General features: G+C 48.0%; 4 long non-coding RNA genes across 4 annotated transcripts; all 4 read right to left on the minus strand.

Moving 5' to 3' along the window:
* Nucleotides 1-9,313: 9,313 nt before the first annotated feature.
* On the minus strand, nt 9,314-10,727 carry LOC144902108 (uncharacterized). The gene is made up of 2 exons (XR_013630367.1): nt 10,473-10,727; nt 9,314-10,403 (listed from the first exon to the last, which is right to left on the minus strand). It is a non-coding gene; the product is annotated as an uncharacterized LOC144902108 (long non-coding RNA).
* An 11,118-nt stretch (nt 10,728-21,845) lies between these two features.
* Nucleotides 21,846-24,817, minus strand: LOC144902103 (uncharacterized). Its single transcript, XR_013630362.1, has 3 exons — nt 24,749-24,817; nt 22,399-24,288; nt 21,846-22,316 (listed from the first exon to the last, which is right to left on the minus strand). It is a non-coding gene; the product is annotated as an uncharacterized LOC144902103 (long non-coding RNA).
* Nucleotides 24,818-24,981: 164 nt separating this feature from the next.
* Nucleotides 24,982-25,543, minus strand: LOC144902104 (uncharacterized). The gene is made up of 3 exons (XR_013630363.1): nt 25,431-25,543; nt 25,126-25,332; nt 24,982-25,049 (listed from the first exon to the last, which is right to left on the minus strand). It is a non-coding gene; the product is annotated as an uncharacterized LOC144902104 (long non-coding RNA).
* A 6,560-nt stretch (nt 25,544-32,103) lies between these two features.
* LOC144902090 (uncharacterized) lies at nt 32,104-33,173 on the minus strand. Its single transcript, XR_013630345.1, has 3 exons — nt 33,035-33,173; nt 32,563-32,809; nt 32,104-32,133 (listed from the first exon to the last, which is right to left on the minus strand). It is a non-coding gene; the product is annotated as an uncharacterized LOC144902090 (long non-coding RNA).
* Nucleotides 33,174-69,194: the final 36,021 nt, after the last annotated feature.

Here is a 69,194-nt window from a genome sequence, read left to right on the forward strand (position 1 = left end):
GCCCTCTAAGGCTGGCCCTTTAAGCTGGCCCTCTAAGGCTGGCCCTTTAAGGCTGGCCCTTTAAGCTGGCCCCTTAAGGCTGGCCCTCTAAGGCTGGCCCTTTAAGCTGGCCCTTTAAGGCTGGCCCTTTAAGCTGGCCCTTTAAGGCTGGCCCTTTAAGGCCGGCCCTTTAAGCTGGCCCTTTAAGGCTGGCCCTTTAAGCTGGCCCTTTAAGGCTGGCCCTCTAAGGCTGGCCCTTTAAGACTGGCCCTTTAAAGCTGGCCATCTAAGGCTGGCCCTTTAAGGCTGGCCCTTTAAGCTGGCCCCTTAAGGCTGGCCCTCTAAGGCTGGCCCTTTAAGCTGGCCCTCTAAGGCTGGCCCTTTAAGGCTGGCCCTTTAAGCTGGCCCCTTAAGGCTGGCCCTCTAAGGCTGGCCCTTTAAGCTGGCCCTTTAAGGCTGGCCCTTTAAGCTGGCCCTTTAAGGCTGGCCCTTTAAGGCCGGCCCTTTAAGCTGGCCCTTTAAGGCTGGCCCTTTAAGCTGGCCCTTTAAGGCTGGCCCTCTAAGGCTGGCCCTTTAAGACTGGCCCTTTAAAGCTGGCCCTTTAAGGCTGGCCCTCTAAGGCTGGCCCTTTAAGGCTGGCCCTTTAAGGCTGGCCCTTTAAGGCTGGCCCTCTAAGGCTGGCCCTTTAAGACTGGCCCTTTAAGGCTGGCCCTTTAAGGCTGGCCCTTTAAGCTGCCCCCTTAAGGCTGGCCCTTTAAGCTGGCCCTCTAAGGCTGGCCCTTTAAGCTGGCCCTCTAAGGCTGGCCCTTTAAGGCTGGCCCTTTAAGGCTTGCCCTTTAAGGCTGGCCCTTTAAGCTGGCCCTTTAAAGCTGGCCCTTTAAGCTGGCCCTTTAAGGCTGGCCCTTCAAGGCTGGCCCTTTAAGCTGGCCCTTTAAGGCTGGCCCTTTAAGCTGGCCCTTTAAGGCTGGCCCTTTGAGGCTGGCCCTTTAAGCTGGCCCCTTAAGGCTGGCCCTTTAAGCTGGCCCTCTAAGGCTGGCCCTTTAAGCTGGCCCTCTAAGGCTGGCCCTTTAAGGCTTGCCCTTTAAGGCTGGCCCTTTAAGCTGGCCCCTTAAGGCTGGCCCTTTAAGCTGGCCCTCTAAGGCTGGCCCTTTAAGCTGGCCCTTTAAGCTGGCCCCTTAAGGCTGGCCCTTTAAGGCCGGCCCTTTAAGCTGGCCCTTTAAGGCTGGCCCTTTAAGCTGGCCCTTTAAGGCTGGCCCTTTAAGCTGGCCCTTTAAGGCTGGCCCTTTAAGGCTGGCCCTTTAAGCTGGCCCCTTAAGGCTGGCCCTTTAAGCAGGCCCTCTAAGGCTGGCCCTTTAAGCTGGCCCTCTAAGGCTGGCCCTTTAAGGCTTGCCCTTTAAGGCTGGCCCTTTAAGCTGGCCCCTTAAGGCTGGCCCTTTAAGCTGGCCCTTTAAGGCTGGCCCTTTAAGGCTGGCCCTTTAAGCTGGCCCTTTAAAGCTGGCCCTTTAAGGCAGGCCCTTTAAGGCTGGCCCTTTAAGCCCTCCCCCTTAAGGCTGGCCCTTTAAGCTGGCCCTTTAAGCTGGCCCTTTAAGGCTGGTCCTCTAAGGCTGGCCCTTTAAGACTGGCCCTTTAAGGCTGGCCCTTTAAGGCTGGCCCTTTAAGCTGGCCCCTTAAGGCTGGCTGTTTAAGCTGGCCCTCTAAGGCTGGCCCTTTAAGCTGGCCCTCTAAGGCTGGCCCTTTAAGGCTGGCCCTTTAAGGCCTGCCATTTAAGGCTGGCCCTTTAAGCTGGCCCTTTAAGGCTGGCCCTTTAAGCTGGCCCTTTAAGGCTGGCCCTTTAAGGCTGGCCCTTTAAGCTGGCCCTTTAAGGCTGGCCCTTTAAGCTGGCCCCTTAAGGCTGGCCCTTTAAGCTGGCCCTCTAAGGCTGGCCCTTTAAGCTGGCCCTTTAAGGCTGGCCCTCCAAGGCTGGCCCTTTAAGACTGGCCCTTTAAGGCTGGCCTTTTAAGGCTGGCCCTTTAAGCTGGCCCCTTAAGGCTGGCCCTTTAAGCTGGCCCTCTAAGGCTGGCCCTTTAAGCTGGCCCTTTAAGGCTGGCCCTTTAAGCTGGCCCTTTAAGGCTGGCCCTTTAAGGCTGGCCCTTTAAGCTGGCCCTTTAAGGCTGGCCCTTTAAGGCTGGCCCTTTAAGGCTTGCCCTTTAAGGCTGGCCCTTTAAGATGGCCCTTTAAGGCTGGCCCTTTAAGGCTGGCCCTTTAAGCTGGCCCTTTAAGGCTGGCCCTTTAAGCTGGCCCTTTAAGGCTGGCCCTTTGAGGCTGGCCCTTTAAGCTGGCCCTTTAAGGCTGGCCCTTTAAGCTGGCCCTTTAAGGCTGGCCCTTTAAGCTGGCCCTTTAAGGCTGGCCCTTTAAGGCTGGCCCTTTAAGCTGGCCCTTTAAGCTGGCCCTTTAAGGCTGGCCCTTTAAGGCTGGCCCTTTGAGGCTGGCCCTTTAAGCTGGCCCCTTAAGGCTGGCCCTTTAAGCTGGCCCTCTAAGGCTGGCCCTTTAAGCTGGCCCTCTAAGGCTGGCATTCTAAGGCTGGCCCTTTAAGGCTTGCCCTTTAAGGCTGGACCTTTAAGCTGGCCCCTTAAGGCTGGCCCTTTAAGCTGGCCCTTTAAGGCTGGCCCTTTAAGCTGGCCCTTTAAGGCTGGCCCTCTAAGGCTGGCCCTTTAAGACTGGCCCTTTAAGGCTGGCCCTTTAAGCTGGTCCCTTAAGGCTGGCCCTTTAAGCTGGCCCTCTAAGGCTGGCCCTTTAAGCTGGCCCTCTAAGGCTGGCCCTTTAAGGCTGGCCCTTTAAGCTGGCCCTTTAAGGCTGGCCCTTTTAGCTGGCCCTTTAAGGCTGGCCCTATAAGGCTGGCCCTTTAAGCTGGCCCCTTAAGGCTTGCCCTCTAAGGCTGGCCCTTTAACCTGGCCCTTTAAGGCTGGCCCTTTAAGGCTGGCCCTTTAAGCTGGCCCTTTAAAGCTGGCCCTCTAAGGCTGGCCCTTTAAGACTGGCCCTTTAAGGCTGGCCCTTTAAGGCTGGCCCTTTAAGCTGGCCCCTTAAGGCTTGCCCTTTAAGCTGGCCCTCTAAGGCTGGCCCTTTCAGCTGGCCATCTAAGGCTGGCCCTTTAAGGCTGGCCCTTTAAGCTGGCCCCTTAAGGCTGGCCCTTTAAGCTGGCCCTCTAAGGCTGGCCCTTTAAGGCTGGCCCTTTAAGCTGGCCCCTTAAGGCTGGCCCTCTAAGGCTGGCCCTTTAAGCTGGCCCTTTAAGGCTGGCCCTTTAAGCTGGCCCTTTAAGGCTGGCCCTTTAAGGCCGGCCCTTTAAGCTGGCCCTTTAAGGCTGGCCCTTTAAGCTGGCCCTTTAAGGCTGGCCCTCTAAGGCTGGCCCTTTAAGACTGGCCCTTTAAAGCTGGCCCTTTAAGGCTGGCCCTCTAAGGCTGGCCCTTTAAGGCTGGCCCTTTAAGGCTGGCCCTTTAAGGCTGGCCCTCTAAGGCTGGCCCTTTAAGACTGGCCCTTTAAGGCTGGCCCTTTAAGGCTGGCCCTTTAAGCTGGCCCCTTAAGGCTGGCCCTTTAAGCTGGCCCTCTAAGGCTGGCCCTTTAAGCTGGCCCTCTAAGGCTGGCCCTTTAAGGCTGGCCCTTTAAGGCTTGCCCTTTAAGGCTGGCCCTTTAAGCTGGCCCTTTAAAGCTGGCCCTTTAAGCTGGCCCTTTAAGGCTGGCCCTTTAAGGCTGGCCCTTTAAGCTGGCCCTTTAAGGCTGGCCCTTTAAGCTGGCCCTTTAAGGCTGGCCCTTTGAGGCTGGCCCTTTAAGCTGGCCCCTTAAGGCTGGCCCTTTAAGCTGGCCCTCTAAGGCTGGCCCTTTAAGCTGGCCCTCTAAGGCTGGCCCTTTAAGGCTTGCCCTTTAAGGCTGGCCCTTTAAGCTGGCCCCTTAAGGCTGGCCCTTTAAGCTGGCCCTCTAAGGCTGGCCCTTTAAGCTGGCCCTTTAAGCTGGCCCCTTAAGGCTGGCCCTTTAAGGCCGGCCCTTTAAGCTGGCCCTTTAAGGCTGGCCCTTTAAGCTGGCCCTTTAAGGCTGGCCCTTTAAGCTGGCCCTTTAAGGCTGGCCCTTTAAGGCTGGCCCTTTAAGCTGGCCCCTTAAGGCTGGCCCTTTAAGCAGGCCCTCTAAGGCTGGCCCTTTAAGCTGGCCCTTTAAGCTGGCCCTCTAAGGCTGGCCCTTTAAGGCTTGCCCTTTAAGGCTGGCCCTTTAAGCTGGCCCCTTAAGGCTGGCCCTTTAAGATGGCCCTTTAAGGCTGGCCCTTTAAGGCTGGCCCTTTAAGCTGGCCCTTTAAAGCTGGCCCTTTAAGGCAGGCCCTTTAAGGCTGGCCCTTTAAGCCCTCCCCCTTAAGGCTGGCCCTTTAAGCTGGCCCTTTAAGCTGGCCCTTTAAGGCTGGTCCTCTAAGGCTGGCCCTTTAAGACTGGCCCTTTAAGGCTGGCCCTTTAAGCTGGCCCCTTAAGGCTGGCTGTTTAAGCTGGCCCTCTAAGGCTGGCCCTTTAAGCTGGCCCTCTAAGGCTGGCCCTTTAAGGCTGGCCCTTTAAGGCTTGCCCTTTAAGGCTGGCCCTTTAAGCTGGCCCTTTAAGGCTGGCCCTTTAAGCTGGCCCTTTAAGGCTGGCCCTTTAAGGCTGGCCCTTTAAGCTGGCCCTTTAAGGCTGGCCCTTTAAGCTGGCCCCTTAAGGCTGGCCCTTTAAGCTGGCCCTCTAAGGCTGGCCCTTTAAGCTGGCCCTTTAAGGCTGGCCCTCTAAGGCTGGCCCTTTAAGACTGGCCCTTTAAGGCTGGCCCTTTAAGGCTGGCCCTTCAAGCTGGCCCCTTAAGGCTGGCCCTTTAAGCTGGCCCTCTAAGGCTGGCCCTTTAAGCTGGCCCTTTAAGGCTGGCCCTTTAAGCTGGCCCTTTAAGGCTGGCCCTTTAAGGCTGGCCCTTTAAGCTGGCCCTTTAAGGCTGGCCCTTTAAGGCTGGCCCTTTAAGGCTTGCCCTTTAAGGCTGGCCCTTTAAGCTGGCCCTTTAAGGCTGGCCCTTTAAGGCTGGCCCTTTAAGCTGGCCCTTTAAGACTGGCCCTTTAAGCTGGCCCTTTAAGGCTGGCCCTTTGAGGCTGGCCCTTTAAGCTGGCCCCTTAAGGCTGGCCCTTTAAGCTGGCCCTCTAAGGCTGGCCCTTTAAGCTGGCCCTCTAAGGCTGGCCCTCTAAGGCTGGCCCTTTAAGGCTTGCCCTTTAAGGCTGGCCCTTTAAGCTGGCCCCTTAAGGCTGGCCCTTTAAGCTGGCCCTCTAAGGCTGGCCCTTTAAGCTGGCCCTTTAAGCTGGCCCTTTACGGCTGGCCCTTTAAGGCTGGCCCTTTAAGGCTGGCCCTTTAAGGCTGGCCCTTTAAGGCTGGCCCTTTAAGTTGGCCCCTTAAGGCTGGCCATCTAAGGCTGGCCCTTTAAGCTGGCCCTTTAAGGCTGGCCTTTTAAGCTGGCCCTTTAAGGCTGGCCCTTTAAGCTGGCCCTTTAAGGCTGGCCCTCTAAGGCTGGCCCTTTAAGACTGGCCCTTTAAGGCTGGCCCTTTAAGCTGGTCCCTTAAGGCTGGCCCTTTAAGGCTGGCCCTTTAAGGCTGGCCCCTTAAGGCTGGCCCTTTAAGCTGGCCCTCTAAGGCTGGCCCTTTAAGGCTTGCCCTTTAAGGCTGGCCCTTTAAGCTGGCCCCTTTAGGCTGGCCCTTTAAGCTGGCCCTCTAAGGCTGGCCTTTTAAGCTGGCCCTTTAAGCTGGCCCCTTAAGGCTGGCCCTTTAAGCTGGCCCTCTAAGGCTGGCCCTTTAAGGCTGGCCCTTTAAGGCTGGCCCTTTAAGGCTGGCCCTTTAAGCTGGCCCTTTAAAGCTGGCCCTTTAAGCTGGCCCTTTAAGGCTGGCCCTTTAAGGCTGGCCCTTTAAGCTGGCCCTTTAAGGCTGGCCCTTTAAGCTGGCCCTTTAAGGCTGGCCCTTTGAGGCTGGCCCTTTAAGCTGGCCCTTTAAGGCTGGCCCTTTGAGGCTGGCCCTTTAAGCTGGCCCCTTAAGGCTGGCCCTTTAAGCTGGCCCTCTAAGGCTGGCCCTTTAAGCTGGCCCTCTAAGGCTGGCCCTTTAAGGCTTGCCCTTTAAGGCTGGCCCTTTAAGCTGGCCCCTTAAGGCTGGCCCTTTAAGCTGGCCCTCTAAGGCTGGCCCTTTAAGCTGGCCCTTTAAGCTGGCCCCTTAAGGCTGGCCCTTTAAGGCCGGCCCTTTAAGCTGGCCCTTTAAGGCTGGCCCTTTAAGCTGGCCCTTTAAGGCTGGCCCTTTAAGCTGGCCCTTTAAGGCTGGCCCTTTAAGGCTGGCCCTTTAAGCCTGCCCCTTAAGGCTGGCCCTTTAAGCAGGCCCTCTAAGGCTGGCCCTTTAAGCTGGCCCTCTAAGGCTGGCCCTTTAAGGCTTGCCCTTTAAGGCTGGCCCTTTAAGCTGGCCCCTTAAGGCTGGCCCTTTAAGCTGGCCCTTTAAGGCTGGCCCTTTAAGGCTGGCCCTTTAAGCTGGCCCTTTAAAGCTGGCCCTTTAAGGCAGGCCCTTTAAGGCTGGCCCTTTAAGCCCTCCCCCTTAAGGCTGGCCCTTTAAGCTGGCCCTTTAAGCTGGCCCTTTAAGGCTGGTCCTCTAAGGCTGGCCCTTTAAGACTGGCCCTTTAAGGCTGGCCCTTTAAGGCTGGCCCTTTAAGCTGGCCCCTTAAGGCTGGCTGTTTAAGCTGGCCCTCTAAGGCTGGCCCTTTAAGCTGGCCCTCTAAGGCTGGCCCTTTAAGGCTGGCCCTTTAAGGCTTGCCCTTTAAGGCTGGCCCTTTAAGCTGGCCCTTTAAGGCTGGCCCTTTAAGCTGGCCCTTTAAGGCTGGCCCTTTAAGGCTGGCCCTTTAAGCTGGCCCTTTTAGGCTGGCCCTTTAAGCTGGCCCCTTAAGGCTGGCCCTTTAAGCTGGCCCTCTAAGGCTGGCCCTTTAAGCTGGCCCTTTAAGGCTGGCCCTCTAAGGCTGGCCCTTTAAGACTGGCCCTTTAAGGCTGGCCCTTTAAGGCTGGCCCTTTAAGCTGGCCCCTTAAGGCTGGCCCTTTAAGCTGGCCCTCTAAGGCTGGCCCTTTAGGCTGGCCCTTTAAGCTGGCCCTTTAAGGCTGGCCCTTTAAGGCTGGCCCTTTAAGCTGGCCCTTTAAGGCTGGCCCTTTAAGGCTGGCCCTTTAAGCTGGCCCTTTAAGGCTGGCCCTTTAAGCTGGCCCTTTAAGCTGGCCCTTTAAGGCTGGCCCTTTAAGCTGGCCCCTTAAGGCTGGCCCTTTAAGCTGGCCCTGTAAAGCTGGCCCTCTAAGGCTGGCCCTTTAAGCTGGCCCCTTAAGGCTGGCCCTTTAAGCTGGCCCTCTAAGGCTGGCCCTTTAAGCTGGCCCTCTAAGGCTGGCCCTTTAAGGCTGGCCCTTTAAGGCTGGCCCTTTAAGGCTGGCCCTTTAAGCTGGCCCTTTATGGCTGGCCCTTTAAAGCTGGCCCTTTAAGGCTGGCCCTTTAAGGCTGGCCCTTTAAGCTGGCCCTCTAAGGCTGGCCCTCTAAGGCTGGCCCTTTAAGGCTGGCCCTTTAAGCTGGCGCTCTAAGGCTGGCCCTTTAAGGCTGGCCCTCTAAGGCTGGCCCTTTAAGGCTGGCCCTTTAAGGCTGGCCCTTTAAGGCTGGCCCTTTAAGCTGGCCCTCTAAGGCTGGCCCTTTAAGCTGGCCATCTAAGGCTGGCCCTTTAAGCTGGCCCCTTAAGGCTGGCCCTCTAAGGCTGGCCCTTTAAGCTGGCCCTTTAAGGCTGGCCCTTTAAGGCTGGCCCTTTAAGCTGGCCCCTTAAGGCTGGCCCTTTAAGCTGGCCCTCTAAGGCTGGCCCTTTAAGCTGGCCATCTAAGGCTGGCCCTTTAAGCTGGCCCTTTAAGCTGGCCCCTTAAGGCTGGCCCTCTAAGGCTGGCCCTTTAAGCTGGCCCTTTAAGGCTGGCCCTTTAAGCTGGCCCTCTAAGGCTGGCCCTTTAAGCTGGCCCTTTAAGGCTGGCCCTTTAAGCTGGCCCTCTAAGGCTGGCCCTTTAAGCTGGCCCTTTAAGGCTGGCCCTTTAAGCTGGCCCTCTAAGGCTGGCCCTTTAAGGCTGGCCCTTTAAGCTGGCCCTTTAAGGCTGGCCCTTTAAGCTGGCCCTTTAAGGCTGGCCCTTTAAGGCTGGCCCTTTAAGGCTGGCCCTTTAAGCTGGCCCTTTAAGGCTGGCCCTCTAAGGCTGGCCCTTTAGGACTGGCCCTTTAAGGCTGGCCCTTTAAGGCTGGCCCTTTAAGCTGGCCCCTTAAGGCTGGCCCTTTAAGCTGGCCCTCTAAGGCTGGCCCTTTAAGCTGGCCCTCTAAGGCTGGCCCTTTAAGGCTGGCCCTTTAAGGCTTGCCCTTTAAGGCTGGCCCTTTAAGCTGGCCCTTTAAGGCTGGCCCTTTAAGCTGGCCCTTTAAGGCTGGCCCTTTAAGGCTTGCCCTTTAAGGCTGGCCCTTTAAGCTGGCCCTTTAAGGCTGGCCCTTTAAGCTGGCCCTTTAAGGCTGGCCCTTTAAGGCTGGCCCTTTAAGCTGGCCCTTTAAGGCTGGCCCTTTAAGCTGGCCCTTTAAGGCTGGCCCTTTAAGGCTGGCCCTTTAAGCTGGCCCCTTAAGGCTGGCCCTTTAAGCTGGCCCTCTAAGGCTGGCCCTCTAAGGCTGGCCCTCTAAGGCTGGCCCTTTAAGGCTTGCCCTTTAAGGCTGGCCCTCTAAGGCTGGCCCTTTAAGCTGGCCCTATAAGGCTGGCCCTTTAAGCTGGCCCTTTAAAGCTGACCCTCTAAGGCTGGCCCTTTAAGCTGGCCCTTTAAGGCTGGCCCTTTAAGCTGGGCCTTTAAGGCTGGCCCTCTAAGGCTGGCCCTTTAAGGCTGGCCCTTTAAGCTGGGCCTTTAAGGCTGGCCCTCTAAGGCTGGCCCTTTAAGGCTGGCCCTCTAAGGCTGGCCCTTTCAGGCCAGAAACATGTAGCAACATGTCAGTCCACTTTACAAAATTTACCGGTAAATAATCCAACACTTATACATCCAATTCAAGATGGCCATCCTTCATAGTTGCAGTAAAAGTTCACTATTGGCATTCATCCCACTCTACTGTCTAGCAATGTGTTTAGCAGTTGAAATATGCATGTGCTGGAAATGGTGTGTTCCTAACGTCCGAGTGTACTCGGAAGATGAAAACTTGAGCTTCGTTGTCCTTCACATTGTCCCGGAACACATTGGGAGCGTTGTCTCCGTCAAAGGCAATATTAGCGACATCTGGTGGAAGAAGGAAGGCAAAGCAATCTCGCTACAACGAGTGAAAGACAGATCGCCATTACAAACAAAAATGCTTTAATTAGTTCATGTCATTAACAGTTCAATTGCTTGGTGGTCATTATATGCACAAGTTAGCGCCAAAATAACCAGTCCGTTTCAATGCGCGCTGTGACATAAGATGCTCATGACGTCAGCGGTCACGTGATGAAATGGTCACCATTTGGAAGCAGTGTGACTCAGGAAGACTTGACACACTTCGAGGCTTCGGGCTCATTTCACCATCTCTACTAAAAACAAATAGTTGATGGAAAAGCAGAAATCATGAAAATAATGCGTGTAACATCTATTCGCCTTCTTACAGTGTGCATGTTCATCGTTTCGTCGCATGCTTGAGCTTCATGGCCAATTTTTACACGGATTTACGCACCACATTTCCCAAAACGGTGGAAACTTTGGGTCTTGGGAGTTAACTCGGAGTTATGAGGGTGTTAGCGGAGCAATGCTGTCACCTAGTGGCGTTATGGCAGTACTGCAGTGATTTCAAATTGTCACTTTGTTCCAACGATTGAGGGAAGGTTGTCATGTAGCTATGATACCTATTAAGTATCCTCCCTGCTGCGTTAGGAACCTTGGGGGCTGGTCTACAATTGGGTGTGGAGGGGGTGAGGGGTTTCCTTGGGGCTACTCCTTTGCCCTCGGCATGGTTCTGGCTCGGTCACCCTTCTATTTTAACCGCACTAGATACAGGCACGGGACCCACCATAGCCCAGCTGTCCTCCACCTTGAACTACTTGACCAACCCATATATTCATACCGTATATAAACCACATAGAGGCCAGCCCTTTGGAGTGGGTCTCTTTAGTTGACTTATTTTTTATTGCATAATATACACAATGCCATTTCATCACACACATGGGTGAGGCGGGCTTGGCTGGGGTTCCAAGCAGCAATTGAAGACAAGGACAATCCTCCATGTCCAAAGCAGGGATGTCAGAGAGCGGGCGGCAGCAAAGATACGTCCAACAGTTGAGAGTCAGTGAAAGGGCTGCTGGAGTACACGACATCCTCGTCTGAGTTTGCAGCAGAGTCGTACAGCATGGGGTCCACGTCGAGATCCAAATGAGTCTCTAGGATGTCATCGCTCAGTCCTGAACCAACCACAAGAAAGACAGAGGAAGCAAAGTGCACAGTACGGGTCAAAGGTCACAACAACTAACCTTACATGAGACGTCAACACACGTTTGTCTCCATGAAGGTACAGTGCATCCGGAAAGTATTCACAGCGCTTCACTTTTTCTACATTTTGTCATGTTACATTCATGTTTTGAATATATTAAAAATAGAAAACCAAAAAAATCACATTTACATAAGTATTCACAGATCTTTCTACAGCTCAATTGGAGTCCACCTGCAGTAAATTCAGTTGATTGGACATGATTTGGAAATACAATAACTGTCTATATAAGGTCCCACAGTTGACTGTGCATGTCAGAGCACAAACGCCAAGCATGAAGTCAAAAGAACTGTCTGTAGACCTGCGAGACAGGATTGTCTTGAGGCACAAATCTGGGGAAAGATACAGAAACATTTCTGCTGCTTTGAAGGTCCCAATGAGCACAGTGGCCCCCATTATTCGACTAGTCAGGATAGAAGGAAAAATGAATGCAGCAATATATAGAGATATCCTGGATGAAAATATTGTGGGACCTTATATAGACAGTTATTATATTTTCCAAATCATGTCCAATCAACTGAATTTACTGCAGGTGGACTCCAATTACGCTGTAGAAAGATCTCAAGGATGATCAGTGGAAAAAAGATGCACCTGAGCTCAATTTTGAGCTTCATGGCAAAGGCTGTGACTACTTATGTAAATGTGATTTTTTGTTTTCTATTTTTAATAAATTCAAAAAAGTAAAAAAAAAACTTTTTCACATTGTCATAATGGAGTATTTTGAGGTAAGAGATTAAATTAATACAATTGGGAATGAGGCTGTAACTTGACAAAATGTGGAAAAAGTGAAGCGCTGTGAATACTTTCCGGATGTACTGTATGTGCCCTGGGATTGGCTGGCCACCGGTCCAGGGTGTACCCCGCCTCTCGCCCCAAATCAGGCTCCAGCATACCCCCACCCTAGTGAGGATAAGAGACATAGAAAATGAATGAATAACTAAACCATGTTGGTGTCATTCAACAGCTGTACTGTAATCTTACCTTGTCTAAGCTGTTGGGACCAAATTCTTGAGCGTCAACATCCTTCAGTATTCTGTTAAATGGATGGAGAATGCTGCACATGTAATTCATGTGGCAGCCAGAATATCTGTATTCATTAGTGCAGTCCAAAAAAGGAAAAGCAAGGCGATGGGGGCAGAAGGCATACCATGGAGCAGTCCAGAGACAAAAGAACTCCCAAAAACAGCTGGAGGAGGTCGCGGTCCACTGGGCAGTACACTGAAAAAAAATTTGGAGTGCCATTTACTTGAGAAAAGCTAGGTAACAATTTGCACGCACAATTCCCAAGCAACTTTTCCTTGGGAAATACTCTGGTCAAATTTACTTTTTTTGAATGAAAAAGGTACTCTTTGCTAGTAAATTTGACCCCAAACTACCTTTGAATCTACTTCAAAATCCATATAAATGTACTCGCTTTTCAGGATTGTTTAACTAGTTTTCCCTGACTTTATTTGAATATGATTGTGTAGTATTTTTTAAGATGGCCTTCTTTGAATGAAATGATCTTAACACATCTTCTACAAAACATTATTTCAAACCAGAACAGCTTCACTGCATTTGTACTAAAGCTGTATTTACTTCCAGATGACGGTGCACAAAAACGCAACACAGCCACAGGTTGAGGTACCTGTGAAATTAATTCAACATTTCATAACTAAACCAAAGACCTGGGATTTATTCCCTTAATTGGGAATCGTATTATTAGAATGATTATTTTTTGACTTCCACTTTCCTCATGCAGGTATGGACTTCCCACACTAGTGTGCCAGTCGCCTCCTTCTGGACTTTTGGTGTCTACTATACACTCAATTGGAGTCCACCTGCAGTAAATTCAGTTGATTGGACATGATTTGGAAATATAATAACCTTTTTCACATTGTCATAATGGAGTATTTTGAGCTAAGAGATTAAATTAATACAATTGGGAATGAGGCTGTAACTTGACAAAATGTGGAAAAAGTGAAGCGCTGTGAATACTTTCCGGATGCGCTGTATGTGCCCTGGGATTGGCTGGCCACCGGTCCAGGGTGTACCCCGCCTCTCGCCCCAAATCAGGCTCCAGCATACCCCCACCCTAGTGAGGATAAGAGACATAGAAAATGAATGAATAACTAAACCATGTTGGTGTCATTCAACAGCTGTACTGTAATCTTACCTTGTCTAAGCTGTTGGGACCAAATTCTTGAGCGTCAACATCCTTCAGTATTCTGTTAAATGGATGGTCAAATTTATATCTGGCCCTAACGAGCCCTAGCCAGCCCTAAAGAGCCCTGGCCCCAACTCGCCCTAGCCAGCCCTGGCCCCAACTCGCCCTAGCCCCAACTCGCCCTAGCCAGCCCTGGCCCCAACTCGCCCTAACTCGCCCTAGCCAGCCCTAAAGAGCCCTGGCCCCAACTCGCCCTAGCCAGCCCTAACTCGGCCCTAAAACCCTCCTCCAACCATAGCCCTAAAACCCTAACCCAAACATTCAAACGAGATCTATGTTGACTACTTACCCAACGGCGCAGCGCAGACTACTCATGTTTCCTTCGGTTAGCTGGTCCGTTGATACCACCATTCTCTGCCAGTCTGTCTTCTTCCTCTTTTGTTTCAACGCTCCAAGGCGTATTACTGCCCTCCACAGGTTGGGCACAAGTGTAAGAAGGCTGGGGGGGCTGGGGCGAGGGAGTGGGGGGCTGGGGTGTGGGACGGGGGAGGCTGGGCCTAAATGTAGAAGGCTGGGGGGCTCGGGGACTGGGGTGTGGAAGGCTGGGCCCAAATGAGGAAGGCAGGGGGTGAGGGAGGGGGGAGGCTGCTATTTCTACTTGCTATGTACTGCCAACTAGGGGTCACTTTAAAGTAATGCTATTCTACTCGGTAAATACCACCATCTCGTGGTCACTTTAATGGACTGCTGCTTCCAACAATGCAATCTCAATGGGCGACGTTTTTCGCCAGTAACTCCCCAACGAAAGGTCGTATAAACATAGAACCGACTTCTGCCTACACAAATTCAGCTGCAAGCTTTCCGTTGAGACCCCCAAGCCAAACAAACTTGGGTGCCCTCATTCCATCCCAAGACCTGCAAAACATCCTTACCGCCAAAGGACAAAACCCCTGAGACTCCAGCGCTACCCCCTGGGTCAGCACCCAGCGCAAACGCACGAGGAAAGAGAAAAACCTTGACCAAGGTCAGCCACCGGGAGAGGAATCCGGCGATTACGGTGACCAGCTGTCCCTGCTCTTGGATCTGATGGCGCGAGGGGAATCGGTTCCCCCCACTCCCCCACCAACCCGGGCCACAGAGGCCCTTCGGCGTTGGGAGTCAGAATTCGCTTTCTGTTGAGAACCCTAAGAAATTGAAAAATAGAATCCAGGAATCTGAACCTGTAAAACCTGTAAAACCTCATCCCAAGACCTGCAAAACATGCTTACCGCCGAAGGACAAAACCCCTGAGACTCCAGCGCTACCGCACGAGTAAAGAGAAAAACCTCGACCAAGGTCAGCCACCGGGAGAGGAATCCGACCATTACGGTGACCAGCTGTCCCTGCTCTTGGATCTGATGGCGCGAGGGGAATTGGTTCCCCCCACTCCCCCACCAACCCGGGCCACAGAGGCCCTTCGGCGTTGGGAGTCAGAATTCGCTTTCCGTTGAGAACCCTAAGAAATTGAAACCTGTGAAACCTGTGAAACCTGTGAAACCTGTGAAACCTGTGAAACCTGTGAAACCTGTGAAACCTGTGAAACCTGTGAAACCTGTGAAACCTGTGAAACCTGTGAAACCTGTGAAACCTGTGAAACCTGTGAAACCTGTGAAACCTGTGAAACCTGTGAAACCTGTAAAACCTGTAAAACCTGTGAAACCTGTAAAACCTGTAAAACCTGTAAAACCTGTAAAACCTGTAAAACCTGTAAAACCTTATCCCAAGACCTGCAAAACATCCTTACCGCCGAAGGACAAAACCCCTGAGACTCCAGCGCTACCGCACGAGTAAAGAGAAAAACCTCGACCAAGGTCAGCCACCGGGAGAGGAATCCGACGATTACGGTGACCAGCTGTCCCTGCTCTTGGATCTGATGGCGCGAGGGGAATCGGTTCCCCCCACTCCCCCACCAACCCAGGCCACAGAGGCCCTTCGGCGTTGGGAGTCAGAATTCGCTTTCCGTTGAGAACCCTAAGAAATTGAAAAATAGAATCCAGGAATATGAACCCTGTGAACCCTGTAAAACCTGTAAAACCTGTAAATCCTCATCCCAAGACCTGCAAAACATCCTTACCGCCGAAGGACAAAACCCCTGAGACTCCAGCGCTACCGCACGAGGAAAGAGAAAAACCTCGACCAAGGTCAGCCACCGGGAGAGGAATCCGACGATTACGGTGACCAGCTGTCCCTGCTCTTGGATCTGATGGCGCGAGGGGAATCGGTTCCCCCCACTCCCCCACCAACCCAGGCCACAGAGGCCCTTCGGCATTGGGAGTCAGAATTCGCTTTCCGTTGAGAACCCTAGAGAAATTGAAAAATAGAATCCAGGAATATGAACCTGAATATGAACCGACATTGCTTCAAACAATATTATGTGTGTTAGCCTGTTAAACTATTCAATCTGCAACATTTTACACACACACTGAATGTTGAACCTGAATTTGCCAACAAATAGTTTAACGTCTGTCACCCCCTTGTGACAGCTCTTAGTTTTCCTCAGTTCCTCGTTCATGCCCTTGTTTTGTATTTCCTTCCTGTGTTGCTCTGCTGTGTTTTCAGTTGATGTCCATTATCTCCCGCACCTGTTTCTCATTATTTGTGATGCCTATTTGGTTCAGGTGCGCGCTCCTTTCTTTGTTGGGTCATTGATGTTGTTTTCTCTGTTGAACATGCTAGTGCGTTGGTCTGCTGCATAGTATCAACAATAAATGCCTTTTTACCTGCTATTGGGTCCTCATCTCTGCATCCTGGGGTCGTGCCGTAAAGCTCCCAAGCCGGAACGTGACAACCTCTCTGTGCTAACCACAAAAAAGAAAATTAATTATCTAACCAGATCATTTAACTTTGAGACAGACAACATGTGGTGCTAAAGTTAGCTTTCTGCTTGTTTAAAGCATCGGCAGCTTACCGGAGCAAAGGTAGCTTAACACACAGCCAGTGCAATCCTAGCCTCAAGAGGCTGACACTGCACTTCCTGCAAGCCCTCCAAAATGCACGCCAGGTCCTCAACAACCAACCCCGCTGCAAATTAAAACAACCATGGCTGCGGTCACATGATGCACCGTCACCGGTACACGCCCAGTAATTTTATGCCTACCTTTCACATACGCTGCTGATGGCACGACAGACCAGAGCCCGCCACCGGAGCGCGCCAACACAGCCTCGACAGGTGAACAGCAAGGAACAATGAGCGCCCCGGTGACGCCAAGACCCATCAATAACCCTGGCACCGCCTCGCAATCGAGCCCCAACAGCTGATGCCAATTCAGGTGGAAGCGCAACAACGCTCAACCTACCAAAAATGCTGCACATGTAATTCATGTGGCAGCAAGAATATCTGTATTCATTAGTGCAGTTCATTAGTGGAGTGGAGTATTTTGAGGTAAGAGATTAAATTAATACAATTTGGAATGAGGCTGTAACTTGACAAAATGTGGAAAAAGTGAAGCGCTGTGAATACTTTCCGGATGCACTGTATGTGCCCTGGGATTGGCTGGCCACCGGTCCAGGGTGTACCCCGCCTCTCGCCCCAAATCAGGCTCCAGCATACCCCAACCCTAGTGAGGATAAGACATAGAAAAGAGTTTCTACCGGAGTGTCCACCAAACTTGACCTAAGAACCCAATGTAGCATGAAAACCAAATAAGACCTGAGACTAGTGTGCTTGGATATACGCAGCGCTCACTTTTGCATCACATCTGCCTCCCGTTTCTGCTGCTCAGTCGAGCGGTCGGAGTCTTTGGAAGTGAATTTAGCCTCATGATCACCACGAGGACATTTGCTCGGAATCAGCATCTGCAACAATTGCATGTGAAGTCTGGTGCGAGTTAAGACTAGAATGAGAGATCGCCTACCTTGAGTTCAGCTCGAAGAAGAATCTGACTCTCTGGGGAGGCGCCATCCAGATGGAACCACTGATCCAGGACCAGTTCTGGTTCCGAGAGCAGCTCTCTGATTGGGACGACTAAGGAACCCATGGGCAACGTCCAGCTGTGAGAGAGCTGGAGAAACAAAGTGTAAAGGTAGTAATACAAGTCAAGTTTGTTGATATCACATGGTGGAAATACTAAAAATAATATTGTTAACTTACCTTGACAACAACATTCTCTTCTCTAGGGTCATGAACCAGGAAGCAGAACGCCTCATTCCACTGAGGTGATGTCGTGCGATCACACACCTACAGCAAAGATGGACGTGTTAGTCCCGGATGCCAATACCCTGGTTATTATTTGGCTAGTTGCCACGCTTAGTAGTCTCACAGTAGTTTTGTGGGATGTTTTTCCAAGAAGCATATCCGCTCCCACTTTTGGCTCTTTTCCACTCTTTTCCACCTGTTGACACGCCACATGGGTCATAATAAAACACAGATCATGCCTCCTCAGTACCTCCTCGACTCACTTACTGGTAAACCATCTGCTTGTTCGATGAAGACAAACAAAAGTCCCACAGATGGAACGGCTTTGTTCTGGTAGGACTGCCTGGAGTAGAACTTGAGAATCTGAAGAGAATGGTTCGATATTAGTATTTTTTATAGTTGAATGAAGCATTAGTACGCTTTTTCTTCTTCTGGAAGCACCCCCCTTATCCAGTTGGTCTGCCTCCGAGGCTGTTGGAAGCCATTCCAGGATCAGGTGAACGCGACCTGACTTGACATCACTGAGCGTGTACTGATACACTGATACATAAAACACACACAATCCTTTGAATGCTTGAACAATTCAATGACAATAATATAAGCCGTTTCCATACCTGATCCGTGTACTGAGAATCAATTATGTCCTTCAGTTTGACCTTCAGCCTGCATGTTGAGAAACATGACAATTATTTCAACCACTTGATAATGGAATGGATTTCTTTTCTCTAATTCATGTTTATTTTTATTTATTTACACTGCAATATTTGATATTTATACATATATATTTAATATCATTTGCGTTCTACATGAATGTTCTAAATGATTCCAACCATATCAAATTCTACAACCTGTCTTTAATATACTGTAAGTGTGTGACATAATTTTTCTTGTGAATCGGACAATAAAGTGTAGATAAAGGAGGATGGCGGTGCTCTTCTCAATACTGGCATCGCTGCGCTGGAGGTAGTAAGCAGTATTATCAAGCAGTTGCAGTATGTGACAGTATCGATAATAACAACACTACTAATGTGTACTGGAAGCAGTACCTTCCCATAAAGTCATCCTTCATGTCCATGTCTTTATCAAACACCTCCAGATGTAACCTGATGGAGCAACAAAACTCATCATTTATCATCTGGTACATGTATTCATAATGTGACGAGTTGCTACTTTACTGTGGCCAGCAAGCTTTCTACAAATGGATTAAGGATTAAATATTCTAAAACAAAAGATGCAGATTGGGCATTGATACTTTTATGTTGAAAGAACTCAATTGTACATCAATAACTCCTGTAACCACAAATCTCACTCTCTCAATTTCTGCGGCAGTTTTTCCTTGTGTATGGAAGGCATCAGCTGTCATTCAATATATAAGAACGTAGATCCTTGTCCGTTTCCAATTTCAAACCAATCTTCGACTTGAAAAAAGGTTTTGACACTGTAAAGCATAGAATAACCTAAACCATGTTGGTGTCATTCAACAGCTGTACTGTAATCTTACCTTGTCTAAGCTGTTGGGACCAAATTCTTGAGCGTCAACATCCTTCAGTATTCTGTTAAATGGATGGAGAATGCTGCACATGTAATTCATGTGGCAGCCAGAATATCTGTATTCATTAGTGCAGTCCAAAAAAGGAAAAGCAAGGCGATGGGGGCAGAAGGCATACCATGGAGCAGTCCAGAGACAAAAGAACTCCCAAAAACAGCTGGAGGAGGTCGCGGTCCACTGGGCAGTACACTGAAAAAAAATTTGGAGTGCCATTTACTTGAGCAAAGCTAGGTAACAATTTGCACGCACAATTCCCAAGCAACTTTTCCTTGGGAAATACTCTGGTCAAATTTACTTTTTTTGAATGAAAGAGGTACTCTTTGCTAGTAAATTTGACCCCAAACTACCTTTGAATCTACTTCAAAATCCATATAAATGTACTCGCTTTTCAGGATTGTTTAACTAGTTTTCCCTGACTTTATTTGGAGCAATTTATAAGTAATATTTACATGATTTAAGCTACCACCTACACCACTTTTCTAATATGATTGTGTAGTATTTTTTTAAGATGGCCTTCTTTGAATGAAATGATCTTAACACATCTTCTACAAAACATTATTTCAAACCAGAACAGCTTCACTGCATTTGTACTAAAGCTGTATTTACTTCCAGATGACGGTGCACAAAAACGCAACACAGCCACAGGTTGAGGTACCTGTGAAATTAATTCAACATTTCATAACTAAACCAAAGACCTGGGATTTATTCCCTTAATTGGGAATCGTATTATTAGAATGATTATTTTTTGACTTCCACTTTCCTCATGCAGGTATGGACTTCCCACACTAGTGTGCCAGTCGCCTCCTTCTGGACGTTTGGTGTCTACTATACACTCAATTGGAGTCCACCTGCAGTAAATTCAGTTGATTGGACATGATTTGGAAATATAATAACCTTTTTCACATTGTCATAATGGAGTATTTTGAGGTAAGAGATTAAATTAATACAATTTGGAATGAGGCTGTAACTTGACAAAATGTGGAAAAAAGTGAAGCGCTGTGAATACTTTCCGGATGCGCTGTATGTGCCCTGGGATTGGCTGGCCACCGGTCCAGGGTGTACCCCGCCTCTCGCCCCAAATCAGGCTCCAGCATACCCCCACCCTAGTGAGGATAAGAGACATAGAAAATGAATGAATAACTAAACCATGTTGGTGTCATTCAACAGCTGTACTGTAATCTTACCTTGTCTAAGCTGTTGGGACCAAATTCTTGAGCGTCAACATCCTTCAGTATTCTGTTAAATGGATGGTCAAATTTATATCTGGCCCTAACGAGCCCTAGCCAGCCCTAAAGAGCCCTGGCCCCAACTCGCCCTAGCCAGCCCTGGCCCCAACTCGCCCTAGCCCCAACTCGCCCTAGCCAGCCCTGGCCCCAACTCGCCCTAACTCGCCCTAGCCAGCCCTAAAGAGCCCTGGCCCCAACTCGCCCTAGCCAGCCCTAACTCGGCCCTAAAACCCTCCTCCAACCATAGCCCTAAAACCCTAACCCAAACATTCAAACGAGATCTATGTTGACTACTTACCCAACGGCGCAGCGCAGACTACTCATGTTTCCTTCGGTTAGCTGGTCCGTTGATACCACCATTCTCTGCCAGTCTGTCTTCTTCCTCTTTTGTTTCAACGCTCCAAGGCGTATTACTGCCCTCCACAGGTTGGGCACAAGTGTAAGAAGGCTGGGGGGGCTGGGGCGAGGGAGTGGGGGGCTGGGGTGTGGGACGGGTGAGGCTGGGCCTAAATGTAGAAGGCTGGGGGGCTCGGGGACTGGGGTGTGGAAGGCTGGGCCCAAATGAGGAAGGCAGGGGGTGAGGGAGGGGGGAGGCTGCTATTTCTACTTGCTATGTACTGCCAACTAGGGGTCACTTTAAAGTAATGCTATTCTACTCGGTAAATACCACCATCTCGTGGTCACTTTAATGGACTGCTGCTTCCAACAATGCAATCTCAATGGGCGACGTTTTTCGCCAGTAACTCCCCAACGAAAGGTCGTATAAACATAGAACCGACTTCTGCCTACACAAATTCAGCTGCAAGCTTTCCGTTGAGACCCCCAAGCCAAACAAACTTGGGTGCCCTCATTCCATCCCAAGACCTGCAAAACATCCTTACCGCCAAAGGACAAAACCCCTGAGACTCCAGCGCTACCCCCTGGGTCAGCACCCAGCGCAAACGCACGAGGAAAGAGAAAAACCTTGACCAAGGTCAGCCACCGGGAGAGGAATCCGGCGATTACGGTGACCAGCTGTCCCTGCTCTTGGATCTGATGGCGCGAGGGGAATCGGTTCCCCCCACTCCCCCACCAACCCGGGCCACAGAGGCCCTTCGGCGTTGGGAGTCAGAATTCGCTTTCTGTTGAGAACCCTAAGAAATTGAAAAATAGAATCCAGGAATATGAACCTGTAAAACCTGTAAAACCTCATCCCAAGACCTGCAAAACATGCTTACCGCCGAAGGACAAAACCCCTGAGACTCCAGCGCTACCGCACGAGTAAAGAGAAAAACCTCGACCAAGGTCAGCCACCGGGAGAGGAATCCGACCATTACGGTGACCAGCTGTCCCTGCTCTTGGATCTGATGGCGCGAGGGGAATTGGTTCCCCCCACTCCCCCACCAACCCGGGCCACAGAGGCCCTTCGGCGTTGGGAGTCAGAATTCGCTTTCCGTTGAGAACCCTAAGAAAGTGAAACCTGTGAAACCTGTGAAACCTGTGAAACCTGTGAAAACCTGTGAAAACCTGTGAAAACCTGTGAAAACCTGTGAAAACCTGTGAAAACCTGTGAAAACCTGTGAAACCTGTAAAACCTGTAAATCCTTATCCCAAGACCTGCAAAACATCCTTACCGCCGAAGGACAAAACCCCTGAGACTCCAGCGCTACCGCACGAGTAAAGAGAAAAACCTCGACCAAGGTCAGCCACCGGGAGAGGAATCCGACGATTACGGTGACCAGCTGTCCCTGCTCTTGGATCTGATGGCGCGAGGGGAATCGGTTCCCCCCACTCCCCCACCAACCCAGGCCACAGAGGCCCTTCGGCGTTGGGAGTCAGAATTCGCTTTCCGTTGAGAACCCTAGAGAAATTGAAAAATAGAATCCAGGAATATGAACCTGTAAAACCACCCGCACAAAACGAAGATCCGCCACCGACAAACCCTGACATCCAAGGATTGGAACAAGATTTGGAGGAACCTTCCACCTCTGGGAACCCTCCACCTCTGGGACGCCGGAAGGCCATCCATCCCAACCACTTCTCTTCGTTCTCGGCTCGATCCAACAGTTGCCGGGGCCTGCCTGGATGCCGGTATCCAAACAGAACCAGAGGTATCCTCATCCCAAGACCTGCAAGACCTGCAAAACATCCTTACCGCCGAAGGACAAAACCCCTGAGACTCCAGCGCTACCCCCTGGGTCAGCACCCAGCGCAAACGCACGAGGAAAGAGAAAAACCTCGACCAAGGTCAGCCACCGGGAGAGGAATCCGACAATTACGGTGACCAGCTGTCCCTGCTCTTGGATCAGATGGCGCGAGGGGAATCGGTTACCCCCCGGTCCCCTACCAACTCGGACCACATAGGCCCTTTGCTGTTGGGAGTCAGAATTTGCTTGACGACGCCCCACTACTTACGCCACCAAGGGAGTCACCTGCGGAAAAAGGCCAATGGGAAGATATACTGGCGGACATCAGCTTCGACAGCTCTATGTCCGGCTCAATCGGCGGGAGCCAAAAGCAACTGGTCCAGCGTCATCGGCACACCACCAGGAAAATGGTTGATTGGCAACTTGCCGTGCGGAAGAGATTCGTCATCCTGGGAGATTCCAGTTTCCACCAAATGACTTCCCAGACCTGCAGGTGGACAGCTTTCCGGGGGACACCTTCAGGAATGCCAAGGATCTTCTTGCCAACGCAATCGTTCCCACAAAGGTGGAAAAACTGGTGTTGTCCTTCGGGATCAACAGAAGAACCTGGAAGCACAAACACCCCACCTTTGCTAACTTGTGACTATTGTCAGGAGAAGACAGCATGAACATTTCAGTGCATCCTAACCCTTCCATTGGTTAAGACGGGGAGAAGAACCCAGAGTTGAAGCTGCAGATACTGTTTTTGCCCCACAGGCCTGGTGTGAGTGGAGAGCGCTAGCAAGGCTGGCCTTCATCCAGCCTGTAGAAGACAGCACAAACACTTCAGTTCATCCTAACCCCTGACTCCAACCCCGGACCCTAACCCTGGTTGTCAACGGGGGATCATCACTTGTGGTTAATACAAAAATATATATAATTATATTATATATTTATAGATATATAAATACAAAAATAGGGGTCACTGTAATCTACTGCTGTTTCTACTTGGTATGTACCGCCAACTAGTGGTCATCATGCACGTCACATGGCCTACTACAATTTGAGCTTGCAAGTGCAGTAATATCAGAACTGAAAATGACAGATGAGCACAAACTGACAACATGTACATTGTGCAAATGTGGCAAACTAATACATTTCAATGACTCGCGTGGCAAAGAACACTTTCTGGCAGTGTGATCTGGACAATTCTAAATGGGACAGGAAGACAATGGTTGAGAGAAGTTAACAAGGGACACTTCCTATAATTATTGTTTTTGCACAGGTAAATGCTTTGTGGTCAACATTCACCCACCAACTGTAAAATACAATTTCAGGTCAAATTCACAATTTTAGCACAAACTATATACTAGCTATGACTGTACAGCCAGCATAGATGTTCAACAATGGGTGACTTTTTCTCTCCTAAGACTCCTAACTCTCTTCTAAGTTATGACATATGCACTCACACACATCAACTGATGAGATGATAATTAAACTCATTGAATCCCTGAAAGCAACACATCAAGCTGTTGAGTAACACTATCATAAACAAGACCAAAAAAAATGTCCCTACTTAAATGACTGGGGTCAATATCTGGCACCATAGTACTACTGCACCTTTGTTTATTTAACTAACTAAACCAGGTTTAACTAACTATAAACGTTAGCTAAACCATTTGTTAGCTAGAAGGTTAGCCAAAACACTTGTTAGCTAGAACATTAGCACAGTTCAAACAGGCACTTTTGCAAATTTACCATTGGCTTAGCTCACAATACGTCTGTGGTAATGTTGGTTTAATACGAGAATATTACATGATAGAGATAAAGACATGCTACTCACCAGTGACGAAAGCGCACTGCTGCCGTCGGCGGGGTTTGAAAGAAATTCAAAATAAAAGCGCGCGCGCTAAAAATGTACAATAACGTCATACCATTTGTCAACAACATTCCAGCACATGAGGAGCAAATTGCCAGCACATGTCAACAACAACAAAATATAATCATTCACAAAAACAGGACTGGGGCTGCTCTTGGATCAGCTCACCTTGTACAGTATCTACAGTTAATGTCTATAGATACCGTGTTATTAGGAAAATATAGCCAGCCGAAAGCATGTTGATTGTGAGTATGCTCAAAGACAATGTCACTAGAAAAGTCTGATGCAAGACTCCCTTGGTGCACTCTACTTTTATGGCGTTCAATGAAGAGTAGACATTTGTGCTAACTCTAGCACCATGTGTTGTGTCTATTTAAAAGTTAAATGATCTGGTTAGATAATTATTTTATATACTATACCTCTGTCTCGTTCTTTTTTAAGTGTGATCTTATGTGACTGAGGAGTACAGACTGAAAATGGTTGCTCAGATGTGCATAAAGGACACTAAAAAGTCACAATTAAGTATGATATCTTGACAGGTGACTACTCAGTGCACCAAGTGTCTGAAATGTGCACATGCAATCATCATGGAGGCATGGGAGGGGGCTCATTTTTGAAAAGTGGTTGTGCTGCAATCTACAGTGTTTAAATAGATGTTCTAGTGGTAAAAAAAAAAGCTGAACAGAACTTACAGTGCCGAGTCACGTTCGTTGCAGCAACCTGAAAACACATACACAAAATATTAGACAGGGCACCACTTTTGAAGTTTAAACCTCTGTCAGAGCTAGCAAAGTACAACAGAACACACCGACATTGCTTCAAACAATATTATGTGTGTTAGCCTGTTAAACTATTCAATCTGCAACATTTTACACACACACACTGAATGTTGAACCTGAATTTGCCAACAAATAGTTTAACGTCTGTCACCCCCTTGTGACAGCTCTTAGTTTTCCTCAGTTCCTCGTTCATGCCCTTGTTTTGTATTTCCTTCCTGTGTTGCTCTGCTGTGTTTTCAGTTGATGTCCATTATCTCCCGCACCTGTTTCTCATTATTTGTGATGCCTATTTGGTTCAGGTGCGCGCTCCTTTCTTTGTTGGGTCATTGATGTTGTTTTCTCTGTTGAACATGCTAGTGCGTTGGTCTGCTGCATAGTATCAACAATAAATGCCTTTTTACCTGCTATTGGGTCCTCATCTCTGCATCCTGGGGTCGTGCCGTAAAGCTCCCAAGCCGGAACGTGACAACCTCTCTGTGCTAACCACAAAAAAGAAAATTAATTATCTAACCAGATCATTTAACTTTGAGACAGACAACATGTGGTGCTAAAGTTAGCTTTCTGCTTGTTTAAAGCATCGGCAGCTTACCGGAGCAAAGGTAGCTTAACACACAGCCAGTGCAATCCTAGCCTCAAGAGGCTGACACTGCACTTCCTGCAAGCCCTCCAAAATGCACGCCAGGTCCTCAACAACCAACCCCGCTGCAAATTAAAACAACCATGGCTGCGGTCACATGATGCACCGTCACCGGTACACGCCCAGTAATTTTATGCCTACCTTTCACATACGCTGCTGATGGCACGACAGACCAGAGCCCGCCACCGGAGCGCGCCAACACAGCCTCGACAGGTGAACAGCAAGGAACAATGAGCGCCCCGGTGACGCCAAGACCCATCAATAACCCTGGCACCGCCTCGCAATCGAGCCCCAACAGCTGATGCCAATTCAGGTGGAAGCGCAACAACGCTCAACCTACCAAAAATGCTGCACATGTAATTCATGTGGCAGCAAGAATATCTGTATTCATTAGTGCAGTTCATTAGTGGAGTGGAGTATTTTGAGGTAAGAGATTAAATTAATACAATTTGGAATGAGGCTGTAACTTGACAAAATGTGGAAAAAGTGAAGCGCTGTGAATACTTTCCGGATGCACTGTATGTGCCCTGGGATTGGCTGGCCACCGGTCCAGGGTGTACCCCGCCTCTCGCCCCAAATCAGGCTCCAGCATACCCCAACCCTAGTGAGGATAAGACATAGAAAAGAGTTTCTACCGGAGTGTCCACCAAACTTGACCTAAGAACCCAATGTAGCATGAAAACCAAATAAGACCTGAGACTAGTGTGCTTGGATATACGCAGCGCTCACTTTTGCATCACATCTGCCTCCCGTTTCTGCTGCTCAGTCGAGCGGTCGGAGTCTTTGGAAGTGAATTTAGCCTCATGATCACCACGAGGACATTTGCTCGGAATCAGCATCTGCAACAATTGCATGTGAAGTCTGGTGCGAGTTAAGACTAGAATGAGAGATCGCCTACCTTGAGTTCAGCTCGAAGAAGAATCTGACTCTCTGGGGAGGCGCCATCCAGATGGAACCACTGATCCAGGACCAGTTCTGGTTCCGAGAGCAGCTCTCTGATTGGGACGACTAAGGAACCCATGGGCAACGTCCAGCTGTGAGAGAGCTGGAGAAACAAAGTGTAAAGGTAGTAATACAAGTCAAGTTTGTTGATATCACATGGTGGAAATACTAAAAATAATATTGTTAACTTACCTTGACAACAACATTCTCTTCTCTAGGGTCATGAACCAGGAAGCAGAACGCCTCATTCCACTGAGGTGATGTCGTGCGATCACACACCTACAGCAAAGATGGACGTGTTAGTCCCGGATGCCAATACCCTGGTTATTATTTGGCTAGTTGCCACGCTTAGTCTCACAGTAGTTTTGTGGGATGTTTTTCCAAGAAGCATATCCGCTCCCACTTTTGGCTCTTTTCCACTCTTTTTCACCTGTTGACACGCCACATGGGTCATAATAAAACACAGATCATGCCTCCTCAGTACCTCCTCGACTCACTTACTGGTAAACCATCTGCTTGTTCGATGAAGACAAACAAAAGTCCCACAGATGGAACGGCTTTGTTCTGGTAGGACTGCCTGGAGTAGAACTTGAGAATCTGAAGAGAATGGTTCGATATTAGTATTTTTTATAGTTGAATGAAGCATTAGTACGCTTTTTCTTCTTCTGGAAGCACCCCCCTTATCCAGTTGGTCTGCCTCCGAGGCTGTTGGAAGCCATTCCAGGATCAGGTGAACGCGACCTGACTTGACATCACTGAGCGTGTACTGATACACTGATACATAAAACACACACAATCCTTTGAATGCTTGAACAATTCAATGACAATAATATAAGCCGTTTCCATACCTGATCCGTGTACTGAGAATCAATTATGTCCTTCAGTTTGACCTTCAGCCTGCATGTTGAGAAACATGACAATTATTTCAACCACTTGATAATGGAATGGATTTCTTTTCTCTAATTCATGTTTATTTTTATTTATTTACACTGCAATATTTGATATTTATACATATATATTTAATATCATTTGCGTTCTACATGAATGTTCTAAATGATTCCAACCATATCAAATTCTACAACCTGTCTTTAATATACTGTAAGTGTGTGACATAATTTTTCTTGTGAATCGGACAATAAAGTGTAGATAAAGGAGGATGGCGGTGCTCTTCTCAATACTGGCATCGCTGCGCTGGAGGTAGTAAGCAGTATTATCAAGCAGTTGCAGTATGTGACAGTATCGATAATAACAACACTACTAATGTGTACTGGAAGCAGTACCTTCCCATAAAGTCATCCTTCATGTCCATGTCTTTATCAAACACCTCCAGATGTAACCTGATGGAGCAACAAAACTCATCATTTATCATCTGGTACATGTATTCATAATGTGACGAGTTGCTACTTTACTGTGGCCAGCAAGCTTTCTACAAATGGATTAAGGATTAAATATTCTAAAACAAAAGATGCAGATTGGGCATTGATACTTTTATGTTGAAAGAACTCAATTGTACATCAATAACTCCTGTAACCACAAATCTCACTCTCTCAATTTCTGCGGCAGTTTTTCCTTGTGTATGGAAGGCATCAGCTGTCATTCAATATATAAGAACGTAGATCCTTGTCCGTTTCCAATTTCAAACCAATCTTCGACTTGAAAAAAGGTTTTGACACTGTAAAGCATAGAATAACCTAAACCATGTTGGTGTCATTCAACAGCTGTACTGTAATCTTACCTTGTCTAAGCTGTTGGGACCAAATTCTTGAGCGTCAACATCCTTCAGTATTCTGTTAAATGGATGGAGAATGCTGCACATGTAATTCATGTGGCAGCCAGAATATCTGTATTCATTAGTGCAGTCCAAAAAAGGAAAAGCAAGGCGATGGGGGCAGAAGGCATACCATGGAGCAGTCCAGAGACAAAAGAACTCCCAAAATCAGCTGGAGGAGGTCGCGGTCCACTGGGCAGTACACTGAAAAAAAATTTGGAGTGCCATTTACTTGAGCAAAGCTAGGTAACAATTTGCACGCACAATTCCCAAGCAACTTTTCCTTGGGAAATACTCTGGTCAAATTTACTTTTTTTGAATGAAAGAGGTACTCTTTGCTAGTAAATTTGACCCCAAACTACCTTTGAATCTACTTCAAAATCCATATAAATGTACTCGCTTTTCAGGATTGTTTAACTAGTTTTCCCTGACTTTATTTGGAGCAAATTATAAGTAATATTTACATGATTTAAGCTACCACCTACACCACTTTTCTAATATGATTGTGTAGTATTTTTTTTAAGATGGCCTTCTTTGAATGAAATGATCTTAACACATCTTCTACAAAACATTATTTCAAACCAGAACAGCTTCACTGCATTTGTACTAAAGCTGTATTTACTTCCAGATGGCGGTGCACAAAAACGCAACACAGCCACAGGTTGAGGCACCTGTGAAATTAATTCAACATTTCATAACTAAACCAAAGACCTGGGATTTATTCCCTTAATTGGGAATCGTATTATTAGAATGATTATTTTTTGACTTCCACTTTCCTCATGCAGGTATGGACTTCCCACACTAGTGTGCCAGTCGCCTCCTTCTGGACGTTTGGTGTCTACTATACACTCAGTTGGAGTCCACCTGCAGTAAATTCAGTTGATTGGACATGATTTGGAAATATAATAACTGTCTATATAAGGTCCCACAGTTGACTGTGCATGTCAGAGCACAAACGCCAAGCATGAAGTCAAAAGAACTGTCTGTAGACCAGCGAGACAGGATTGTCTTGAGGCACAAATCTGGGGAAGGATACAGAAACACTTCAGCTGCTTTGAAGGTCCCAATGAGCACAGTGGCCTCCATCCCCACAGTGAAGCATGGTGGTGGCAGCATCATGCAGCAGCAGCAGGAACTGGCAGACTAGTCAGGATAGAAGGAAAAATGAATGCAACAATATATAGAGATATCCTGGATGAAAATATTGCTGCATTCATTTTTCCTTCTATCCTGGCTAGTCGAATAATGGGGGCCACTGTGCTCATTGGGACCTTCAAAGCAGCAGAAATGTTTCTGTATCCTTCCCCAGATTTGTGCCTCAAGACAATCCTGTCTCGCAGGTCTACAGACAGTTCTTTTGACTTCATGCTTGGCGTTTGTGCTCTGACATGCACAGTCAACTGTGGGACCTTATATAGACAGTTATTATCTCAAGGATGATCAGTGGAAAAAAGATGCACCTGAGCTCAATTTTGAGCTTCATGGCAAAGGCTGTGAATACTTATGTAAATGTGATTTTTTTGTTTTCTATTTTTAATAAATTCAAAAAAGTAAAAAAAAAAACTTTCACATTGTCATAATGGAGTATTTTGTGTAGAATTTTGAGGTAAGAGATTAAATTAATACAATTGGGAATGAGGCTGTAACTTGACAAAATGTGGAAAAAGTGAAGCGCTGTGAATACTTTCCGGATGTACTGTATGTGCCCTGGGATTGGCTGGCCACCGGTCCAGGGTGTACCCCGCCTCTCGCCCCAAATCAGGCTCCAGCATACCCCCACCCTAGTGAGGATAAGAGACATAGAAAATGAATGAATAACTAAACCATGTTGGTGTCATTCAACAGCTGTACTGTAATCTTACCTTGTCTAAGCTGTTGGGACCAAATTCTTGAGCGTCAACATCCTTCAGTATTCTGTTAAATGGATGGAGAATGCTGCACATGTAATTCATGTGGCAGCCAGAATATCTGTATTCATTAGTGCAGTCCAAAAAAGGAAAAGCAAGGCGATAGGGGCAGAAGGCATACCATGGAGCAGTCCAGAGACAAAAGAACTCCCAAAAACAGCTGGAGGAGGTCGCGGTCCACTGGGCAGTACACTGAAAAAAAATTTGGAGTGCCATTTACTTGAGAAAAGCTAGGTAACAATTTGCACGCACAATTCCCAAGCAACTTTTCCTTGGGAAATACTCTGGTCAAATTTACTTTTTTTGAATGAAAGAGGTACTCTTTGCTAGTAAATTTGACCCCAAACTACCTTTGAATCTACTTCAAAATCCATATAAATGTACTCGCTTTTCAGGATTGTTTAACTAGTTTTCCCTGACTTTATTTGGAGCAAATTATAAGTAATATTTACATGATTTAAGCTACCACCTACACCACTTTTCCAATATGATTGTGTAGTATTTTTTTAAGATGGCCTTCTTTGAATGAAATGATCTTAACACATCTTCTACAAAACATTATTTCAAACCAGAACAGCTTCACTGCATTTGTAGTAAAGCTGTATTTACTTCCAGATGACTGTGCACAAAAACACAACACAGCCACAGGTTGAGGCACCTGTGAAATGAATTCAACATTTCATAACTAAACCAAAGACCTGGGATTTATTCCCTTAATTGGGAATCGTATTATTAGAATGATTATTTTTTGACTTCCACTTTCCTCATGCAGGTATGGACTTCCCACACTAGTGTGCCAGTCGCCTCCTTCTGGACGTTTGGTGTCTACTATACACTCAATTGGAGTCCACCTGCAGTAAATTCAGTTGACTGGACATGATTTGGAAATACAATAACTGTCTATATAAGGTCCCACAGTTGACTGTGCATGTCAGAGCACAAACGCCAAGCATGAAGTCAAAAGAACTGTCTGTAGACCTGCGAGACAGGATTGTCTTGAGGCACAAATCTGGGGAAGGATACAGAAACATTTCTGCTGCTTTGAAGGTCCCAATGAGCACAGTGGCCCCCATTATTCGACCAGCCAGGATAGAAGGAAAAATGAATGCAGCAATATTTTCATCCAGGATATCTCTATATATTGTTGCATTCATTTTTCCTTCTATCCTGACTAGTCTGCCAGTTCCTGCTGCTGAAAAACATCCCCACAGCATGATGCTGCCACCACCATGCTTCACTGTAGGGATGGAGGCCACTGTGCTCATTGGGACCTTCAAAGCAGCAGAAATGTTTCTGTATCCTTCCCCAGATTTGTGCCTCAAGACAATCCTGTCTCGCAGGTCTACAGACAGTTCTTTTGACTTCATGCTTGGCGTTTGTGCTCTGACATGCACAGTCAACTGTGGGACCTTATATAGACAGTTATTATCTCAAGGATGATCAGTGGAAAAAAGATGCACCTGAGCTCAATTTTGAGCTTCATGGCAAAGGCTGTGAATACTTATGTAAATGTGATTTTTTTGTTTTCTATTTTTAATAAATTCAAAAAAGTAAAAAAAAAAACTTTTTCACATTGTCATAATGGAGTATTTTGAGGTAAGAGATTAAATTAATACAATTGGGAATGAGGCTGTAACTTGACAAAATGTGGAAAAAGTGAAGCGCTGTGAATACTTTCCGGATGTACTGTATGTGCCCTGGGATTGGCTGGCCACCGGTCCAGGGTGTACCCCGCCTCTCGCCCCAAATCAGGCTCCAGCATACCCCCACCCTAGTGAGGATAAGAGACATAGAAAATGAATGAATAACTAAACCATGTTGGTGTCATTCAACAGCTGTACTGTAATCTTACCTTGTCTAAGCTGTTGGGACCAAATTCTTGAGCGTCAACATCCTTCAGCATTCTGTTAAATGGATGGAGAAATCATTTCAATTATGGCAACTACAAAATCTAAAATCATCACAATGGTTAGTAGTCCAAACGACAAAGCTGCTTGACAATATTTGTTGGGTTTTTTTTTTGTTTTTTTTTTTTTAAACAAAACACTCAAAATCAACTTAGTTCTTAACCCTAAGATGCATGAGTGACTGGACCCTACACTCTTCCATAAGAGTCCATATTTCTTGAAATGTATAAAAGGTAAGTTAAAAATTTGAATGGTATTATATTAAAAACATGTTTTTTTTCGGAATAACTGGAATATGAAATGATAAAAAAAAAATCATTATGAAGATATTTCAAGAAAACAACCTGACTGGGTCATTTTTGACCCACTTATGCATCTATGGGTTAATACACATTTTTCATCTGTGTCTTGAAACCTAACCTAAACAAAACTCTTTTTTCCTCACAACGGGATATCGTTGAGGAACTCCATTATCCAACTCTTTAAATCAATAAAACTTAAAAGGCTAAACTGCCATTTCCAGATTCAAATAACCATATACATATTGTAATGTTACCTTCTGTAGGGGTTGGCCACCTTGACCCCGGCGGCGGCATCTCTGTGGCGCGTCCTTCACCCCAGGTGTCTAGAGATCGTGTATGTGTATAGGTGAAATTAAAGTTCCAAAATTCACTTCCATGGAATACTTGTCACAAACAAAAACTCCCGCTCCCCGACGGTATCCACAAGACTCAGGTCGCTAGCATACTTCAACAAATGTTTGCGCTACACGCGGTTCCCATGGCTTAGAGGACACTGTTGCTGCCAAAATAATCACATAACATATATAAAAGGGACGAATCCTTACACATTTAATAAACATAAAAATCTCCTGTTCTGCAACCGAAAACAGCTCGCAGTTGATAGCGAGCTAGCTAGCTAGCTAGCTAGCTGGCTGGCAGGCTAAAGGTAAGCTAATGCTAACGTCGCGTATGTCACATTATGACACTGACGTAAACATTGAACAGGAACAGGAAAGGTGACAGAAAACAAGTCAGATAAGCATATGACCTACCCATATGGCTCCACATCGATGAATTTCCTTGTTAAACGACTGTCCACGTCGTCTTCCGTCGTCTTCCATCGTCTTCCCGTGAAAACATGGCGCCCTCGAACTTCGCCTTGGGAAGTCTGAGCTCAAACGATCCTCTGACGCATGCGCAGAATGGCATGGCACAAGGTGGCCATGTTCACTGTGAGTAGCTGCTGCAATCAATTACAGGTGTGACCGGTGGACCAGCCTCCTGCCATAGAAGGGAGTTCTGTAAAACAAAAAAAGGAGGGAAAGCGCAGTCAATATGCTTTCAAACTATATAGAATTCAGCCTGCTGTCTGCTTTAGTTTTTTGAATATGAGCCTCTGAAGTTGAAGGCCGTGTGCTACTTAAGCTAGCTCAATGTATGCCGTTTAAAGGTCACTTAAAGCCATTTAACAATTATAATGTTTTAATAGCGTGTACAAAGAGTACAGAGAGTTTGCGTACTTACTACTCACACTTGTTCAATTTTCTTCAAAGTGCGTAAGAAGCAGGTTGCCCTCAGGCCGTCCCTCTTTTATTTGAAACCGCTCTATAGCGTGCCGGGCGGGGCTTCCGGCCGTCCGTGCTTCATCTGAATGTTGCGACCATCGTTTCCGGAAAGTGCGTCATGGCCCTTTAAGAAAAATGGCATTGTGGGAAGTCTGTGTGCTGTAGTTCTGCGTTTTTGGCACTAGGTGTCTCTGTTCTGCTTGTACACAGTGTGAACGCACTTAAGTGCAAGTATGCAAGTGTATGTTAAAAGTTGGCTTCTGCATGCATGTGCTTCTACCATATAAGACCATTCACTCGGGAAAGAGACGCCCACAGGAGGACTGAGGCTTCCAAAAGAAGACTTTGACTTTGTACCGCCCATAAGCGAGATAGGTCAGAGTCATCCAAGCTCTCGTCCACCTGTTATTTTTGGAGAAAAGGTCTCTGATTTGCTGTGCTAACCCACTGTTCTTTTAAGGAGAAGGACCTTTGGTCAAGCAACTTTTTCCTACGGAGCGACAAATTCTTGGAACTCCGCACCAAGTGCCTGATCTACCCACTATTGCTTCATTTTCCAAGCATCTTCAACTTTGGAAAATCAAACCCGTTGCCACTGATTGTGATCATTTTTAACTTGTCCACTGCTGCTGATTTGTTGTGTGTTATTATCTATTGTATGTTATAATGTTGCATTTTTACATAGTTGGGTAGCCACAAATTATAACTGCTAATTCATTATTGTAGTATGTCATAAGTCTGTAATTCTGTCATCATTTATCTTTTATTCTTAGGCAGGAGAGCAACGTGCAATTCAACAAGCACTTTATATTTCTGTTCTATACACTCTAAAAAAAAATATAGTGGCTCAGCTTAATTCAATGAAGGTAACAATTTGCGTCAATCTTTTTAAGAAATTCCAACTAAAACCTTTCAGTAAATCCAACAAGTCTTTTAATGTTAGAAACTAAGTTATTTAAGGACAACCGACATGATTTACTTCATCCTGCAAACAGTTAATTAAGGTGAACCAACTTCATTTTAATAAAATGGTTCAAGTTCAATTCAGGTGAACCAACTCAATTTTAATAAAATGGTTAAAGTTCAATGAAGTTGTCAATATAATTAATTTAAGCTATTCCAGCTCATTTGTTTTTCATTCCTCATCACAAATATTTCAAATTGTTTTCTCAATTGTTTTTTTTATCAATAACATTAATTTTATGAACATAAATACAGTTCAGTCAGTTTAATGGTCAAACTTGTTTATTACATATAATCAGTGGTGGAAAGTAACGGAGTAAATTTACTTGAGTACAGATTTTAAGGATTTGTACTTTGTAATTTGTACTCGAGTAGAAAATTGATTTCATACTCTTACTCGAGTAACATTTTGACAGAGCTACTTTTACTTGTAGTGGAGTAAATTTGACAAGGAGGATTTGTACTCTTACTCAAGTACTGAAGTCGTGTACTCACTCCACCACTGCATATAATGGCCAACTTGTCCAACTGTTTACCATCAAATAAACATGGAGGAGCTCCAAATGAAGACATGAAATCAAATATTACATATTATACATATTTCTTCCTGAAGAATATTGAAACATATTTTACATAGCAGTCATACTTCTTCCAAAAAAGAACACAGAATATATCAAATGTGTACGTATGTATGTAGGTCTAAATATTGACAGCTAACAGCTCAAAAGTAAAAAAAAAAAATGACAAACTAGTCTTCAAAATGATCCTTCAAAGAAATGACTTGTATTAAACTGCATTAAACATAACAGTGAAATTAGAATGCAGCCTAATTTTCAGTGCAGCAGTTTAGCTTTTAGAGACATTACCTTGGGACTTGCTCTCAGAGCATCCAGCTCAAGGAATATCTTTTGAAATACCTCAAAAGTGCTTTTCAGGTAACTCTTTTGGGTAACTCAGGTTGAGTGCATACATTAGTCCCATGAGCAAGGCACATGCTCTTGGGACAGTCAGGCCATCCAGGACTTCTGCTCCCTCAATCACCACTGTTGCGTTGGCTGGTTCAGATGCCCCTCTGCTCACAACAATCTTCATCACTTCATCACCATTCTGGCATAAGTAGATCAGAGTCAACATCAGTGTTTTTTGTCTTATGTAAAAACAAGAATAATGTACAGTGAATCTGCACTTGGGTTAACTTCAGGATTTAACGTGGGCTTTGGGGACGGCTGTTTAGTAGCAAAACAAACATTTTTAATGACATACTTTTGACAAACAAACGCTGCCCATAAAGTTCTGATAAAACGTAGAAAACTTTCACTTTTCACCAAACTTCCTGAATATATCACTGATGGTCCTGATTTTGGTTCCTATCATTCAGTTGCACCCAGTCATTCAGTCTGCCACCCCTAAATACTGCCCAGGTTAAATCCTTGAAGTTGAAGTGTTGGATTACTTAGCAGCTGTTCTTTAAAGAGATCCTCCTCCTGTTCTCTCAGGTACACGATTAGGCTACGGATTGCAGCTTCTCTCCTACTTTCTACCGACTGGTCCTGTAAATAAAATAATACAAGAAAATGAAACAATCTTTAAAAAGATGAATTTATGATTTATTGATTGAAATATTTATTTAACTAACCCATCAACACCTCCTAAAAATAAAGTGATTTTTTTTTCTATTTGAAATGAACCTTGTTACATTTATTTATACCTCTAGCAGCATGTTCTTTATGTGCTGAATCTCCTCCTCTTGAGGACACCAGTGCCATTATTTTTGGGGTATACTGGTCCAGTTTTGCCATGAATGTTCTCTCAAGGCAACCAGCGGTGATCCTTCTGAATTCTTCATTTATCTGTATAAAATACAAATAAAAAGGTGCAATTTGTTCATGTAGTAAATTGACTGACATAGCACATACTGCAAACCATTTTATAAAACAATATTAACCTGAGTTGCATCGAAAAGAGCCGGCCATCGGTCTCTTATGTCACAGATTTGTGGTGCTTGTGGTGCAACTTCCTGCCTGCGAATGGAGAAAGTCTTTGCCATTTTCTCACTGATGACCTGGCAGTTGTTCCTCTTCTTTACTTCATCAAGGAGCTCCAAAGTTCCTTCTGTTTCTCCTTGTGGGTGAGGAGGTAAATAGTTCACCTCTGCCTGCCCTTCTTGGCTTTTTTTTTGGATATTCTTTGCAGGGGCTTTCTCATGCTCTATGCTCGCTTCTTTCTGAGAGAGTTCACATCAAGCTCAGGGCATCCTAGCCCTCTCCATTTAGATCTATAGCTGGCCATTTTATGTTTTAGTCTTTGTTGCCATGCGTAGCATCCATTATATGACCCTGGTTCTTTAAGGCAAGGATGCTTCTGAATCAGTGCCTCAGCAACATGGTTAAACTGCGCACTAGTGGGGTAAGATGCTTTCAGCCAGCTTCTCAAGGATGTCTGGAGGCAAAGGATTGTGGCAAAGTTGAGCTGAATTCCATCCTTCTTGAAAACTTCATTTCCTGAGGCCAGCACAAGCTCTGTGTCGTAAGCAAAATTAGGTACAGGAAATGTAGTGGGCCAACACTGTGTACGGTGAGTAACCTGTTCAGGTGATGAAAGTGTGATCAGTGTGTCCTGCGATCCAGAGGAACAGCTGCTGCTAGCAGGATGGACAGAGGTCTCAGAATTAGGGAGCGAGGCTACTGATGCACTTTCAAAGGAACTGTCAGTACCCATCAGTAAAGGTCAGAGTAACTGTAGGAGGTTCAACAATGTGAACCACCTTAATGGTATCCTTGTCCTTGGTGTCACTTGTTGAGGTAAGAGAAAAATATTCCTCTCCAAAGTCAGCATCCTTATAATGCAAGGTAAAGTTCCCATCAAGCCCAAATTTCTCCCTCACAATAGACTCAAGTTCATCAGGGATTCCATCCGGTAAGTCCAGTTTGCCAATTTCACGGTCCTGAAGAATGATCCCAAGTTTGGCTTGAGGAGACATCAGGGTATCTATTAGAGAAAACATGACATCAGTTTGGGTTCTAGAATACATGCAGACACATCATATAATCATCATCATTCAGTATGGGAGAAGAATATGACCACTAAAAATGACTCTAGATAAATAAAAGCTTTGGACTTTGAATTTTCATCACATTTATCATATAGTAAACTAGTATGCTGACAAGTACTGGTTGATTCAGTCTCCAAGAAATTTGACATCACACATCCGTGACATTTCCTCATCATCAAACTTCACACCAAGTCTTAGATTTGTGTCCATAAGTATACTTCTACAAAAGCCAATGCAAAGAATCCTATATGCCTGCTTATACTATGATTAAATGTTGAAGACTTTTATTTCTGTGGCAAAGACAAGGATAGGAACAAAGCTTTGTTCACTTGAACATTTCCCCCTGAAGAATAATGTCATAAAAGTCAAACTACAAAGATCTTGTACCATCTTGTTGTCCATCTCGTGTCAGTATTATGGAGCTCATATTTACAACTACTACTAATCATAATTTCAGATCTCCATATTGGCATAGTCATCAAGAGCCTAACATCCTCTCCTCAGCGAGAATCAGTGTGGTCTGGGTTTAAAAGTCTTACCATGCTTCTGGCAAATTGACAAACTAATATTGTCTCATGTTTGATTATAGGTTGAACATTATCACACTTCATCACAAAAATATGATTGGAATACACACATTCAAGGAGTTGTATATTCTCACTACACCTGCAAGTGAAAATGATCATTTGTGCTCAAGTGTGGGGCAAGCACGTTCATTGAAAAAAAACAACAACTTTGTTTTTGTAATGAGACAGTAACCCCATATACAGAGAGGATGATGCCATTTTTGAGGTCTCTCCTATAAACTCAAACAAATGATGAGTTATACTGACCCCTTTGCAATCTATGGTACATTCATGTAGCACTTCTGGGTCACCATACGCTTCCCTGCAACACCGTATGCTGCCATGGGGAAGATGTCAAACAACTCACGAGGCTCAATGAGCTTGAAAACACTTGTTGTGTTTCTAAGATGCTCAATATACCATGAATTGAAACATTTGACAATGAAGCCAACCTTGCCATTTATGACAACAAGCTGCATCAATTCTACAAAATCTGGCAGACCACCTGTTGAACCATGTGCCAAGATCATGCCAGTGGAATAACTGGTGCCACTGTAGCACACTGTGTTTGCCATGTGGACAAATGATTCACCAGGGAATTTTCATTCCACTGCTTTCTTAATGTCTTCCCTCAGCACAGTCAAATCCACTGTTGACACTTTTGCTACTTGTAGAGACTGAACAATTTTACTGCCATGTAGATGGTATGCAATCATTAACTGATGCTTCACTGCAAGAGACAACAGAATGTTTCGGAAGCTATGCGTATGTCTGACCACACGCTTCAAAAAGCTGTGCTTAGCTTCAAAGCGCATAGTCCACAAAGTGAACCAAATGAACCAAGTGGACCAAAAGCTTTCATCTGGCTGGTGTGGGTAGTGTTCAAGAAAATGATGCTTTCCTGAGGGAAAACCTCCAGGAATCTGTGCCGATGCTCAGAAATCTTGCTTTCAAGGAAACAAACAGCGAGGTCTGTGTGAACAGGAGAAAGGACAAGTTCAACTATGTCCTTAAGGTTCAGAAGGATCAGCCATGCTGGTTCATTCTCAGGGATTCTTTCTCCAACCATCAGGGGAAGGAGGCGAAGCAAAGCCCAGTTTTCATGGGCATTTCCACCAACAGTTTTTCTTGCAGCAAAAGTCAGTGGAACTGGTTGCGGTGCATCCGTTCTATCTGTCCATCTGTATGGGAACTCTTTGATTCATTGATTTCATTCCTCGAGTGTGAAATATTTCTCTTTGATGAACACATTTAGGCATAGTGCTAACTCTAAAGGCACAACGCCTTCAAAGAGATCATGTAGCAAATCAGGTGGATAGCCAGATAAAACATTGAAATATTTGAGTTTGTCAGTCAGTGGGCACTGTCTCTTTACTCCATAACAATGAGAAGAATGCACTTGTATCTCTCTGTGCTGTCTGAACATGCAACCTGTGCTCTTGTGTTGTTCCTGTTTTAACTTCACTCACCTGGAATTGAGATCTTTCTCCAAGACAGAACCTGCAGGTGTGTGTACTTGTGAGACGTGAGAAGCTCTCCACAAACCCTCCAATAGAGTGGGCACCAAGGTTATCTGCAACGACACAATACACAGTACCTTTGACTCGTAGACCTATTGAAGGAATGTAAAGTCCTTCTTCTTCTAGGCTGGCAAGGAAGGTCCTTAAGCAGTGGTTCTAACACAGCACTATAGCCAAACTTTTGAACATCATCAGCCTTGCAGAGAATGGCAAGGTAGATTGATGTGAGCGAGGATCTGAGCAATGGTGGCACATTGGCTAAAACCCAATACACAGCAGTCATTTTGTGTTTTTTTCTTGATGTGCCAAGTGGATTACACACTTCAAAATCATCCACATACAGAATGAGAGAAATGGCTGGATTCTTTTCTCATAGCAATTTATTGTTTTTCAAATGTATGCCATCATGAAATGAATTGTAGTGAGTGTCAGAGCTGCTGTCTGCTTCAGAGCTATGTTTGAGCAAATCCTGGATCTCTTTTTTTCTTCAAAACCTCATGCAAGGACTTTCAAATTGGTACATGTTGGAAACTTTTCTTCTCCCTGAGAAGAACTGAGAAGACATGATTAGATATTCTGTAGGTTCCACCATGGAAAAATGCTCCCTTCTTTTGTAGGTGGAAAGGTGGAAAGAGGAGCAGTATGTCCTAGAGCTAATGTCATTGGCTTAGACTTGCACAGATAGGTCTGTCGCCATCTCTGAGATGATCACATCATCAACTTTTCATCAACAATTATGCCTCTTTAAGCATGACTGTAAAATATCTTTCAAAAGAGGACCTGAAGCTGATGAAGAAATAAAGTGCAGTTCTTCCACTAACTCATGAATACACCTTTGTGGTACATTGAATATGCTTTCCATTTTCAACAGCAGGTGGGCTACATTTTTTTCAATGAAGTTGCAGTGGCAGTTCTCTCATTTCTTCATCTTCAGGATCTTCACTCACTGTAACCTCCATATCCTCGTCAAAAGGATCATATCAAAAGGACCCCTGTATTTGAAAGATGAACATACAGTACCTCTGCAAGAGCTCAGGCTTGAAGTCATCCAGGGAATGAGGAGTGTGTTTCCGGCTCCTATGAGAGGCAAATGTTCCAGAAATGTTTGTTTTGAGAGCAAGAGCAATTTTCAAAAACACAAGACACTGTTTCCTGCTTTTTTAAATGACGGCCAATGTGTTCAAAGTATTCTCTTTCTGTGGAGATGGTGTTTAAAGAGCAACATGAACATTTCAAAGACAGAACTTCTCTGCGTGTCCCTGTCTCACGAGTTGAATGGCTTCTTGACAGACGGGTTCTCAGGCTGCCCCATGTTTTAAACGAGCAATAACGCTCCCAATAACGCTCCCAATGGAGGCAAGGGAGAAGTTCTCCACCATGGCCACCATGGTCTAAGCCTATAATGCTTTCAAAGATCACTTTTTCTTGACACAAGTTTACAGGTCCAATTCATTTTTAAAACTAAACAAAGCTCTATTTAAACGGCTTTGAATTTTTTCATGACATTTGGAATTGTTTAGTGATTCATAGCTTTAGTGCTTACAGCGTGTGCAGCATGACTTGGAAAAATATATTGCCTATGATGTGTTTCTAAATTGAAGATGGAAAAACTGTGAAAAATGTGCTTGCAACCAACTGCACAAAAATGATCCTTTGTCTTGGGTTCTAAAGGATTTGAAATATGGTTGAACTGCTTCACAATATTTTGGACTTTTAAAGTGAGCTAAATGAGAAAAAAAAAACACTACACACCACTATACACACATTTTGTGTGTATACATTCATTCCTAACTTCAGAAAATGCCACCTGTCTCAATAGCAAAAGAGAAAAATAGCCAGGCCTACTGCAGCCTTACTAAAAGGAAACTTGTTCTATGGCGTATCTACAACTAATGTGGGTGCCTTAACCTCTCATAGACACACACCAACACGTCACTTAAAACAGAAACTACTAGCTGGCCAAACTTCATCAATGTAGTCCAAACTTGGAAAAAATGTGAACAAAACAATACACTCATTTCTCTTACCTTGATAAGAGTGATATACTAACTAACGTTTACCGCTAATTCAAATCGTTCGGCTGCCACAGACGTCTTTGTCTGACGATAAACGGTCGAGGGGCGGCGCTGGGCGAGAGAGCGCGGGCAAAAGGACATTTATGAACAGCTTCAGTTCTAAAGTTTTGTAACATGCAGTTATAGGCAGCTATGAAGCTACCATTTTACAAAATGGCTACATTAGCTTCATTTCAATGATGTCTGCGTTAACACGAATTAGTGCAACATTTGCTGATACAGTTAGTAGCCGTTATGAACAAAATAAAGCAAAAACAGTTACTTACCTCGTATTGCTCCATAGAAACTCTTGTTTTTTTCTTGGGATTTTGGGGATTTTCCAACAGGCATTAATAGCAGTCGCAGTCTGGCTCCTCTCTGTACGTGATTGCAGGATAAAACCAGAAGCAGGAGCAGGAGCAGAGCAGCTTCTGAAAGCTGTTGAACATTTGGCTCTAGCTGTGGGAATATGTCATTTCATCAAGTTTTAACAACCTTTTAAGTGAGAATGTGACCCTGTAGCTTACCTTCATCCAGAAAATTCGGAGAAACGTTTGGTCCTGACATCTCGGAGACATCGTACAATAGAACGTCTTCCCTGTTTTTTTCAAAATAAAAGCTCCCATTACTATGAACATGAAACATGAGCGGTGCTCTTGTTTTGAAACGGCATGTTTAATGTGGCCTTTGAATTACCCCTGGGGACAGATAAAGTTTTTGTATTTGAATTTGTTCAAAAGTTTGCTTCAAAATATACATACATATTTAAGTTAACATTTCTATTTTTCTATTTTCAGCTGGGCCAACTTCTTCAAATAAGTTAACAACTTGTTTTAATAAGTCAGTGACACAAGTTTATCGTTTTATGTTGAAAAAGCTCTTGATTTTAACTCAACTCAACTAACTAAGCCCATATTTTCAGCTGGACCAACTTCTTCAAATAAGTTACCAACTTGTTATAATAAGTCCATGTAACAACCTTATTCTTTTATGTTGAAAAAGCTCTTGATTTTAAGCTCAACTAACTAATCCCATGAATCATTTTTAGAGTCTAGTTCTCTCAGTATTATAAAATGACCATTGTTGGTATTTCATGATTGTAAAATGTTTGGAGAATTGTCAAATGAAAATAGCACTTTACAGCATCTAGTGTGCACTTGGGCAAGTTGCAATATAGTAATACGCATGAAACACATAACCTTGCATGTTTTATGAATAATGTGATTTATATGTTCAAAACCAAGCTGCCAATGGGAAGTGCAAATTAGCCATACGGCTATCATCTCCCATGTCCCATTTTTTCAAAAATCAATCAATCTACACATTTCTTACATATAGTACCTTTAAGACTGACAGCACTCAGTCTGTGACCATCGCTGTCTATGGTCCTGAAGTCTCAGACAGGTCACAGCCCAGAAGGTCCTACAATCAAACACATAGGATTTCTGAACATTTACACCTCTGATCACAACAGTCATAGTACATAGTACATAGTACATAGTACATAGTACGGCTGACTTGGGGGCGAGAGGCGGGGTACACCCTGGACCGGTGGCCAGTACACCACAACGGTAATGTATTACAAGTAAGTATTACAATATCAAATTGCATTTTGTGAAAATGTAGCATATACGTATGAGAAATGCAAGAAAAGGTCAAGATGAATTAAATACAAGTACGGACTAGCTCAGAAGATCTATGCTCGGCTCTAGGGAGGTTGAGGTACAGTAATATCACACAAGACACAAAATGTACTTTTAAGTGGCTTGGTGCCTTATTATTTGCTTTAAGTGCAAACAGTGACAAATTATTGACAATATTTACAAACGGCAGTAAAATGGTATAGAGGTTTTGGGAATTCCTATAGCTGTTTGATGAAGTGCACTTCAGTCTTTCAATCTAGTTCATTTGTTTCTTACAAATAAAGAAATCACAATTCAACAGTGGTTCAGCACAGTCCAGGGTGTAAACGCCCTTCAAATCACACAAAGCACAAAATCACAGTATTCACAATAAAGGGTCAGTGGCCACAACAATGTGTGGAGCGAATGTCCATCTCATAGGAACCCAGAGTCCATGGTATATGTGGAAATTGTCCATGATCGCGCGCAACAGAGTTCATATGTGAACAGATAAAGTGACCAGTGCATAGGTGGGAGAGAACTGGCTGCCAACACCCCTACCAGACCGCAGGAGGATGTTGAAGTGGTTCGGTTCTCTTTGGGTCTAGCTCGCCTCGGGGTCCCCAACCAGGCACACCTGGCCTGTATATCACAGACAGGACCACTATCAGTAAATCAGTCATAATTATCATCAGCTAGCTCAGTGTACACAAATCAATGAATCAGTATGCAAAATCAGAATATAAAAATACATTTTCAATGATCAACCCCGGTTTAGCTTTAAAGAGGATTGTTTTAAAATGCAATTTAAGGTGCATAACATTCAGAATACACAGTAATCAAAAGCAGTGGCTCAATATTTAAACAGTTAATCAAGTTAAAAAGTTTGATTATCGTTTTGGGGGTTAGCATAACAATGAATCGCATTACAGCAGCGAAGTTGGTTGCCGATCGCATTGATATGCTAACGCTACATAAGCTAACCACACGCAACAATAGCATCCAGACTCACCGATTCCCTCGTAATTCAGTCCCCGCTAGAACCCACATGTCTGCAGCGACGGCACGCGGCTTCTACAAGTTTTATAATGCACAAAGTTTTAGAGAACGATCAACAATATATATAAGTTGAAGTAGTTTGTTCGAGACTAACCGTGTTAGCAGCGTCCTGTAGCCTGTCTCCTCACCACTGTGTGTGAGGGAGAGCGCACCGGTGTATTTGATTGCGGCCCTGGCGAACCTGATTGGCTGAGACGCAGCGCAAGCGGAAGAACGTTCCGTCTTCCGTCATGTGACTGGGTTGCATTCACGGACGTTATAAAAGACCGGGGAATATTTTTATATGATAGAAATATTCATCATCATCATTTGATTATAAAATATATTTTCATTATTTTCCAAGGATGCATAACTTCCATGTGGGTTACAAAAACAAACTAAATGATGCTGTAAATAGTACAGGCTATAGACATTAAGCAAAACATCACATTAAAACATAACCATCTCAAATGATCCTTACTAATAACAATTCATGATTGGCAATGTTTACAAACATTAGGCCTAGCGTGCTGGAGGCTCCTAGCGTACTGCATAAGAGAGAAAAATGCAACATGGACATGTTTGACAATCTAGCGGACTCAAAGGTAGCACCAAACCAGTGGTATTATTTGAATCTTGAGATTTCAACCAATCCATTGACACCAAATACATCATGCTTGCTGACCGGGAAAGGAGTGAAAAGTTGTTGCAAAGTTGAACTGTTTTACCGCGACGTGACCATAGACTTTTATTTCAACTGTATGTGGTGCAGCTAATTGTTTTGGAGTATCATGCTGTATAAGAGGAAAAAAATACAAGAGTGACACTTTTGACAATATAGCGGACTGAGCTTTAAAACTACTGCCAAACCATCATATATCTTGAGATTTCAATGAATTCATCCATACAAAATACATCATGCTGACTTACCGGGAAATGAGTGAAGCTTTACGCAAACCCGGAAGACACCGGACTATTATTATTATTATTATTTACCCCCCCTCAAATCACTGACTAGTGAAACGAGAATGCCTAGTGGGAGAAGCAATACACGGGACAAAGATAAGGACACGGCAGCAGCTGACGACATGGAAGAGATTAAAAAAGCATTGAATTTTATGTCTGGTGAGCTTGCAAAGCTAACATCACAACAGGAACGACTAATTGGACTGGTGGAGGAAGTAAAAACCTTGAAGGCTATGCTAATGGAAAAAGACAGAAGGATTATTGTGCTGGAGCAGAGGGTGGACGAATTGGAACAATACACGAAAAGAGACAACTTGGTACTAACAGGTCTGGAAACGCGACACCGAACTTACGCACGAGCTACAGCTAACTTGGAGACAACAGAAGATGCACCACGGGAAGAACTACTGACACTGGAGCAACAAGTAGTGGGATTTCTGCACAGTAAGAACATAAGCATTCAAAGTGCTGATATATCTATCTGTCACGTATTACCCAGAAAGACAGAGAAGGAGAAACCGGCTATCATCATAAGATTTATCAGTAGAAAGCATAGGAATGAACTGTTAATGCAAGCAAAGAAACTTAAAGGTACAAATGTATACTTAAATGAGCACTTGACAAAGAAAAATGGGGACATTGCACGAGAGGCAAGGATACTAAGAAAACAAAAAAGCATTTTCGCAACATGGACCAGAAATGGCAACATATGGATAAGAGAACAAGAAGGGTCACAGCCGAGGATGATAAGAGACTTGAAAGACCTTGAACAACTTAGAAGAAGGAAATGAACAATTGTTGTTATAATTGATTGAAAGACAGGCTATGGACAATATGTTGTGGTGGGATATAGAAAATGGGCATATATTAGAACATGGATGCATATATAAATATAGATATTGATATTATGAGTGAAATATATGAGGTAAATGAGGGTATGAACAAAAGTGCATTTATCCCAAATTATAACTGTGTTTATATGATACACTATGATGCCAATAATGGAACTGAACAATGAATATAGACTTCCCTTCAGTGATTTAGACGATGATGGACTGATTGAGACTGTGGCAGACAGCGTGAGCAGTGAACATCATGATTTAGAACAGCTGAATTTGGAAACTTTTGCATACACTGAACACAAGATGTATGATATAGACAATAGTATTGATTCAGAAAATCATCATTATAACACAATTAACTGTAGCTGTGACTACTACACAGATGAGACATTTACAGAAAAAAAATTAATGGATGGAACCTTTTCAGTCATACACTTCAACAGCAGAAGTTTGAGTAGAAACTTCACCAAAATCAGGGACTATTTAAAACAAATTCCTACCTTTAACGTGATTGCAATATCAGAGACTTGGTTGGACAGTGAGAAAGAAGCTGATGTTAGTTTAGATGGGTATGAATTATTTACCACAAATCGGAGCAATAAGAAGGGAGGAGGAGTTGCCCTATTTGTGAGCAGTGATTTAAAGTATAAAAAAATTGAGCATATGTCAGTGCAAATAGAAAACATCATGGAATGTGTCACAATAGAAATAGATATGGGGAAAACCAGTAACATAATAATAAGTTGCATCTACAGAACACCAGGATCTTGTATAGATGTATTTAATGATAAACTTATTGAAATGTATCATAAGATGAATGATAGAAAAATGGTAATTGTCTGTGGTGACTTTAACATAGATCTATTAAACCCACATAAACACAATAAGACAAAAAGCTATATTGAATCACTGTACAGTGTAAATTTATTTCCTACCATATTAAAACCTAGTAGAATAACAACAGACACTGCAACACTAATAGATAATATATTTACCAATGCAATGGAGAAAAAAATAGTAAGTGGACTTCTTCTTAATGACATCAGTGACCATTTACCTGTATTCATAACAGTACAATGTTCATATGACACCCAAACACAGGCAAACTCTGATACCTACAACATAAGATATAGAACAACTGAATCCATAGAAGCACTTAAGAAGGACTTAAAAGAGCAAAGATGGACAGGTATTTACTCAAACAATGACCCTAATAAAGCATACGAAGAATTTCTGGCAACTTTTACCAAATTATATGATAAACATTGTCCCATTACAACAAAAAAGAAGAAAATACAATGTGAAAAGCCTTGGATGACAAGGGGTTTGGAAAATGCGTGTAAAAAGAAAAACCTACTTTACAAACAGTTTCTGCAGTCAAGAACAAAGGAAGCTGAGAATAAATATAAAAAATATAAAAATAAATTAATTAGCATATTGAGAACCAATAAGAAGGATTACTATCATAGACAATTAGAAGAGCACAAAAATGACACACAGAGTTTATGGAAAGTGCTTAATACTATTATTAAAAAAGGAGTTACTAAATTATATTATCCTAATTACTTTACTAAAGAGAATCAGCCACATATAACCAAAGCTAATGAAATTACAAATGGCTTTAACAACTATTTTGTGAATATGGGCCATGACTTGTCAAAAGAAATTGTACACCCAACAGCAACTCAAGATGTAGATGAGAATATTATTAAGGTAAATCCAAATACCATCTTCCTCAAGAAAATAACTGAAAGAGAACTTGTGGATGTGGTAAATACATGTAAAAACAAAAAATCAGTTGACTATACTGGCATTGATATGCAATTAGTAAAAGAAGTTGTAGATTGTATAGCTACACCTCTGACCCATATTTGCAACCAGTCATTTCAAACAGGCATATTTCCTAATCAAATGAAAATAGCAAAAGTCATTCCAATATATAAAACCGAAAATAAACATATATTCGCTAATTATAGACCCATCTCTATACTTCCACAATTCTCCAAAATTTTAGAGAAACTTTTTAACCATAGACTTGATCACTTTATAGAAACACAAAAAGTACTAACTGAACATCAATATGGGTTCAGATCAAAGCGATCTACGACATTAGCAGTCATGGAACTTACAGAAAAAATAGCGACAGCAATAGATAATAAGGAATATGCAATTGGTATTTTTATGGACTTACAAAAAGCATTCGATACTATTGACCACAACTTATTAATAAAGAAGCTGGAAAGATATGGGATCAGAGGTATAGCACTAAGGTGGTTACAAGATTATTTAAATAATAGACAACAATATGTGCAACTAAATGATAATAAATCTGATCTACTGAATGTGACATGCGGGGTACCACAAGGTTCTGTGCTGGGTCCTAAATTATTTATTATATATATGAATGACATCTGTAAAGTGTCTAAGCTGTTACATTTTGTTTTGTTTGCCGATGACACAAATGTATTATGTACTGGTGGGGATCTGGAACATCTCCTGGTTACAGTGCAGAGGGAGCTCGGAACCATAAAAAGATGGCTCGCCACAAATAAATTATCATTAAACCTACATAAAACCAAATATATTATATTTGGAAACTATAAAAAAATAAAACAAACACAAATTAAAATAGAGAATACGGAAATTGAACGCGTAAAGGAAAGCAAATTTTTAGGAATTATTGTAGATGACAAACTCAACTGGAAATCACATATAAATCATATAAAAAACAAAATATCAAAAGTAATCGCAATACTATATAAACTAAAGTATATCCTCAATAAACACTCTCTACAATTACTATATCGAACTTTTATAGAGCCATATATTGTCTATGGCATTGAAATCTGGGGACACACCTACAAAACCATTGCAAAACCAATTTACATGATGCAAAAGAGAATAATAAGGATAATCAATCAAGCTGCTTACCAAGCACCAACAAGTAAATTCTATTTACATTCACAAATTGTAAAATTTTATGACCTAGTTGATTTCAAAACTGCGCAAATGATGTTTAAGGTAAATAAAAACATGCTCCCAAATGTTGTCCAGGGGATGTTTCAGATTCGTACTAGTCAATATGACCTACGAGGAATGAGTGTGTATACAAAAGGGAAAGTACGAACAAATGTAAAGCAAAGATGTATGTCAATCAACGGAGTAGATATATGGAATAATTTAGATTTAAAGATGAAAACTTGTGATACGCTAAATAGATTTAAACAACTATTTATAAACAATCTTATGAGTAAATATGAAAGGGAATCATGAGTACCAGAAAGCAAATTGTAAACCGCATTGTATAGATTACATAACAGTTGCTGTGAGCCAAGTTGCAACAAATCCAGTTGTTATGTTTACATCATGGTAACATCATTTATAGGCAGACAACATGAGGGGGGGGTGATGTCGGGCATCTAGGTGAAGCTCTGGGAAGGGCGGGAGTGTGCTGTGGCCTCGTAAAGTGGACCCTGCCTTGTCTGGCCTCCCCTGGCTACTGGGGGTGTGAGTCTGGGTCTCAGGTGCTTCAGCAGCTGCTTGCTGCTCTCTGGCGGGGCTGGGGCCTCAATAGCCGCAGATGGCGCTGTGGGCGCCCGGGCTTGGTGGGTGCTTCTTATGGGAGCATTCCGTGTGGCCTCACAATAATGAGGTAAATGATGGTTGGACATCGGGTGTCACGTTGACCACATGTTGGTAACATGTCTGTGGCACGAGGAAGAGGTCTGTTGGATAACAGAACAAACAATCCATCCAAATGTAGGCCCGCCCAGGGATCACACATACTTGTGGGTTCAGCCAAAATGGCGTCTTATTGGAGGGCAGCGGGGTGTGCGGGGACTGCTGGGGTGCTGGGCACTCGGTGGGTGCACTCAGGGGCTAGGGGGGTCGGGGCCAGGTGGGTTGACTGGCGGGGTTGGTGGTGTGCTTCAGCAATGTTCTGGGGTTTTGCTGGGGTGTCCGATGTTCCCACTCTTCTTTTGTTGTTTTGTCATAAGTCTGGAATAAAAAAGCAAACAAAAAAAAAAAAAAAACTTATTGAATTGGTAACTGCTATGGCGTGGAGAAGGGGTAGGATTTAATAAGCTTTGCTTCTTCCTGCTCCTTTTCAGACATGTGTAGTAATGAGGTGTTGTGTGTATGCATGTATGTGTATGTGTATATATGTATATATGTATGTATGTAGATATTTGTGTATGTATATGTATGTATATATTTGTGTATGTATATATATATATATATATATATATATATAAATAGATATTGTAAGTGCATATGTGAGAAAGAATAATGTAACATAGTATTCATGTCTGAAATAAATTAAGAAGAAGAAGAAGAAGAAGGGCCAGCTTAAAGGGCCAGCCTTAAAGGGCCAGCTTAAAAGGCCAGCCTTAGAGGGCCAGCTTTACAGGGCCAGCTTAAAGGGCCAGCCTTAAAGGGCCAGCTTAAAGGGCCAGCCTTAAAGGGCCAGCCTTAAAGGGCCAGCCTTAAGGGGCCAGCTTAAAGGGCCAGCCTTAAAGGGCAAGCCTTAAAGGGCCAGCCTTAGAGGGCCAGCTTAAAGGGCCAGCCTTAGAGGGCCAGCTTAAAGGGCCAGCCTTAAGGGGCCAGCTTAAAGGGCCAGCCTTAAAGGGCCAGCCTTAAAGGGCCAGCTTAAAGGGCCAGCCTTAAAGGGCCAGCCTTAAAGGGCCAGCTTAAAGGGCCAGCCTTAAAGGGCCAGCCTTAAAGGGCCAGCCTTAAAGGGCCAGCTTAAAGGGCCAGCCTTAAAGGGCCAGCCTTAAAGGGCCAGCTTACAGGGCCAGCCTTAAAGGGCCAGCTTAAAGGGCCAGCCTTAGAGGGCCAGCCCTAAGGGGCCAGCTTAAAGGGCCAGCCTTAAAGGGCCAGCCTTAAAGGGCCAGCCTTAGAGGGCCAGCTTAAAGGGCCAGCCTTAAAGGGCCAGCTTAAAAGGCCAGCCTTAGAGGGCCAGCTTTACAGGGCCAGCTTAAAGGGCCAGCCTTAAAGGGCCAGCTTAAAGGGCCAGCCTTAGAGGGCCAGCCTTAAAGGGCCAGCTTAAAGGGCCAGCCTTAAAGGGCCAGCTTAAAGGGCCAGCCTTAAAGGGCCAGCTTAAAGGGCCAGCCTTAGAGGGCCAGCCTTAAAGGGCCAGCTTAAAGGGCCAGCCTTAAAGGGCCAGCTTAAAGGGCCAGCCTTAAAGGGCCAGCTTAAAGGGCCAGCCTTAGATGGCCAGCCTTAAGGGGCCAGCTTAAAGGGCCAGCCTTAAAGGGCCAGCCTTAAAGGGCCAGCCTTAAAGGGCAAGCCTTAAAGGGCCAGCCTTAGAGGGCCAGCTTAAAGGGCCAGCCTTAGAGGGCCAGCTTAAAGGGCCAGCCTTAAGGGGCCAGCTTAAAGGGCCAGCCTTAAAGGGCCAGCCTTAAGGGGCCAGCTTAAAGGGCCAGCCTTAAAGGGCCAGCCTTAAAAGGCCAGTCTTAAAGGGCCAGCCTTAGAGGGCCAGCCTTAAAGGGCCAGCTTAAAGGGCCAGCCTTAAAGGGCCAGCTTAAAGGGCCAGCCTTAAAGGGCCAGCTTAAAGGGCCAGCCTTAGATGGCCAGCCTTAAGGGGCCAGCTTAAAGGGCCAGCCTTAAAGGGCCAGCCTTAAAGGGCCAGCCTTAGAGGGCCAGCCTTAAAGGGCCAGCCTTAAAGGGCCAGCCTTAAAGGGCCAGCCTTAGGGGGCCAGCCTTAAAGGGCCAGCTTAAAGGGCCAGCCTTTGAGGTCCAGCCTTAGAGGCCCAGCCTTAAAGGGCCAGTTTAAAGGGCCAGACTTAGATGGCCAGCCTTAAAGGGCCAGCTTAAAGGGCCAGCCTTAAAGGGCCAGCCTTAAAGGGCAAGCCTTAAAGGGCCAGCCTTAGAGGGCCAGCTTAAAGGGCCAGCCTTAAGGGGCCAGCTTAAAGGGCCAGCCTTAAGGGGCCAGCTTAAAGGGCCAGCCTTAGAGGGCCAGCTTAAAGGGCCAGCCTTAAGGGGCCAGCTTAAAGGGCCAGCCTTAAAGGGCCAGCCTTAAAAGGCCAGTCTTAAAGGGCCAGCCTTAGAGGGCCAGCCTTAAAGGGCCAGCTTAAAGGGCCAGCCTTAAAGGGCCAGCTTAAAGGGCCAGCCTTAGATGGCCAGCCTTAAGGGGCCAGCTTAAAGGGCCAGCCTTAAAGGGCCAGCCTTAAAGGGCCAGCCTTGGAGGGCCAGCCTTAAAGGGCCAGCCTTAAAGGGCCAGCCTTAAAGGGCCAGCCTTAAAGGGCCAGCCTTAGGGGGCCAGCCTTAAAGGGCCAGCTTAAAGGGCCAGCCTTTGAGGTCCAGCCTTAGAGGCCCAGCCTTAAAGGGCCAGTTTAAAGGGCCAGACTTAGATGGCCAGCCTTAAAGGGCCAGCTTAAAGGGACAGCCTTAAAGGGCAAGCCTTAAAGGGCCAGCCTTAAAGGGCCAGCCTTAGAGGGCCAGCTTAAAGGGCCAGCCTTAGAGGGCCAGCTTAAAGGGCCAGCCTTAAGGGGCCAGCTTAAAGGGCCAGCCTTAAAGGGCCAGCCTTAAAGGGCCAGCCTTAAAGGGCCAGCTTAAAGGGCCAGCCTTAAAGGGCCAGCCTTAAAGGGCCAGCTTACAGGGCCAGCCTTAAAGGGCCAGCTTAAAGGGCCAGCCTTAGAGGGCCAGCCCTAAGGGGCCAGCTTAAAGGGCCAGCCTTAAAGGGCCAGCCTTAAAGGGCCAGCCTTAGAGGGCCAGCTTAAAGGGCCAGCCTTAAAGGGCCAGCTTAAAAGGCCAGCCTTAGAGGGCCAGCCTTAGAGGGCCAGCTTAAAGGGCCAGCCTTAAAGGGCCAGCTTAAAAGGCCAGCCTTAGAGGGCCAGCTTTACAGGGCCAGCTTAAAGGGCCAGCCTTAAAGGGCCAGCTTAAAGGGCCAGCCTTAGAGGGCCAGCTTAAAGGGCCAGCCTTAAGGGGCCAGCTTAAAGGGCCAGCCTTAAAGGGCAAGCCTTAAAGGGCCAGCCTTAGAGGGCCTGCCTTAAAGGGCAAGCCTTAAAGGGCCAGCCTTAAAGGGCCAGCCTTAGAGGGCCAGCTTAAAGGGCCAGCCTTAGAGGGCCAGCTTTACAGGGCCAGCTTAAAGGGCCAGCCTTAAAGGGCCAGCTTAAAGGGCCAGCCTTAAAGGGCCAGCCTTAAAGGGCCAGCCTTAAGGGGCCAGCTTAAAGGGCCAGCCTTAAAGGGCAAGCCTTAAAGGGCCAGCCTTAGAGGGCCAGCTTAAAGGGCCAGCCTTAGAGGGCCAGCTTAAAGGGCCAGCCTTAAGGGGCCAGCTTAAAGGGCCAGCCTTAAAGGGCCAGCCTTAAAGGGCCAGCTTAAAGGGCCAGCCTTAAAGGGCCAGCCTTAAAGGGCCAGCTTAAAGGGCCAGCCTTAAAGGGCCAGCCTTAAAGGGCCAGCCTTAAAGGGCCAGCTTAAAGGGCCAGCCTTAAAGGGCCAGCCTTAAAGGGCCAGCTTACAGGGCCAGCCTTAAAGGGCCAGCTTAAAGGGCCAGCCTTAGAGGGCCAGCCCTAAGGGGCCAGCTTAAAGGGCCAGCCTTAAAGGGCCAGCCTTAAAGGGCCAGCCTTAGAGGGCCAGCTTAAAGGGCCAGCCTTAAAGGGCCAGCTTAAAAGGCCAGCCTTAGAGGGCCAGCTTTACAGGGCCAGCTTAAAGGGCCAGCCTTAAAGGGCCAGCTTAAAGGGCCAGCCTTAGAGGGCCAGTCTTAAAGGGCCAGCTTAAAGGGCCAGCCTTAAAGGGCCAGCTTAAAGGGCCAGCCTTAAAGGGCCAGCTTAAAGGGCCAGCCTTAGAGGGCCAGCCTTAAAGGGCCAGCTTAAAGGGCCAGCCTTAAAGGGCCAGCTTAAAGGGCCAGCCTTAAAGGGCCAGCTTAAAGGGCCAGCCTTAGATGGCCAGCCTTAAGGGGCCAGCTTAAAGGGCCAGCCTTAAAGGGCCAGCCTTAAAGGGCCAGCCTTAAAGGGCCAGCCTTAAAGGGCAAGCCTTAAAGGGCCAGCCTTAGAGGGCCAGCTTAAAGGGCCAGCCTTAGAGGGCCAGCTTAAAGGGCCAGCCTTAAGGGGCCAGCTTAAAGGGCCAGCCTTAAAGGGCCAGCCTTAAGGGGCCAGCTTAAAGGGCCAGCCTTAAAGGGCCAGCCTTAAAAGGCCAGTCTTAAAGGGCCAGCCTTAGAGGGCCAGCCTTAAAGGGCCAGCTTAAAGGGCCAGCCTTAAAGGGCCAGCTTAAAGGGCCAGCCTTAAAGGGCCAGCTTAAAGGGCCAGCCTTAGATGGCCAGCCTTAAGGGGCCAGCTTAAAGGGCCAGCCTTAAAGGGCCAGCCTTAAAGGGCCAGCCTTAGAGGGCCAGCCTTAAAGGGCCAGCCTTAAAGGGCCAGCCTTAAAGGGCCAGCCTTAGGGGGCCAGCCTTAAAGGGCCAGCTTAAAGGGCCAGCCTTTGAGGTCCAGCCTTAGAGGCCCAGCCTTAAAGGGCCAGTTTAAAGGGCCAGACTTAGATGGCCAGCCTTAAAGGGCCAGCTTAAAGGGCCAGCCTTAAAGGGCCAGCCTTAAAGGGCAAGCCTTAAAGGGCCAGCCTTAGAGGGCCAGCTTAAAGGGCCAGCCTTAGAGGGCCAGCTTAAAGGGCCAGCCTTAAGGGGCCAGCTTAAAGGGCCAGCCTTAGAGGGCCAGCTTAAAGGGCCAGCCTTAAGGGGCCAGCTTAAAGGGCCAGCCTTAAAGGGCCAGCCTTAAAAGGCCAGTCTTAAAGGGCCAGCCTTAGAGGGCCAGCCTTAAAGGGCCAGCTTAAAGGGCCAGCCTTAAAGGGCCAGCTTAAAGGGCCAGCCTTAAAGGGCCAGCTTAAAGGGCCAGCCTTAGATGGCCAGCCTTAAGGGGCCAGCTTAAAGGGCCAGCCTTAAAGGGCCAGCCTTAAAGGGCCAGCCTTGGAGGGCCAGCCTTAAAGGGCCAGCCTTAAAGGGCCAGCCTTAAAGGGCCAGCCTTAAAGGGCCAGCCTTAGGGGGCCAGCCTTAAAGGGCCAGCTTAAAGGGCCAGCCTTTGAGGTCCAGCCTTAGAGGCCCAGCCTTAAAGGGCCAGTTTAAAGGGCCAGACTTAGATGGCCAGCCTTAAAGGGCCAGCTTAAAAGGACAGCCTTAAAGGGCAAGCCTTAAAGGGCCAGCCTTAAAGGGCCAGCCTTAGAGGGCCAGCTTAAAGGGCCAGCCTTAGAGGGCCAGCTTAAAGGGCCAGCCTTAAGGGGCCAGCTTAAAGGGCCAGCCTTAAAGGGCCAGCCTTAAAGGGCCAGCCTTAAAGGGCCAGCTTAAAGGGCCAGCCTTAAAGGGCCAGCCTTAAAGGGCCAGCTTACAGGGCCAGCCTTAAAGGGCCAGCTTAAAGGGCCAGCCTTAGAGGGCCAGCCCTAAGGGGCCAGCTTAAAGGGCCAGCCTTAAAGGGCCAGCCTTAAAGGGCCAGGCTTAGAGGGCCAGCTTAAAGGGCCAGCCTTAAAGGGCCAGCTTAAAAGGCCAGCCTTAGAGGGCCAGCCTTAAAGGGCCAGCCTTAGAGGGCCAGCTTAAAGGGCCAGCCTTAAAGGGCCAGCTTAAAAGGCCAGGCTTAGAGGGCCAGCTTTACAGGGCCAGCTTAAAGGGCCAGCCTTAAAGGGCCAGCTTAAAGGGCCAGCCTTAGAGGGCCAGCTTAAAGGGCCAGCCTTAAGGGGCCAGCTTAAAGGGCCAGCCTTAAAGGGCAAGCCTTAAAGGGCCAGCCTTAGAGGGCCTGCCTTAAAGGGCAAGCCTTAAAGGGCCAGCCTTAAAGGGCCAGCCTTAGAGGGCCAGCTTAAAGGGCCAGCCTTAGAGGGCCAGCTTAAAGGGCCAGCCTTAAGGGGCCAGCTTAAAGGGCCAGCCTTAAAGGGCCAGCCTTAAAAGGCCAGTCTTAAAGGGCCAGCCTTAGAGGGCCAGCCTTAAAGGGCCAGCTTAAAGGGCCAGCCTTAAAGGGCCAGCTTAAAGGGCCAGCCTTAAAGGGCCAGCTTAAAGGGCCAGCCTTAGATGGCCAGCCTTAAGGGGCCAGCTTAAAGGGCCAGCCTTAAAGGGCCAGCCTTAAAGGGCCAGCTTACAGGGCCAGCCTTAAAGGGCCAGCTTAAAGGGCCAGCCTTAGAGGGCCAGCCCTAAGGGGCCAGCTTAAAGGGCCAGCCTTAAAGGGCCAGCCTTAAAGGGCCAGCCTTAGAGGGCCAGCTTAAAGGGCCAGCCTTAAAGGGCCAGCTTAAAAGGCCAGCCTTAGAGGGCCAGCTTTACAGGGCCAGCTTAAAGGGCCAGCCTTAAAGGGCCAGCTTAAAGGGCCAGCCTTAGAGGGCCAGCTTAAAGGGCCAGCCTTAAGGGGCCAGCTTAAAGGGCCAGCCTTAAAGGGCAAGCCTTAAAGGGCCAGCCTTAGAGGGCCTGCCTTAAAGGGCAAGCCTTAAAGGGCCAGCCTTAAAGGGCCAGCCTTAGAGGGCCAGCTTAAAGGGCCAGCCTTAGAGGGCCAGCTTAAAGGGCCAGCCTTAAGGGGCCAGCTTAAAGGGCCAGCCTTAAAGGGCCAGCCTTAAAAGGCCAGTCTTAAAGGGCCAGCCTTAGAGGGCCAGCCTTAAAGGGCCAGCTTAAAGGGCCAGCCTTAAAGGGCCAGCTTAAAGGGCCAGCCTTAAAGGGCCAGCTTAAAGGGCCAGCCTTAGATGGCCAGCCTTAAGGGGCCAGCTTAAAGGGCCAGCCTTAAAGGGCCAGCCTTAGAGGGCCAGCCTTAAAGGGCCAGCCTTAAAGGGCCAGCCTTAAAGGGCCAGCTTTAGAGGGCCAGCCTTAAAGGGCCAGCTTAAAGGGCCAGCCTTTGAGGTCCAGCCTTAGAGGCCCAGCCTTAAAGGGCCAGCTTAAAGGGCCAGCCTTAGAGGACCAGCTTAAAGGGCCAGCCTTAAGGGGCCAGCTTAAAGGGCCAGCCTTAAAGGGCCAGCCTTAAAGGGCCAGCCTTAAAGGGCCAGCTTAAAGGGCCAGCCTTAAAGGGCCAGCTTAAAGGGCCAGCCTTAAAGGGCCAGCTTAAATGGCCAGCCTTAAAGGGCCAGCTTAAAGGGCCAGCCTTAAAGGGCAAGCCTTAAAGGGCCAGCCTTAAAGGGCCAGCCTTAGAGGGCCAGCTTAAAGGGCCAGCCTTAGAGGGCCAGCTTAAAGGGCCAGCCTTAAGGGGCCAGCTTAAAGGGCCAGCCTTAAACGGCCAGTCTTAAAGGGCCAGCCTTAGAGGGCCAGCCTTAAAGGGCCAGCTTAAAGGGCCAGCCTTAAAGGGCCAGCTTAAAGGGCCAGCCTTAAAGGGCCAGCTTAAAGGGCCAGCCTTAGAGGGCCAGCCCTAAGGGGCCAGCTTAAAGGGCCAGCCTTAAAGGGCCAGCCTTAAAGGGCCAGCCTTAGAGGGCCAGCTTAAAGGGCCAGCCTTAAAGGGCCAGCTTAAAAGGCCAGCCTTAGAGGGCCAGCTTTACAGGGCCAGCTTAAAGGGCCAGCCTTAAAGGGCCAGCTTAAAGGGCCAGCCTTAGAGGGCCAGCTTAAAGGGCCAGCCTTAAGGGGCCAGCTTAAAGGGCCAGCCTTAAAGGGCAAGCCTTAAAGGGCCAGCCTTAGAGGGCCTGCCTTAAAGGGCAAGCCTTAAAGGGCCAGCCTTAAAGGGCCAGCCTTAGAGGGCCAGCTTAAAGGGCCAGCCTTAGAGGGCCAGCTTAAAGGGCCAGCCTTAAGGGGCCAGCTTAAAGGGCCAGCCTTAAAGGGCCAGCCTTAAAAGGCCAGTCTTAAAGGGCCAGCCTTAGAGGGCCAGCCTTAAAGGGCCAGCTTAAAGGGCCAGCCTTAAAGGGCCAGCTTAAAGGGCCAGCCTTAAAGGGCCAGCTTAAAGGGCCAGCCTTAGATGGCCAGCCTTAAGGGGCCAGCTTAAAGGGCCAGCCTTAAAGGGCCAGCCTTAGAGGGCCAGCCTTAAAGGGCCAGCCTTAAAGGGCCAGCCTTAAAGGGCCAGCTTTAGAGGGCCAGCCTTAAAGGGCCAGCTTAAAGGGCCAGCCTTTGAGGTCCAGCCTTAGAGGCCCAGCCTTAAAGGGCCAGCTTAAAGGGCCAGCCTTAGAGGACCAGCTTAAAGGGCCAGCCTTAAGGGGCCAGCTTAAAGGGCCAGCCTTAAAGGGCCAGCCTTAAAGGGCCAGCCTTAAAGGGCCAGCTTAAAGGGCCAGCCTTAAAGGGCCAGCTTAAAGGGCCAGCCTTAAAGGGCCAGCTTAAATGGCCAGCCTTAAAGGGCCAGCTTAAAGGGCCAGCCTTAAAGGGCAAGCCTTAAAGGGCCAGCCTTAAAGGGCCAGCCTTAGAGGGCCAGCTTAAAGGGCCAGCCTTAGAGGGCCAGCTTAAAGGGCCAGCCTTAAGGGGCCAGCTTAAAGGGCCAGCCTTAAACGGCCAGTCTTAAAGGGCCAGCCTTAGAGGGCCAGCCTTAAAGGGCCAGCTTAAAGGGCCAGCCTTAAAGGGCCAGCTTAAAGGGCCAGCCTTAAAGGGCCAGCTTAAAGGGCCAGCCTTAGATGGCCAGCCTTAAGGGGCCAGCTTAAAGGGCCAGCCTTAAAGGGCCAGCCTTAAAGGGCCAGCCTTAGAGGGCCAGCCTTAAAGGGCCAGCCTTAAAGGGCCAGCCTTAAAGGGCCAGCCTTAGGGGGCCAGCCTTAAAGGGCCAGCTTAAAGGGCCAGCCTTTGAGGTCCAGCCTTAGAGGCCCAGCCTTAAAGGGCCAGTTTAAAGGGCCAGACTTAGATGGCCAGCCTTAAAGGGCCAGCTTAAAGGGCCAGCCTTAAAGGGCCAGCTTAAAGGGCCAGCCTTAAAGGGCAAGCCTTAAAGGGCCAGCCTTAAAGGGCCAGCCTTAGAGGGCCAGCTTAAAGGGCCAGCCTTAGAGGGCCAGCTTAAAGGGCCAGCCTTAAGGGGCCAGCTTAAAGGGCCAGCCTTAAAGGGCCAGCCTTAAAGGGCCAGTCTTAAAGGGCCAGCCTTAGAGGGCCAGCCTTAAAGGGCCATCTTAAAGGGCCAGCCTTAAAGGGCCAGCTTAAAGGGCCAGCCTTAAGGGGCCAGCTTAAAGGGCCAGCCTTAGAGGGCCAGCTTAAAGGGCCAGCCTTAGAGGGCCTGCTTAAAGGGCCAGCCTTAAGGGGCCAGCTTAAAGGGCCAGCCTTAAAGGGCCAGCCTTAAAGGGCCAGCCTTAAAGGGCCAGCTTAAAGGGCCAGCCTTAAAGGGCCAGCTTAAAGGGCCAGCCTTAAAGGGCCAGCCTTAAAGGGCCAGCTTAAATGGCCAGCCTTAAAGGGCCAGCTTAAAGGGCCAGCCTTAAAGGGCAAGCCTTAAAGGGCCAGCCTTAAAGGGCCAGCCTTAGAGGGCCAGCTTAAAGGGCCAGCCTTAGAGGGCCAGCTTAAAGGGCCAGCCTTAAGGGGCCAGCTTAAAGGGCCAGCCTTAAAGGGCCAGCCTTAAAAGGCCAGTCTTAAAGGGCCAGCCTTAGAGGGCCAGCCTTAAAGGGCCAGCTTAAAGGGCCAGCCTTAAAGGGCCAGCTTAAAGGGCCAGCCTTAAAGGGCCAGCTTAAAGGGCCAGCCTTAGATGGCCAGCCTTAAGGGGCCAGCTTAAAGGGCCAGCCTTAAAGGGCCAGCCTTAAAGGGCCAGCCTTAGAGGGCCAGCCTTAAAGGGCCAGCCTTAAAGGGCCAGCCTTAAAGGGCCAGCCTTAGGGGGCCAGCCTTAAAGGGCCAGCTTAAAGGGCCAGCCTTTGAGGTCCAGCCTTAGAGGCCCAGCCTTAAAGGGCCAGTTTAAAGGGCCAGACTTAGATGGCCAGCCTTAAAGGGCCAGCTTAAAGGGCCAGCCTTAAAGGGCAAGCCTTAAAGGGCCAGCCTTAAAGGGCCAGCCTTAGAGGGCCAGCTTAAAGGGCCAGCCTTAGAGGGCCAGCTTAAAGGGCCAGCCTTAAGGGGCCAGCTTAAAGGGCCAGCCTTAAAGGGCCAGCCTTAAAGGGCCAGTCTTAAAGGGCCAGCCTTAGAGGGCCAGCTTAAAGGGCCAGCCTTAGAGGGCCAGCTTAAAGGGCCAGCCTTAAGGGGCCAGCTTAAAGGGCCAGCCTTAAAGGGCCAGCCTTAAAGGGCCAGTCTTAAAGGGCCAGCCTTAGAGGGCCAGCCTTAAAGGGCCATCTTAAAGGGCCAGCCTTAAAGGGCCAGCTTAAAGGGCCAGCCTTAAGGGGCCAGCTTAAAGGGCCAGCCTTAGAGGGCCAGCTTAAAGGGCCAGCCTTAGAGGGCCTGCTTAAAGGGCCAGCCTTAAGGGGCCAGCTTAAAGGGCCAGCCTTAAAGGGCCAGCCTTAAAGGGCCAGCCTTAAAGGGCCAGCTTAAAGGGCCAGCCTTAAAGGGCCAGCTTAAAGGGCCAGCCTTAAAGGGCCAGCCTTAAAGGGCCAGCTTAAATGGCCAGCCTTAAAGGGCCAGCTTAAAGGGCCAGCCTTAAAGGGCAAGCCTTAAAGGGCCAGCCTTAAAGGGCCAGCCTTAGAGGGCCAGCTTAAAGGGCCAGCCTTAGAGGGCCAGCTTAAAGGGCCAGCTTAAAGGGCCAGCCTTAAAGGGCAAGCCTTAAAGGGCCAGCCTTAAAGGGCCAGCCTTAGAGGGCCAGCTTAAAGGGCCAGCCTTAGAGGGCCAGCTTAAAGGGCCAGCCTTAAGGGGCCAGCTTAAAGGGCCAGCCTTAAAGGGCCAGCCTTAAAAGGCCAGTCTTAAAGGGCCAGCCTTAAGGGGCCAGCTTAAAGGGCCAGCCTTAAAGGGCCAGCCTTAGAGGGCCAGCCTTAAAGGGCCAGCCTTAAAGGGCCAGCCTTAAAGGGCCAGCCTTAGGGGGGCTGCCTTAAAGGGCCAGCTTAAAGGGCCAGCCTTTGAGGTCCAGCCTTAGAGGCCCAGCCTTAAAGGGCCAGTTTAAAGGGCCAGACTTAGATGGCCAGCCTTAAAGGTCCAGCTTAAAGGGCCAGCCTTAAAGGGCAAGCCTTAAAGGGCCAGCCTTAAAGGGCCAGCCTTAGAGGGCCAGCTTAAAGGGCCAGCCTTAGAGGGCCAGCTTAAAGGGCCAGCCTTAGAGGCCCAGCCTTAAAGGGCCAGTTTAAAGGGCCAGACTTAGATGGCCAGCCTTAAAGGGCCAGCTTAAAGGGCCAGCCTAAAGGGGCCAGCTTAAAGGGCCAGCCTTAAAGGGCAAGCCTTAAAGGGCCAGCCTTAGAGGGCCAGCTTAAAGGGCCAGCCTTAGAGGGCCAGCTTAAAGGGCCAGCCTTAAGGGGCCAGCTTAAAGGGCCAGCCTTAAAGGGCCAGCTTTAAAGGGCCAGCCTTAAAGGGCCAGCTTAAAGGGCCAGCCTTAAGGGGCCAGCTTAAAGGGCCAGCCTTAGAGGGCCAGCTTAAAAGGCCAGCCTTAGAGGGCCTGCTTAAAGGGCCAGCCTTAAGGGGCCAGCTTAAAGGGCCAGCCTTAAAGGGCCAGCCTTAAAGGGCCAGCCTTAAAGGGCCAGCTTAAAGGGCCAGCCTTAAAGGGCCAGCTTAAAGGGCCAGCCTTAAAGGGCCAGCTTAAAGGGCCGGCCTTAAAGGGCCAGCCTTAAAGGGCCAGCTTAAAGGGCCAGCCTTAAAGGGCCAGCTTAAAGGGCCAGCCTTAGAGGGCCAGCCTTAAGGGGCCAGCTTAAAGGGCCAGCCTTAAAGGGCCAGCCTTAGAGGGCCAGCTTAAAGGGCCAGCCTTAAAGGGCCAGCTTAAAGGGCCAGCCTTAGAGGGCCAGCTTTACAGGGCCAGCGTAAAGGGCCAGCTTAAAGGGCCAGCCTTAGAGGGCCAGCTTAAAGGGCCAGCCTTAAGGGGCCAGCTTAAAGGGCCAGCCTTAAAGGGCAAGCCTTAAAGGGCCAGCCTTAGAGGGCCAGCCTTAGAGGGCCAGCTTAAAGGGCCAGCCTTAGAGGGCCAGCTTAAAGGGCCAGCCTTAAGGGGCCAGCTTAAAGGGCCAGCCTCAAAGGGCCAGCCTTAAAGGGCCAGCTTAAAGGGCCAGCCTTAAAGGGCCAGCCTTAAAGGGCCAGCCTTAAAGGGCCAGCCTTAAAGGGCCAGCCTTAAAGGGCCAGCTTAAAGGGCCAGCCTTAAGGGGCCAGCTTAAAGGGCCAGCCTTAAAGGGCAAGCCTTAAAGGGACAGCCTTAGAGGGCCAGCTTAAAGGGCCAGCCTTAGAGGGCCAGCTTAAAGAGCCAGCCTTAAAGGGCCAGCTTAAAGGGCCAGCCTTAAAGGGCCAGCTTAAAGGGCCAGCCTTAAAGGGCCAGCCTTAGAGGGCCAGCTTAAAGGGCCAGCTTTAAAGGGCCAGCCTTAAAGGGCCAGCCTTAAAGGGCCAGCCTTAAAGGGCCAGCTTAAAGGGCCAGCCTTAAAGGGCCAGCTTAAAGGGCCAGCCTTAAAGGGCCAGCCTTAAAGGGCCAGTTTAAAGGGCCGGCCTTAAAGGGCCAGCCTTAAAGGGCCAGCTTAAAGGGCCAGCCTTAAAGGGCCAGCTTAAAGGGCCAGCCTTAGAGGGCCAGCCTTAAGGGGCCAGCTTAAAGGGCCAGCCTTAAAGGGCCAGCCTTAAAGGGCCAGCCTTAGAGGGCCAGCTTAAAGGGCCAGCCTTAAAGGGCCAGCTTAAAGGGCCAGCCTTAGAGGGCCAGCCTTAAGGGGCCAGCTTAAAGGGCCAGCCTTAAAGGGCCAGCCTTAAAGGGCCAGCCTTAAAGGGCCAGCCTTAGATGGCCAGCTTAAAGGGCCAGCCTTAGAGGGCCAGCTTAAAGGGCCAGCCTTAGAGGGCCAGCTTAAAGGGCCAGCCTTAAGGGGCCAGCTTAAAGGGCCAGCCTTAAAGGGCCAGTCTTAAAGGGCCAGCCTTAGAGGGCCAGCCTTAAAGGGCCAGCTTAAAGGGCCAGCCTTAAAGGGCCAGCTTAAAGGGCCAGCCTTAGATGGCCAGCCTTAAGGGGCCAGCTTAAAGGGCCAGCCTTAAAGGGCCAGCCTTAAAGGGCCAGCTTTAAAGGGCCAGCTTAAAGGGCCAGCCTTAAAGGGCCAGCCTAAAGGGCCAGCCTTAAAGGGCCAGCCTTAAAGGGCCAGCTTAAAGGGCCAGCCTTAAAGGGCCAGCCTTAAAGGGCCAGCTTACAGGGCCAGCCTTAAAGGGCCAGCTTAAAGGGCCAGCCTTAGAGGGCCAGCCCTAAGGGGCCAGCTTAAAGGGCCAGCCTTAAAGGGCCAGCCTTAAAGGGCCAGCCTTAAAGGGCCAGCTTAAAGGGCCAGCCTTAAAGGGCCAGCCTTAAAGGGCCAGCCTTTGAGGTCCAGCCTTAGAGGCCCAGCCTTAAAGGGCCAGCTTAAAGGGCCAGCCTTAGAGGACCAGCTTAAAGGGCCAGCCTTAAGGGGCCAGCTTAAAGAGCCAGCCTTAAAGGGCCAGCCTTAAAGGGCCAGCCTTAAAGGGCCAGCTTAAAGGGCCAGCCTTAAAGGGCCAGCTTAAAGGGCCAGCCTTAAAGGGCCAGCCTTAAAGGGCCAGCTTAAATGGCCAGCCTTAAAGGGCCAGCTTAAAGGGCCAGCCTTAAAGGGCAAGCCTTAAAGGGCCAGCCTTAAAGGGCCAGCCTTAGAGGGCCAGCTTAAAGGGCCAGCCTTAGAGGGCCAGCTTAAAGGGCCAGCCTTAAGGGGCCAGCTTAAAGGGCCAGCCTTAAAGGGCCAGCCTTAAAAGGCCAGTCTTAAAGGGCCAGCCTTAGAGGGCCAGCCTTAAAGGGCCAGCTTAAAGGGCCAGCCTTAAAGGGCCAGCTTAAAGGGCCAGCCTTAAAGGGCCAGCTTAAAGGGCCAGCCTTAGATGGCCAGCCTTAAGGGGCCAGCTTAAAGGGCCAGCCTTAAAGGGCCAGCCTTAAAGGGCCAGCCTTAGAGGGCCAGCCTTAAAGGGCCAGCCTTAAAGGGCCAGCCTTAAAGGGCCAGCCTTAGGGGGCCAGCCTTAAGGGGCCAGCTTAAAGGGCCAGCCTTAAAGGGCAAGCCTTAAAGGGCCAGCCTTAGAGGGCCAGCTTAAAGGGCCAGCCTTAGAGGGCCAGCTTAAAGGGCCAGCCTTAAGGGGCCAGCTTAAAGGGCCAGCCTTAAAGGGCCAGCCTTAAAGGGCCAGCTTAAAGGGACAGCCTTAAAGGGCCAGCCTTAAAGGGCCAGCCTTAAAGGGCAAGCCTTAAAGGGCCAGCCTTAAAGGGCCAGCCTTAGAGGGCCAGCTTAAAGGGCCAGCCTTAGAGGGCCAGCTTAAAGGGCCAGCCTTAAGGGGCCAGCTTAAAGGGCCAGCCTTAAAGGGCCAGCCTTAAAAGGCCAGTCTTAAAGGGCCAGCCTTAGAGGGCCAGCCTTAAAGGGCCAGCTTAAAGGGCCAGCCTTAAAGGGCCAGCTTAAAGGGCCAGCCTTAAAGGGCCAGCTTAAAGGGCCAGCCTTAGAGGGCCAGCCTTAAGGGGCCAGCTTAAAGGGCCAGCCTTAAAGGGCCAGCCTTAAAGGGCCAGCCTTAAAGGGCCAGCCTTAGAGGGCCAGCTTAAAGGGCCAGCCTTAAAGGGCCAGCTTAAAGGGCCAGCCTTAGAGGGCCAGCCTTAAGGGGCCAGCTTAAAGGGCCAGCCTTTGAGGTCCAGCCTTAGAGGCCCAGCCTTAAAGGGCCAGTTTAAAGGGCCAGACTTAGATGGCCAGCCTTAAAGGGCCAGCTTAAAGGGCCAGCCTTAAAGGGCAAGCCTTAAAGGGCCAGCCTTAAAGGGCCAGCCTTAAAGGGCCAGTCTTAAAGGGCCAGCCTTAGAGGGCCAGCCTTAAAGGGCCAGCTTAAAGGGCCAGCCTTAAAGGGCCAGCTTAAAGGGCCAGCCTTAGATGGCCAGCCTTAAGGGGCCAGCTTAAAGGGCCAGCTTTAAAGGGCCAGCTTAAAGGGCCAGCCTTAAAGGGCCAGCTTAAAGGGCCAGCCTTAAAGGGCCAGCTTAAAGGGCCAGCCTTAGAGGGCCAGCCCTAAGGGGCCAGCTTAAAGGGCCAGCCTTAAAGGGCCAGCTTAAAAGGCCAGCCTTAGAGGGCCAGCTTTACAGGGCCAGCTTAAAGGGCCAGCCTTAAAGGGCCAGCTTAAAGGGCCAGCCTTAGAGGGCCAGCTTAAAGGGACAGCCTTAAGGGGCCAGCTTAAAGGGCCAGCCTTAAAGGGCAAGCCTTAAAGGGCCAGCCTTAGAGGGCCTGCCTTAAAGGGCAAGCCTTAAAGGGCCAGCCTTAAAGGGCCAGCCTTAGAGGGCCAGCTTAAAGGGCCAGCCTTAGAGGGCCAGCTTAAAGGGCCAGCCTTAAGGGGCCAGCTTAAAGGGCCAGCCTTAAAGGGCCAGCCTTAAAAGGCCAGTCTTAAAGGGCCAGCCTTAGAGGGCCAGCCTTAAAGGGCCAGCTTAAAGGGCCAGCCTTAAAGGGCCAGCTTAAAGGGCCAGCCTTAAGGGCCAGCTTAAAGGGCCAGCCTTAGATGGCCAGCCTTAAGGGGCCAGCTTAAAGGGCCAGCCTTAAAGGGCCAGCCTTAAAGGGCCAGCCTTAGAGGGCGAGCCTTAAAGGGCCAGCCTTAAAGGGCCAGCCTTAAAGGGCCAGCCTTAGAGGGCCAGCCTTAAAGGGCCAGCTTAAAGGGCCAGCCTTTGAGGTCCAGCCTTAGAGGCCCAGCCTTAAAGGGCCAGCTTAAAGGGCCAGCCTTAGAGGACCAGCTTAAAGGGCCAGCCTTAAGGGGCCAGCTTAAAGAGCCAGCCTTAAAGGGCCAGCCTTAAAGGGCCAGCCTTAAAGGGCCAGCTTAAAGGGCCAGCCTTAAAGGGCCAGCTTAAAGGGCCAGCCTTAAAGGGCCAGCCTTAAAGGGCCAGCTTAAATGGCCAGCCTTAAAGGGCCAGCTTAAAGGGCCAGCCTTAAAGGGCAAGCCTTAAAGGGCCAGCCTTAAAGGGCCAGCCTTAGAGGGCCAGCTTAAAGGGCCAGCCTTAAAGGGCCAGCCTTAAAGGGCCAGCTTAAATGGCCAGCCTTAAAGGGCCAGCTTAAAGGGCCAGCCTTAAAGGGCAAGCCTTAAAGGGCCAGCCTTAAAGGGCCAGCCTTAGAGGGCCAGCTTAAAGGGCCAGCCTTAGAGGGCCAGCTTAAAGGGCCAGCCTTAAGGGGCCAGCTTAAAGGGCCAGCCTTAAAGGGCCAGCCTTAAAAGGCCAGTCTTAAAGGGCCAGCCTTAGAGGGCCAGCCTTAAAGGGCCAGCTTAAAGGGCGAGCCTTAAAGGGCCAGCTTAAAGGGCCAGCCTTAAAGGGCCAGCCTTAAAGGGCCAGCTTAAAGGGCCAGCCTTAAGGGGCCAGCTTAAAGGGCCAGCCTTAAAGGGCAAGCCTTAAAGGGCCAGCCTTAGAGGGCCAGCTTAAAGGGCCAGCCTTAGAAGGCCAGCTTAAAGGGCCAGCCTTAAGGGGCCAGCTTAAAGGGCCAGCCTTAAAGGGCCAGCCTTAAAGGGCCAGCCTTAAAGGGCCAGCTTAAAGGGCCAGCCTTAAAGGGCCAGCCTTAAAGGGCCAGCTTAAAGGGCCAGCCTTAAAGGGCCAGCCTTAGAGGGCCAGCTTAAAGGGCCAGCTTTAAAGGGCCAGCCTTAAAGGGCCAGCCTTAAAGGGCCAGCCTTAAAGGGCCAGCCTTAAAGGGCCAGCCTTAAAGGGCCAGCTTAAAGGGCCAGCCTTAAAGGGCCAGCCTTAAAGGGCCAGTTTAAAGGGCCGGCCTTAAAGGGCCAGCCTTAAAGGGCCAGCTTAAAGGGCCAGCCTTAAAGGGCCAGCTTAAAGGGCCAGCCTTAGAGGGCCAGCCTTAAGGGGCCAGCTTAAAGGGCCAGCCTTAAAGGGCCAGCCTTAAAGGGCCAGCTTAAAGGGCCAGCCTTAAAGGGCCAGCTTAAAGGGCCAGCCTTAGATGGCCAGCCTTAAGGGGCCAGCTTAAAGGGCCAGCCTTAAAGGGCCAGCCTTAAAGGGCCAGCTTTAAAGGGCCAGCTTAAAGGGCCAGCCTTAAAGGGCCAGCCTAAAGGGCCAGCCTTAAAGGGCCAGCCTTAAAGGGCCAGCTTAAAGGGCCAGCCTTAAAGGGCCAGCCTTAAAGGGCCAGCTTACAGGGCCAGCCTTAAAGGGCCAGCTTAAAGGGCCAGCCTTAGAGGGCCAGCCCTAAGGGGCCAGCTTAAAGGGCCAGCCTTAAAGGGCCAGCCTTAAAGGGCCAGCCTTAAAGGGCCAGCTTAAAGGGCCAGCCTTAAAGGGCCAGCCTTAAAGGGCCAGCCTTTGAGGTCCAGCCTTAGAGGCCCAGCCTTAAAGGGCCAGCTTAAAGGGCCAGCCTTAGAGGACCAGCTTAAAGGGCCAGCCTTAAGGGGCCAGCTTAAAGAGCCAGCCTTAAAGGGCCAGCCTTAAAGGGCCAGCCTTAAAGGGCCAGCTTAAAGGGCCAGCCTTAAAGGGCCAGCTTAAAGGGCCAGCCTTAAAGGGCCAGCCTTAAAGGGCCAGCTTAAATGGCCAGCCTTAAAGGGCCAGCTTAAAGGGCCAGCCTTAAAGGGCAAGCCTTAAAGGGCCAGCCTTAAAGGGCCAGCCTTAGAGGGCCAGCTTAAAGGGCCAGCCTTAGAGGGCCAGCTTAAAGGGCCAGCCTTAAGGGGCCAGCTTAAAGGGCCAGCCTTAAAGGGCCAGCCTTAAAAGGCCAGTCTTAAAGGGCCAGCCTTAGAGGGCCAGCCTTAAAGGGCCAGCTTAAAGGGCCAGCCTTAAAGGGCCAGCTTAAAGGGCCAGCCTTAAAGGGCCAGCTTAAAGGGCCAGCCTTAGATGGCCAGCCTTAAGGGGCCAGCTTAAAGGGCCAGCCTTAAAGGGCCAGCCTTAAAGGGCCAGCCTTAGAGGGCCAGCCTTAAAGGGCCAGCCTTAAAGGGCCAGCCTTAAAGGGCCAGCCTTAGGGGGCCAGCCTTAAGGGGCCAGCTTAAAGGGCCAGCCTTAAAGGGCAAGCCTTAAAGGGCCAGCCTTAGAGGGCCAGCTTAAAGGGCCAGCCTTAGAGGGCCAGCTTAAAGGGCCAGCCTTAAGGGGCCAGCTTAAAGGGCCAGCCTTAAAGGGCCAGCCTTAAAGGGCCAGCTTAAAGGGACAGCCTTAAAGGGCCAGCCTTAAAGGGCCAGCCTTAAAGGGCAAGCCTTAAAGGGCCAGCCTTAAAGGGCCAGCCTTAGAGGGCCAGCTTAAAGGGCCAGCCTTAGAGGGCCAGCTTAAAGGGCCAGCCTTAAGGGGCCAGCTTAAAGGGCCAGCCTTAAAGGGCCAGCCTTAAAAGGCCAGTCTTAAAGGGCCAGCCTTAGAGGGCCAGCCTTAAAGGGCCAGCTTAAAGGGCCAGCCTTAAAGGGCCAGCTTAAAGGGCCAGCCTTAAAGGGCCAGCTTAAAGGGCCAGCCTTAGAGGGCCAGCCTTAAGGGGCCAGCTTAAAGGGCCAGCCTTAAAGGGCCAGCCTTAAAGGGCCAGCCTTAAAGGGCCAGCCTTAGAGGGCCAGCTTAAAGGGCCAGCCTTAAAGGGCCAGCTTAAAGGGCCAGCCTTAGAGGGCCAGCCTTAAGGGGCCAGCTTAAAGGGCCAGCCTTTGAGGTCCAGCCTTAGAGGCCCAGCCTTAAAGGGCCAGTTTAAAGGGCCAGACTTAGATGGCCAGCCTTAAAGGGCCAGCTTAAAGGGCCAGCCTTAAAGGGCAAGCCTTAAAGGGCCAGCCTTAAAGGGCCAGCCTTAAAGGGCCAGTCTTAAAGGGCCAGCCTTAGAGGGCCAGCCTTAAAGGGCCAGCTTAAAGGGCCAGCCTTAAAGGGCCAGCTTAAAGGGCCAGCCTTAGATGGCCAGCCTTAAGGGGCCAGCTTAAAGGGCCAGCCTTAGAGGGCCAGCCTTAAAGGGCCAGCTTAAAGGGCCAGCCTTAAAGGGCCAGCTTAAAGGGCCAGCCTTAGATGGCCAGCCTTAAGGGGCCAGCTTAAAGGGCCAGCTTTAAAGGGCCAGCTTAAAGGGCCAGCCTTAAAGGGCCAGCTTAAAGGGCCAGCCTTAAAGGGCCAGCTTAAAGGGCCAGCCTTAGAGGGCCAGCCCTAAGGGGCCAGCTTAAAGGGCCAGCCTTAAAGGGCCAGCTTAAAAGGCCAGCCTTAGAGGGCCAGCTTTACAGGGCCAGCTTAAAGGGCCAGCCTTAAAGGGCCAGCTTAAAGGGCCAGCCTTAGAGGGCCAGCTTAAAGGGACAGCCTTAAGGGGCCAGCTTAAAGGGCCAGCCTTAAAGGGCAAGCCTTAAAGGGCCAGCCTTAGAGGGCCTGCCTTAAAGGGCAAGCCTTAAAGGGCCAGCCTTAAAGGGCCAGCCTTAGAGGGCCAGCTTAAAGGGCCAGCCTTAGAGGGCCAGCTTAAAGGGCCAGCCTTAAGGGGCCAGCTTAAAGGGCCAGCCTTAAAGGGCCAGCCTTAAAAGGCCAGTCTTAAAGGGCCAGCCTTAGAGGGCCAGCCTTAAAGGGCCAGCTTAAAGGGCCAGCCTTAAAGGGCCAGCTTAAAGGGCCAGCCTTAAGGGCCAGCTTAAAGGGCCAGCCTTAGATGGCCAGCCTTAAGGGGCCAGCTTAAAGGGCCAGCCTTAAAGGGCCAGCCTTAAAGGGCCAGCCTTAGAGGGCGAGCCTTAAAGGGCCAGCCTTAAAGGGCCAGCCTTAAAGGGCCAGCCTTAGA

This window comes from Doryrhamphus excisus, linkage group LG19, assembly GCF_037039965.1.
Source record: "Doryrhamphus excisus strain RoL-2023G ecotype Guam linkage group LG19, RoL_Dexc_Guam_v1.1, whole genome shotgun sequence".
Lineage (NCBI taxonomy): Eukaryota > Metazoa > Chordata > Actinopteri > Syngnathiformes > Syngnathidae > Doryrhamphus > Doryrhamphus excisus.